A 72089-nucleotide genomic window follows, 5' to 3' on the forward strand; every position below is an offset into this window, starting at 1 on the left:
ACGCCTCAATAGCATGGTCAGCCAGTCACTCCAGAAGCTCCCTGCAGCCAGTTGCCAATGCACTACCTACGAACGAAGCTAAGCGCAATAGCAGCAGCCAAGCCAAGCAATCGACTCTAGCTCGACCTCCACGAACACACAACCGGCTCTGTCAACGAAAGCTCACACCGACTCAGTGGCCCCTCACGGCTCTCTGCCACAGCACTCCACCGGCCAGCTCCTCTGCAGAAGCCAAGGCTCAAAGCTTGGCTCAGCCCAGCTCCAGTAACCCAGCCCGCTAGTATGCGAACTTTGTTTGCTGCTCAGCCCAAACGGCTCCCCTCGACTGGCACCTCTCAGCAGCAGCGACCCAACCGAAGGCCCACTCCATGAACCTACAAAGGCTTCCGACAGAGCTGCATCTCCTGAGCTCCTTCGTCGCTGTCGTTAAGAAGGCACAAAGCTCTTCTTTCTTCCTTCTCCAAGGCTTACCTTAGGCCACGTGGCAGATAAGGTAGTCAAAATAACTATGGTAAAAGTTCACCATGGTTGAGATCAAACTAACTGTGGTTTAGTTAAACCATAGTTAAAGGCTGAAGGTTAGGTTAATACCACCATCTAAGCACAGCCTCTTGTTAAGCACAGTTTGGAATTCAGCATGTGAATCCCTGTGCCACATCATCAAAGGCCCTTCTTCTTCACAAAAACTTCAACAAGCCATAACTTGCAATCCAGGAAAAATTTGGACATGCTCCAAAAAGGAAAAGTGATCGTCTTTTTGAGCTCTACGTGCCTGTCATGTCAGAATCATTGTATGCAATTAGACACTGCCAATATTGAAAGAATTCAATTGGTAAGACCTTTGCAATAATTGGAAAAGCAACTCATGAATGCAGAAAGCATGCCAAAAGCACAAGTGTATGAGGTGACCATAGCCCGAAGCATGGCATCCACACACAAAGCATTAAGGCACATGGAAGAACAAAGCATCATGTAGGTAGCTACACCAAACAAAGAAGCAAACAAGTCATCATCAAGCCATGAGCCAAAAGGTGACATCAATGGAATGTATTGAAAAGCAAAAACCTTGCCAACCTTGCCTATATGTTTGTAATCAAACCTGACCACCTGAGAGTAGCTATGAAAGCACCCAGGGGAGGTATTGACATGTAAACCACACTTTACCACCTTAAGTAGCAATGCATGCACTAAGGGGAGGTGATGGAATGTAACTCACATCTGACCACCTTGCAGTAGCCAAAGGATCATGGCACCAAGGGGAGGTGTTGAGAGTTGTGGTGCCATGAGCACTTGTAGAGCAAAGGTATGAGCAAAGGGTAAGCTGCCACATGGCATGGAGGAGATATCCCACATGTGAGCAAGCAAATGGATGTAAGTACCCTCACCTATAAAAGGGAGGTACATTTCAAGTAATATCAATCAAGCACTTTGCACTATCTCAAGATTCTCTTTATGAGTCCAAGCTAATCTATCTTGGAACCTAATTGACTTGAGATACATGTCATGAGCACTCTCTTCATCATGTTTCCACATAGGTTCCATCCACCTTAGAGTGCTCCATAGATCCTGAGGCACGCATGTTTTGTCAGGTAATCATGCATTAGGGTCAAGCCCAGGGGGAGAGTCTATCAAAGGGAGGTGTCAATCCTTTTGTGGAATGTGTGGGGGTGCTATAACACAATCAAAAAGAGAGGATGTATCACAACTATTCATCACCTTCGTCCCTCAATCATCCTCCTCCAAGAACTCAAGTGTGGTTATGAGGATTTCTTTTGGTTTTCTATCAAGCTTTTAGGTTACAAAGTCTTGGTAAATTGCCCTGTGCGGGGTAAGGGTGGCATGGCTATTCTCACCTTGAGAGCCCTGAGTTTGAAAGAGGTTTGTTGGGATTCGCATGGCTGGGCCTTAGGTGTGCTGAGGTGTCCTGTGAAGGGTTTTTGTTTAGGGTGGGAAGTTTGTATGCGCCCAATTCTCCCAAGGAGAGAAGTGAGTGTTGGAAGTGGCTCGTAGCTAACTGGGGAGCGCTGGCTCCTTGGGGGGGATTGGAACTTCACTGAAAGGGGTAAGGACTTGGGGGGTGCATTACTAAGAAAAACAAGGTATCACATGCATTCAAGGGGTATTTAAAAGACCCCTCAACTAAAAACTTTTCCCCAATAAAGATATCCCTCTTTACTTATGAACTAATGGATTTTTTTCTACAGTTGAATTTAAAAAACCCTCTTGTTATTGGAAATCTATTAATTTTTTTCCAAAAGTTCCATTGAAATACCCTCCTTTTGAATGCACATGGTATTCTAAAATTTTATGAGTTGAACCCCCCTTAGGATGAGGACAGAACTCACCAAGGCACAACTTTGTCTGGAGGTTTGAGAGCTAGCTACTTTTATAGAGAAGACCATTCGAAAGTGGCAGCAAGCAAATAAACTAGAGACCAAAGGCGAATACATGGATCTTGATCCCCAAGTTGTGCTCGTCTCAATTGGAGTAAATATGATTCCTTTCTTAAAGCAGCCAAAATATTGGCAGATGTATTGTAACACCTGCAGGGACCGTTGTATTCACCCAACCTATATGCCTCTCCACCGTCACTAGAAATAGAGTCTATTCCGACAGATCCAAGAGAGCTGGTCTATAACTTCCTGTGCTTTGACTTTTTGAAGGTGGCCACTACCTGTGGTCTCACTTGTACAATGAAAAATTTATGCGGCGGTTCCAGATCCCATAGTCGTGGCTTCCATCCATTTTTTTTCAACTACTAATCATTTTGCCTTAAAGGCTGTGGACATCAGGTTTGAGAGCTAACTACTTTTATAGAGAAGACCGTTCGAAAGTGGCAACACACAAATAAACCAGAGACCAAAGGCAAATACATGGATCTTGATCCCCAAGTTGTGCTCGTCTTAGTGAAATAGATGTTGGAGTACATCCAGCTTGGAGGATTCCTTCCTTAAAGCAGCCAAAATATTGGCAGATGTACTGTAACACCTACAGGGACTGTTGCATTCACCCAACCTATATGCCTCTCCGCCGTCACTAGAAATAGAGTCTATTTTGACAAATCCAAGAGAGCGACCCTAATGTGGTCTATAACTTCCTGTGCTTTGACTTTTTGAAGGTAGCCACTACCTGTGGTCTCACCTATACAATGAAAAATTTTATGCAGCAGTTCCAGATCCCACAATTGTGGCTTCCATCCATTTTTTTCAACTACTGATCATTTTGCTCCGCGACATCCCCAAACGAGCTCCCCACTATTGAAGAACGGCAATTAAATATCCACCACGAGTTAGGCTTTGATCCAGATGAAGGCCCCCTCCTACAATGAAGTAATCCACATGTACCTCCAAGTGTGCAGCGTTCATGCTCATCACATACAAACTTTTAGGGACATGCATGACTCATTTTTGGGAGCCCCATTTTCCCTTTTGTCGGATCTCCCAGCGACTGCTTGACCAACATTCCAAGCAACACAATCTTTCAACCTAGTCATAACATGTTGATCTTAGGATGGATCAACTGCAGGCTGGGGACAGTTAATTGCCTGGGTTAACATTGTCACATTTTGCATCTTCCTCTACAAACTCTTATAAATATGCACAATGCACTCATGAATCTGGTTAGAAGCCCTCGAGCCGTAGTGGCCCAAGAGAAATGTAATATGGAGTGAGAGCATAGAGTTACCTCGCTTCAAAAGGTGACTTGTATAAAAGGCCAAAATGCAAACTTTGGTCTTCCATTTGTTACTTGCAAATTTTGAGGCTCTCGCTTCTTTCAAGAGTGTTGTTTACATTCTTCTTGCTCTTGCCTTTGTGAATACCTTTCATCCCCCTTCCCCTCTCTTGCTCCATACTTCCCACTCCCTCTCCCTCTCCCTCTCCCTCTTCCAACTCCCATTTCCCTCCCCCTTTCTTCTCATGAGGATTTACATTGCAACTGTTGGATTCGTTTGTGAAGTTAGTGGTCGATGTTACAAATTTGGAGTCTCTTGTCCTTGTGAATTTCATGGGGTTTCTAGTCCTCCGTGCTTAAAGTTCCCCTTGGGAGTGGAGCTTTGACTCTTTTGGTCTTCTTTCACTCCTCTTTGTTATCCTCCATGTCATATCAAATGCTTAAGTAGCCCACTCTTCTCCGGTTTGGCTATCAAGAAGTTTTTTTGTCCCCCTTCACAATGGAAATGTGAGATAGCAAAGACCTTGACTAGCTCTCAATACCCCTTGAGAGAGGAAGTAGGAATGGATTTGTGATTGGCTAAATAAGAATACATGACCTAGTCTTTCATCAAAGAATAAATGTGTAGGTGTGGAGGTATATGAATGCATTCCATTGTTCAAACCTGATCATGCCACCCACATTGCCTAATATCACGGCCTTTAAAGGAATCACCTTATATATTGTTGGAATAAGATCCATCAAACACACGCAAGAGAGAGAGAGAGAGAGAGAGAGAGAGAGAGAGAGAGAGAGAGAGAACACATATCATCTATTACGGGGAGCTCAAAATCCACCCATTAACTCTACTCTTCACTCTATACAAGAGAGTTCTAAAGACTCTTCACACCACTTCTATAAAGAAGTCCAGTCATCCACTCATCCACATCTATCTATCCATATGCATACACATAGCTATGCATCTACAATCTCCCCCTCAATCTCAGCATGAGCTTGTACATCACATAAACCCAAAGCATCTCTAAAAGAACAAAACTTATCTTTACACCCCAGACTTGGTAAAGATATCTACAACTTGGGCATTTGTCCTCACATATCTCAAGTCAATTTCACCACTTATCACTTTCTCCATGATATAGTGATAGTGGACTTCTATAAGTTTTGTTCTTGCATGGTAAATGGGATACTTGGCCAGCATAATTGTACTTATGTTGTCACAGTAAATCACTATTGGACCATCAATGCATACTCCCAACTCATGAAGAAGCAATCTCAGCCAAGGTCCTTCACCCACCACTGCTATAGCAGCCCCTCTATATTCAGCTTCTATGCTAGACAAAGAAACTGTGGGTTGTTTTTTGTTGCTCCAACTAATCACACTACTCCCAAGATAGAATGCATACCCACTGTTGTGGCTTTCACATATCTGAGTATTCTTCTCACCGCATCAAGGTAACTCTTGCAAGGCTTTTGCATAAATTGACTCACCACACCCAAGGCATAACTCAAATCTGGTCTAGTGAAGTAAGATATATGAGACTCCCAACCATCTTTCGAAACATTGTCACATCCTGCAAGTTATACCCATCATCAACCAACTTAGCATTTTCCTCAAGTGGTATTTCAATCTGTTTGCATGTTGTCATCCCATATTTTTTCAGCATGTCCAAAGCATATGCCTTTGTAGCATCCAAATACCATGTGGTGAATCAATTGCTTCAATCCCAAGGAAGTATCTTAGCTGTCCAAGATCCTTCATGTCAAATTCACATGACAATCTCTCCTTAGTTGATGTAATTTCTCATCAAGACTACCCTTGTGATGATTAAATCATCCACATAAATGATCACAAGCACCATTTTTACTCCCTCTTGCTTCACATATAGTGAGCTATCAACCTTAGATTGTTTAAAGTGCATATTCAGCAAGGTTTTACTCATTCTCTTGCACCAAGCTCTTGGATCTTGCTTTAGCCCATAGAAGGCTTTCCTTAACTTGCACACATGCATAGGATATTTGGGATGTAGATACCCATCGGACTGATGCATATAAACCTCCTCATGAAGTGTACCATTCAAGAAAGCATTTTTTACATCCATTTGATATAACTTCCATCTATGCATGCTTGTCAAAGCAATCACAGTCCGTATAGCGGTCATCTTTGCCACCGGGCTGAATGTTATCATAGTCCAACACATATGTTTGGGCATGCCCTTTTGCAACTAACCTTGCCTTGTATCTCTTCACACTTCCATCCGATTTGCACTTCACTTTATAAACCCATTTGCATCCAACAACTTTCTCTCCTTTTGAGAGTTTCACGAGTGTCCAAGTGTTCTTATCGAAGGCATCCATTTCTTGATCCATGGCATCCCTCCAATCTAAATTTTTTATAGCCTGCTCAAAACTTGAGGGCTCAATATATTGCACGTTGCTAATTATGTATGCATAGTGCATCCTCATAAGTCTATTATAAGTTAATCTATCAACGGGGTGTAAAGAGAGAGGGAGAGAGGTAAGGAGTCTCACTTGTAGCTTTCTCACATACATAATGGGAGAATACACACAAAGGTGGAGGCTAAAAATAGTTCTTCTCTTCTTAATTGTGAAAGCCAAAAACTCTCTTACAAAAAGGAATAGATGAACCCTATATGTGGGTCTCAAACCAAACTCAACTAACCTAGGTGGCATACTAACTGAGCCACTAACTAGAGTACATAAAGATAGATGTCATCCAGCTATTATTCATGGGTGGTGTACCAACCGCATCTGCAGCTAACCAGTCAGTGACATAAATGCACAACAGTCACCCTGGCATATCACGAGTGGAGCTCAATATCTCAACACTCCCCCTCGAGCTCAATCCCAATTCCTGTACACCAAGCAGGTCTCTGAACTTGCGCAGCTTCTCTGCGCCCAATGTCTTCATGAATATGTCAGCTACCCGATCCTCTGTGCTGACATAAACTAGATCAATAAAACCTACTAGAACCTTCTCCCGCACATAGTGGTAATGTACCTCATTGTGCTTTGTTCTAGCATGATAGACTGGGTTATTTGCCAAGTGAATACTGCTCATGTTGTCACAATAAATGACAACTAGCCCATCTATAGACTGATGCATATCATAAAGCAGCTTATGCAACCAAGCTGCCTCACATGCAGCCATTGCTGCACCCCTGTATTCAGCCTCTGTGCTCGACAAAGCAACTGTAGGCTGTTTCTTGTTGCTTCAAGTGACTGCAACACTCCCAAAAGAAAACACATATCCACTGGTAGATCATCTATAAGAAATCCTATCAGCCCAATCAGCATCAGTGTATCCATGCAACTGTATCTGAACCCTAGTCTCATAAAATAGTCCATACTGCAATGTGGACTTCACATACCTCAATATGCGTCTAGCCACATCCAAATGTGATTTCCTTGGAGCCTGCATAAATTGACTTACCAACCCAATAGCATAGCTCAAATCTGGCCTGGTAATAGTCATATAAATCAAACTTCCTACTATGCGTATGTACATAGTAGGATCTTCCAGAAGATCACCTACATCTGCACTGAGCTTCACATTTTGCTCCAAAGGAACTGAAATAGGCTTACAGCCTGTCATCCCATATTTAGACAACATGTCCAATCCATATTGCCTCTGCAAGAGCCATATTCCACTTGTGGATCTAATCACCTCAATGCCCAAGAAGTAACGTAGCTCTCCCAAATCCTTCATCTCAAACTTCTGCTTCAATAGCATTTTCACATGAAGGATATCCTCATCACTATCACCTGTGATGATTAAATCATCAACATAAATGACAAGCAGCATAATACATTTCTCACATAAAATGAGAAATCTGTCGTGGAAATCTGAAAGCCAATAGTGACAAGATATTGTCCTATCTTATCAGACCATGCTCTAGGTGCTTGCTTCAAGCCATACAAGGCTTTCTTCAACCTACAAACAAACTCAGGATGAACAGCATGTACATAACCTGGTGGCTGCTCCATATAGACCTCTTGCAAGAAGGCATTCTTTACATCCATCTGATGTAAAGACCATCCCTTCAATGCATCCATAGCAATGACTGCTCTTACATTTGCCATCCTTGTAACCGGACTGAATGTTTCTTCATAATCAATACCATATGTCTGTGCATACCCCTTGACAACTAATCTTACCTTGTATCTGCTCACAGAACCATCTGCATTGTGCTTCACCTTATAGACCCACTTGCAGCCAATTACATTCTTGTCTTTAGGCAAAGGCACCAATTCCCATGTAGCATTTGCTTCCAAGGCATCCATTTCTTCATCCATGGCTTTCTCCCATTTTTCTTTTCCCATGGCTTGCTCAAAAGAAGTGGGTTCTGGTTCTTGTATCACTTTAACCGTATAGGCATAGTGAATGGCTGTAAATCCATCATATTTCAGCCTATCCACAGGATACTTGACTCTGGTATATCTGTGCAAAATAGGCTCACTACCAAATGCTCTCAAAGCATCCCTGGTCTTCCTTACTCCAAGTGTAACAACAGAAGGAATACCCAACTCATCATCAATGCTATGTTTTGAGCCACTGGATTCACCATCCACATAAGAGTGACCTGCATTCACATCAACCATGGGCTGATCTACTTTCTCTTTTCCTTTTCGTGATACCTGCATACCACAATCTGCATTGCTTTGAGGAGATTCTCCTGATCTCAATCTGCCTGTCCATGGCGAAGTATGTGAACCACTGCTAGAGGACACTACAGGTCCACTAATATTTTGTGATTGTTGCTGTGAATTCTGTGCAGCATTACCACTTTGTGCATCTACATCATCAACCACATTTACTGGTTTATACCAGCTGCTCATCTCATCAAAAACAACATCTCTGCTGACTGTAAACTTACGAGTATAAGGGTTATAGCATCTATACCCTTTCTGCTGCAAAGAATAACCAATAAAGATGCACTTCTCAGCTTTTGAATCCAACTTGGATCTCAACTCATCTGGCACATGAACATAGGCAATGCAACCAAAAACTTTCAAATGAGAAATATCTGGTTTCCTACCAGTATAACTCTCCTCTGGTGTCATGCCATGTATTGCTGTAGAAGAAGTCCTGTTCATTATGTAGACTGCTATAGCAACTGCTTCAGCCCAATAAAAATCTGACAGGTTTTTTTCGTTGAGCATGGCACAAGATACCTCTCCAAAATGCCTGTTTTTCCTTTGTGCAAGTCCATTTTGTTGTGGGGTATGACTGCATGAATATTGCTGCTTTATGCCATGCTCCTGCAAGAACCTTGCAAACTCATTTGAGAGGTACTCTCCCCCTCCATCTGACCTTAGGCATTTTATTTGCAAGCCTGTTTCTTTTTCAACCATAGCTTTAAGGGCTTTGAAATGCCCAAGCACTTCACTTTTCTTTTTCATAAAATAAACCAAAACTTTTCTACTATAGTCATCAATAAAAGTGACAAAATAATGACAGCCTCCAATAGATGCAGCTTTAGTAGTCCACACATCAGAGTGGACTAATTCCAATGGCCTCTTACTCTCTTGAACATGTCTAGGAAATGGTTTCCTTGCTTGTTTTTCAAATTGACAGGCTTCACATATCTTATGCATTTTTGTAACCTTGAACTTGGGCAATCCTGCAATAATATTTTGGGCCTACATTAATTTAAGTCGCTGTACATTAACATGACAAATGCGTTTATGCCAGATATCAATATCTGCAACTACACCGGTCCCATGTGCAAACATGGGTGCACTCAATTCAGGCATGTCCGCATCCAGTAATATTTTGGGCCTACATTAATTTAAGTCGCTGTACATTAACATGACAAATGCGTTTATGCCAGATATCAATATCTGCAACTACACCGGTCCCATGTGCAAACATGGCTGCACTCAATTCAGGCATGTCCGCATCCAACGTAGACATCCTGCCTTTCTTCTTCCCTTTTGCTATCAAGTGACCTTTATTTTTCATATCCTCAACAAAGTATCCATGAGGATTAAATCTGACCTACAAGCCCTACTCAACCATTTGACCAACAGAAACTAGGTTCTTGGTGATGTTCGGAATATGAAATACATTAGACAAGTAGTTCTTTTTCCCATCCTGCATAGACAAAGAAATTTTACCAATCTGCACAATAGGATGTGCAGTATCATCACCAGTCTCCACAAATCCTGGTTTTTTCATTTTCCTTGCTTCTTGCATCCATTCTGCATGACCTGTCATGTGGTTTGATACACCTGAGTCAACATACCACACATCATTGCTTTCTTTTGCACTTGTCACAGAATTGGTCATGTGCTGCACCATAAACAAATGCTCATTTCTGTCATCACCCTATCTACTAGAGGATGCATAATTGCCTTGCTGCAGTTTTCCATTCATAATGTCATTCTGCTTTTTGTAGCAGTCTTTAGCCATATGCCATATGACACATTTTATCACAATAGTAGCAGTCAACATTTCTGTTTGCATTTTGTCTCTCTGCCATCCACCACGACCTCTTTGGCTCCCCCTACCTCTAAGGTTACCATGCCCTCCTCCATAGGATTAGTTTTCTTGAATTTGCTGCATATTTTGATTTCTGCCATGGCCTCCAGATCGGCCTGCTCTCCCTCTACCTCTACCTCTTCCAGCATTTGAGTAGAAGACATTTTCTTTTGAAGTTCCTCTTGAAGAAGATACACCACCGTTTCTCTGCTCTTCAGAAATTAGACGGGCAATTAACTCCTCAAAATCAGGAAATTTTTCATGGACGGCAATGGATGTCCGAAACTGTGCATAATCCTTTCCTAGACCGTTCAAGGTCACAGAAACTAAATCATCATCTTCCACTGGCGACCCAATGGAAGCAAGTGCATCTGCAATCTTCTTCACCTTCATGTGGCAGTGCTCATATTTTCTCTCTGCACATTGTGCAACTCCTGCTTGAGCTGCATTTTCCTAGCTTGCATATTTGTGCTGTACATTTTTGCCAAAGTATCCCACACCTCCTTTGGCGTGCTTGCATGCTGAATATGCACAATCATAGAATCTGAAATACTGATAGACAACCAGTACATAACTTTTCTGGCTCTCTCATGCTAGCCTTTAAATGCCTGCATTTCCTGTTGATTAGGAACATTGGAAGAACTGGTTCTTCTTCATTTCCTGTAATGAACTCCCAATAGCCTTTTCCCATAAGGAAATTCGTCATTCTAAACTTCCATGCTTGGAAGTTGTTCTTGTCAAGCTTTTCAGTGATAATCTGTGAAAGAGAGTCAGACGCGATTACAGAACGCTACAAAATATTCTGTCACTGCAAAAAACACAACTTCTGCCTCACAAGGCAAATCTTCAAAACTGACGAAAGTGGTATTTGACCATACAGTCACTTCCTAGTGACGATTTTGCATCAACAGGTAATAAGAATGATATTGTCACTCCCAATATCTCTGCGCATAGGCATACGATGCAATTTCAGCGGCAACTTTTCACCGACCTACAGAACAATGGTCGCATAGCTAAAACAGGCCACTTTTCTGAGTGCCTGCGAAAAAACTTCCACCACTAAAACGAGCCCCGAAACGGCCTCAAATCAAAAAAATAATGTCTCTCGCCGCATATACTACCCTCTCGCCGCACCGCGAAGGGCGTCTCAATCTGAGACAGTGCACTCTTGCACTTTCCGACTGTGCTACCTACAGAGATTTGCTCCCAAAGTCGAAAAAGGAAAGCAACACTGATCCTCTTACCAAGACACTACGAACTTGGTTTGGTTCCTTGAGCTCCTTACCACGAACCGAACTCTGATACCATGTGAAGAGTGAGGGAGAGAGGTAAGGAGTCTCACTTGTAGCTTTCTCACATACAGAATGGGGGAATACACACAAAGGTGGAGGCTGAAAACAGTTTTCCTCTTCTTAGTTGTGAAAGCCAAAAACTCTCTTACAAAAAGGAATAGATGAACCCTATATGTGGGTCTCAAACCAAACTCAACTAACCTAGGTGGCATACTAACTGAGCTACTAACTACAGTACATAAAGATAGATGTCATCCAGCTATTATTCATGGGCGGTGTACCAACCGCATCTGCAGCTAACAAGTCGGTGACATAAATGCACAATGGTCACCCTGGCATATCACGAGTGGAGCTCGATATCTCAACACGGGGGTGTCTCACCCTTTCCAATCTTCTTAAGGGTTGTGTATTGGCCATTGAGTTTCTAGCATGTACTTTGAAGCATGCTTAGTCTCTTAAGCCTTCATAAGCTGTAAATCACTCTCTTCATCACTGTTTGCATCCTCAACACTCTCTTCCACTTCAACTTTTTGCTTGCCTTTGTCCACATGCTTGCTCCCTCTCAATCTACCACTCCATGGGTTCACACTATCAACACTTTCCTCATCTTGTAATGGCCCTGACATCACTTTACTTGAGGGTCCAGCTTGCTATAATTTCATCTTTTCAACCTTTGACATGCAGTAATTAACAAAACATGCCTGCCTCAGGATCTATGGAGCACTCTAAGGTGGATGGAACCTATGTGGAGACATGATGAAGAGAGTGCTCATGACATGTACCTCAAGTCAATTAGGTTCCAAGATAGATTAGCTTGGACTCGTAAAGAGAATCTTGAGATAGTGCAAAGTGCTTGATTGATATTACTTCAAATGAACCTCCCTTTTATAGGTGAGGGTACTTACATCCATATGATTGCTCACATGTGGGATATCTCCTCCATGCCATGTGGCATCTTGCCCTTTACTCATACCTTTGCTCTACATGTGCTCATGGCACCACAACTCTCAACACCTTCCCTTGGTGCCATGATCCTTTGGCTACTGCAAGGTGGTCACATGTGAGTTACAAATCCATCACCTCCCCTTAGTGCTTGCATTGCTACTTAAGGTGGTCAAGTGTGGCTTTTACATGTCAATACCTCCCCTAGGTGCTTTCATAGCTACTCTCAGGTGGTCAGGCTTGATTTACAAAATATAGGCAAGGTTGGCAAGGTTTTTGTTTCTCAATACATGTTCCTCCTGTCATTCTGCTCATGGCTTGATGATGACTCCACGTAGTTGACCTACTGGTTCTTCAATCTGTAATCTTCTTCCTTGTGTAGCTTCATGCATGATGCTTTGTTCTTCCATGTGCCTTGATGCTTTGTGTGGATGCCATGCTTCGTGCTATGGTCATCTCGTGCACTTGTGCTTTTGGCATGCTTATGACAATGATGTGTGCATTCATGCTTTGATTTGTCATTTGTTGCAAAGGTCTTACCAATTGATTTCTTTCAATATTGACAGTGTCTAATTGCTAACAATGATTTTGATATGACAGGCGCGTAGAGCTCGAAAAGACGATCACTTTTTCTTTTTGGAGCGTGTGCAAATTCCTCCTAGATTGCAAGTTACGGCTTGTCGAAGTTTATGTGAAGAAGAGGGGCCTTGATGATGTGGCAAAGGCTGTTCACATGCTGCACTCACACTGTGCTTAACAAGGGGCTCTGTGCTTAGGTGGCACTTAACTAATCCTACCCCTAACCATGGGCCTTAACCATGGTTTAATTTAACCACACCCAACCTTATCTACCATGTGGCATAGACTAAAGCACTGACCAAATCAACCTAACCCAAGGTTGCTTTGAGCTAACCCAAGTCAAAGACCTATCTACCGCGTGTCAAATTATGGTGAACCTTAGCAAGAATGAAAATGAGATCTATTCTAATCTATAGCGACGATGGCGGTGTGGACGCAGTCGCAACGAGCTCGACGAGGAAGAGGAAGGTTTCATGTGCCTCCTTCTACTGATCCATAGCACAGAATCGCCTTTTGACTTGATGTCTAGCGCAGCTGCATGCGATGCTCGGCTAGATGTTGGAGCGCTGTGCTGCTCTGTGTTGCGGATGCTTCGCGAGGTCGAGGTCTTCTAGAAGAGGGAGAGCAGTCGGAGGAGCTACTTTGATGGGTCAAGGGCGTGAAGACGCTGTTAGCCGATCTGCAGAAGATTTGAGCCGACTGGTCGTGGGTGGTCTTTACTCGTTCCAATGCCTCTCATTTGCCTGTGGGGTTGCCCGTTGAGAGAACAGTCCTAGAGTCTCTGCCTGCAGTTCGCCCATGAGCCTTGGAGTGGCCGTAGTTGAAGACAGTGCTCGTTTTGGAGCTAGGAGTTCCGTCGGTGAGCTGACCGTGCAGAAGAGCTATTCTCCGTTGAGGCAGCTTGCGATGATCTTTGGAGCTGTGGAGGGCTGGAAGAGCCGATCACGGGGCAACTACTTGGTCGCCTATGGAGCGTGGCTGTAGATAGTGCGTTGGCTGCTCAGGAGGTCGATGTTTGTTGGAGGAAGCTTGGAGCGACAGAGAGCGGTTGGAGGCCAGTCGGTAGTGCACTATGGAAGGGCCCTTACTGGCTGGAGCTTAAGTAGATGTCTTTGTATGATGGTCTATGGACCGCCTTCAAGCTTGCAACTGTAGGAGTAACAGCAGTCATCTGAGAGGCTAGATATGTTGAAGCCTTTGGTAAGCAGAAGACTCTTTCACAATGGAACACTCTCAAGAAGAAACTTCTCTCTCAAAGAAACCTCTTCTCTCACAGATCATTGTAGAGAATAGATCTATCTATCTCTCTCAATGCTTAGCCTCTTTCTCACAATAAGAATGAACGAAATTCTCACAAGAAGATGGATTTCTCTCGCTCTTTCTCTCAATGAATTCTCACAAGAACTCTCGAGATCTAAAACTAATCTTAGGAGAAAATATGTGCTCCTAAGGCAAGCCCACACCTAATCTAGGAGACTAGACCTAAGCTCTGATACCATGATAAAACATACGTGCCTCAGGACCTATGGAGTGCTCTAAGGTGGATGGAACCTATGTGGAGACATGATGAAGAGAGTGCTCATGACACGTACCTCAAGTCAATTAGGTTCCAAGATAGATTAGCTTGGACTCGTAAAGAGAATCTTGAGATAGTGCAAAGTGCTTGATTGATATTACTTCAAATGAACCTCCCTTTTATAGATGAGGATACTTACATCCATATGCTTGCTCACATATGGGATATCTCCTCCATGCCATGTGGCAGCTTGCCCTTTACTCATACCTTTGCTCTACATGTGCTCATGCCACCACAACACTCAACAGTAGAATTTGAAAAAACTTATGAGTTAATGAGAAAAATAAAAATAAAAATAATTTACTAAACAAAGCTACAGACATGTTCTCACGTGTATCCAAGCATAAGCTGCCATCTAGGTTTCAAAAGATTCCGGAATCCTAACATTGTTTTCTCATAATTCAAAAGCCATGACCAAATTATCACTCGAGCTGCAGCTTCTAACGTCACGATCCATGATTTCTTAAGAGTGTGCTCTTCACAGGCAAGACCCAGTAATTGCCCTAAATAAATTTATAATAGAACAAATATCTACCCATGCAAATTTTTGAAGACAATGTGAACAAAGGTGAACATGCACAGATTGTCAAGTGTCTGCAGATTGGATCTCTTGCAACCACTTACATTATTCTTAAACCACAGCCAGTGATGAGCTTATTCACATTAGAAACTAATCCCTACAATAATTGGTTTGGTCTGATACCATGCTTCAAGCTCACTAAACTTCACATCTCGACTAATGATGGGATCATAGGATTAAAATCCCTTTCTCTCAACTGGGTATCCCAAAAATACACATTTGATAGCCCTTAGCTCCAACTTCTTCCTTATCTCCCTTGGCACATGCACATAACAAACGTAGCCAAACACTTTCAAATAAGCCAAGATCGGCTTGTACTCTAAAAGTTTTTCAAAATGTCAACCCATATATGGCATTCGTGGGTGTTCTATTCATGATATACACGACCGTATGCACCACTTCAACCCAAAAACCCAATGGGATATTCATCTCATCCATCATAGCTCTAGCTATGTCACCAACCACTCTATTCTTCCTTTTCCCCATCTCTTGATGCCTTGACTATATAGAAACTCATCAAATTCATAGGACATATATTCTCCAACATTGTCTGTATGCGTATAAAAGCACTTGACATAACACCCAAGCTCCTTCTCTATCATCCTTTTAAATTGGCAAAACACTAGAAAGCCATCACTTTTGGCTCTCAAAAAATAGACCCATGTCATCCGATTGTAATCATCTATAAAAGTGATGCAATATCTTGCTCCCCCAGGTGTTACACGATCCATTGGTCCCCAAATATTTGAGTAAACAATTGCCAAAGAGCATTTTCTCATTCTCCCCCTCTTTGGAAATAGGAACAACCCTCTCACCAATTCTTTTGTTTCCATTTCCTTCAAACGTCGATAGTTAATATGCCCAAGTTTATTGAACCAAAGTTGAACCTCTTAATCTTGTTTGGGACCATTATTGGCATACATACCTCGCTGTAAATAGGGCTTTCCTACATCAAATGTGAGCAATCTTCCTCTCTTTTGTCCCTTAGCAACTATCTTTCCCACAATGCCATTATGAAACTCCTCTACAAAGCATCCAAACTCCTCTACAAAGTGTACTTGATAGTCTTCATCATCCATTTGACCAACGAAAGCAAGATTTTTGGTGATTGTGGGCACATATAAGACATCTCCCAATGTGTTTTCCACGCTATATTTATCCCTCAAGCACAGTCAAATTGACATACAAGACATACATGGCTGAAATCTAAATGACCAAATATGGACAACCCTTTCACCAATTCTTTTGTTTACATTTCCTTCAAACGTCTATAGTTAATGTGCCCAAGTTTATTGTGCCAAAGTTGCGCCTCTTGATCTTGTTTGGGACCAATATTTGGCATACATACCTCGCTATAAATAGGGCTTTCCTGCATCAAATGTGAACAATCTTCCTCTCTTTTGTCCTTTAGCAACAATCTTATCCACAATGCCATTATGAAACTCCTCTACAAAGCATCCAAACTTGTTAAAGCGCACTTGCTAGTCTTCATCAGCCATTTAACCAACAAAAACAAGATTTTTGGTGATTGTGGGCACATATAAAACATCTCCCAATGTGTTCTCAACACCTTATTTATCCCTGAAGGGCATATCATCCAATATGAGTAATCTCGTGCATAGTATGATCTCCCATAGAAACAAACTCCTCACCAAGCATCTCATCTTTGCAGATAAACCACTCACCATGATGCATCATATAATTCATGGTTCCCAAATCTATGAACCAATCATCACTAAAAGAGAGCTCTTGCATGTTACTCATAACAGGCTCCATACTAAAGAGATGAGTCCCATATCCATGCTCATATGCATGCTCTATTTCACCAACATAATGATTGTATTGTGGTCTTCCACCACGCCCTCTATGTGTGGCATTACACTTGGCATAATAATATCTTTCAAAGTGCCCATATTTTCCACAAAAGTGACAATTTTCAGCGTGTGGAGTATGAATGGCTCTTCCTCTACCACGAGGTGAGGCTCTCCCCCTGTCTCTTGGCATGAAACCACGTCCTCTTTGGGCAAACTCATTTCTGTCCATAGTATTTTGAGGGGTATATGAGGCTCTTCCACGGCCTCTTGGGGGTCCACTTCGCCCTCTAAAATCACCTCTTCCACCCGCGTGATAGAACCAATTGTCTCTTCCACTACTTGTGGAGGCTTTGAGCCCAAGCTTCACCTCCTCTGTCATGCATAATGCAACCAGCCCCTCAAAATCGGACATATTGCCTCTCACGGAAATAGAACTTTCCATCTATTTGTATTGAGGGCCTAAACCATTCAAGGTGATAGACACCGGAGGCTAAGTCTTTCCATAATTTGCCTTATCTCAACCACATACTCCGTGATGCTTCAATTTCCTCTCCACATTCCATGGAGGCACTAGCTGAATTTTCCTTGCCTCCATGCTTGCCATACAATTTGTGAATAATCTCCCAAGCTTCTTTAGGCATGCGCTTCTTTAGGCATGCTAGCCTTCTTGATGCGAGGAATGAGTGTATTGGAAATGCATAAAGATATCCAATGGACACCTTTCTTGATTTCTCAACCCATGTTTTGTATTCCAATTTCAGCTCATCCGAGGGTTCATCCCAAGGCAACTCCAGCATTCATCTTCACCCGTGATCAAGCCCAAATACTTTTTCCCATGAGAAAGTTTTCCATTCTATAAGACCAAGCGCTATAATTATCCTTTGTCAACTTTTCACCCACAATTTGGGCTACTTGAGTGGTCTCACCCATGCTTGATTGACAATACTTGCTTCCAAATGCAACTTAGCGAGTCTCAAATCATTAGCGCCTTTATGATTTTTCTGAGCACACTCAATTCAAGTGAGGTAAATGGCATCAAAACTGAGAATTCACTCTCTTTTCAAGTGTTCCAAAAATGAGCACTAACAGTCCACTTTGGGGCACAAATTCACGCATGTACCAATGCACTTATGGCTTTTCCACTTTCTGTAAATGAGTGTATCTTGGCATCAAACAGCCACAGATTGCCTTCCAATTGTGCTCTTGCAATGGCTTATAAAACTAAATATTTATCCAACGCTTTGGGCATCATACGCATCCGATTTTGGGCATACACACCCTTATATGCATCCTCCAACTCAAATTTACTGGCGAAAGTTTACTTCATGTGCACAACGGCATTTATACTTCACCAACCGGGCATATGACCTCCGGTATTAACACGTTCAAGCAAACAAATTCTACCCCAAATGGCAAATCCTTCCACCGTGATACTCAGGAGTACTATGTCAAATTTTGCAAAACGGAATTGAAATGAATGACAAATGGAGCACGGAAGGGTGATCTCTTACTTGATCCCACCTTAGTCACAAATGAAGATAGGCGCAACAAAGGCATCCAACACCCTTATATACTGAAACCCAGTCTCTGATTTTCTGATTTATCCAAACCTCAAACCAAAGCATGTACTTGAGTCCCCAAAAGAAAACTCAAACCATATCCAAATGCACTCAAACATTACCCAGCACTTAAGTGCTTGAAAAAAACTTAACAGAGACATGTGGCTGATTCTATTGAATCTCCCTTTAGAACATTGGCCTTTCTCCAAAGAAAACGATTTCTACAGAGTCCAACACTAGTTCTGAGCCTTCAAAACGCAGACCTTGTTGTTGCTCTCTCACAAGGATCTCCACTACTACTACTATTGCTCTCTCACAGGGATCTCCACTATTATTGATGTCGAATCTATCTAGTGCTCTGCAGAATGCTGTTTCTGCGGAGTCTCACTTGACCTACCTGCATCGAACAATCTGCTCCAACAATTGCGAACCAAGGCAGCACTTGCATCCCAATTCCTCTACAAATATGGCTCTTCTTACCACCATTAACTTTCTGGTGCAGAATGATTTGCACATTGTAAAACCTCCCACTATTCGCCAGTGCCAAGAGTTATCCAAACAATTCTTCTACACAGGCCCCTCTCTTTTGCTTTCAATATTTCTTTTGCCAGTCTGCTGCCTCTTCATCTATTTTCAACAAGAAGCATTGCCCCAATCAACAAACGATTCTTTTGCAACGCAAGCGGAAGTTAATTCAAGTATGCTTGAAGAAGCCGAGGACAAGTCCGCTTGGGCACTGGGCATGAAAGTTACGATGAAGTACCCTGGAGAGAGGACTAACACGCTGTATTCCCTGTTGCAATATGATCTGCTTATGATCTGTGCGTGATACAGCTAGACGATTTCTTTTCTAGATGAGTACTCCGATCTTAGAGCACCTATTTGAATGTCTGTGCTCTCACAAATCCTTTTCTAAACGAGTACTCCGATCTTTCTGCTCCAACCCAAGCAGTTTGCCGAGCCACTGGAGAAGCCAGCGCAAGCACTAGACTTCTGTAGTTTCTGCAAGCTTGATCGCTTGAACAAGGAATTTTATGTCGATCCTTAGACTGAAGTTTTATTTGTCATTCGTCTTCTTCACTGAAACTCTGCACAGCTCTTTCTTGTACACATATGCACAGCTGTTCCTCTTCACTGGCATAATCTGTAGCTTGTAGATCACTTCTCCGCTTTTCAAACTTAGCTCTCACCTGCTCTAGCAACAACTCTAGCTCGTACTCTAAGCCACCACTTCAAGGTCTCTTCAAATCATCCACATTTTCATGAATCTGTTCTCCAGGCAACTATGCACCCAAACAAAGCTTCTCTGAGAATGAACACAAGCCTCTGGAGCTGGGAGGTTTCTTCAAACACCACTGCATTCAAGAGCTCACTAGCTCTTATACCAAAATGTTGGAATAAGATCCATCTAGCACACAAGAGAGCGGCAGAGCATGAACACATATCATCTATTACGGGGAGCTCAAAATCCACACATCAACTCTACTCTCCACTCTATACAAGAGAGTTCTAAATCCTCTTCTATAAAGAAAACCCGTCATCCACTTCTCCACATCTATCTATTCATATGCATACGCATAGCTATGCACACACACACACACACACACACACACATACGTATACGTATATGTTTTATATGTATATGTATATAAGGAGAGGGAGAGGGAGGGGGAGAGAGAGAGAGAGAGAGAGAGAGAGAGAGAATCAATTCTTTTTTTTTCCAACCTGTTGTATCATAGTAGCTTCTCAAATACAAAGATACTAGAGACCCCTTGCAACTCCGCCCATCCCCCTCGAGTAAAAAGATATTTAAGATCCCTTGCAACTCAGCCCATCTCAAGTACAAAGACATTAGAGATGTCTTGCAACTCAGACCTTTGTTTGGCGGCAATCATCATCCCACTTTGATTGCACCACAAGTGCACCTTCAACACACATGGCACATTTTACCTATACAAGTATTGTGATCGACAAGCTACTACATCCTTCATGGGAGTCCATAACAAAAAGCACAGCCCACTATGTATGCCCATACCAGTTTCTCATGTCCACAATCAATTTGATTTCAAGGAATGAATTGAATTAAGGCAGAGGACCTTGTGCAAACACAAGAGGTGGGACTAAAATAAGTGGATAAGACCAAATAGTAAAAAATATGAGCATATTTGTTAAAACAAAAGCATTAGCATATGCATTTGCTTAGATGTGAAGAAAGATGATAAAAAAGTAAGCCAATCACGAGGATGAATCACCCCACCAAGAAAGTGGCAATAGTAGCCTCGAGTGTGTCTCATGTAGGACAGAAATGATACAAAGGAATAGCTTTACATCAATAATAACTACTACACACTTTGCTTGAGAAAGGACAGTAGAACAGAAGAACGTCACTCTTTAAAGAAAGGCCTCCTACCGCCAAAAGAAAGGCCAGATCACCTTGCAGGAAAAAGGAGCCGTGCTCTTATAATATATGTCGTGTCACATCTATAGGTTGTACTGACAATCGAAGTCTCTCAATACCCCGGAGTTCAAAGGTGGTTTGAACAAGGGGACCAACTCGGAAGCTGACAACTGTGTTCATTCCTGTGTTATATTTGATTGTTTACCATATATTGCACTGGAAGGCATGGGGCCCTTCACTAACTTTGACACATGCTTAAACCTGTGAGATTCATCAGCTTCCAGCCATTTCACATCTTTCTTGGCTGTTCTAGGAAATTTCATGATCCAATAACAAATGAGTTCTCAAGACAATGAAGAGCATGAGAACGAGATTCACATCATTCAAGACGATGAAGAAGATATTCCACCTGGACATTCTTTGTCAGTGGCATGACCCAATTTCCATATAAATGAGCAACCAGAGAAGGCTCTATTTTATATTGGGCAGATACGTTAATATTATCTGGATTTATTTCCTGCCCATATGTTCTTGCCTTCTGCTCAACCCGTCTTCGTACCTTTTCTTCCACTTGTTCAAACGTAATGATACGCATCAAACTATCCACATCCTGCCAGGCAAACATACTCTATCCTTTCAAAAGTAAAAAAGATAGATTGAAGACAAAGAATACGGCCATAACTGCAAAAAAGAACATGATTAAAGGACCCTTATCACAGCATACACACATAACAAAATAGTTCTTCATCTTATTATCTGAGCCCAAGAATCGAATCTGATAAGTCTCAAAGATGAAAATTTCAGGAAGCTGATACATTTCTCTCGTTTTTATGCAGGCAGGCAGTTAAAAACCTCTAAGTTAACCCAGAATCCAAGTCATTACGAGCTTTTATATGGTCTTCTGAACACACACCTGAGCACGTATAGCTGCTTCAAATAATTGTGGAGATTCCTTGAATTTAGCCTCAGCCACAAATTTCCCGTAGTGAATCCTCTTTGACAAAGCCTGCACACATAAATGTCTGCCTTCAAAATGCCTTCGAAACACTCAGTATAAATAATAAGCATTCACTCTGTTGTGCTAAAGACCTTACAGTTACTGTATAAGCAGCAAGGCTGAAACAGGACATGGTGTATGAAAGCCTCTAAAAGCGGTAAGTACTATTTCCACCAACAAAATACAAGAGCGGGATTGCCTTACAAGCCAACATCCATTTCTCAAGCCTTCCCATTATACAATGCATCTGCAATCACAATTTTGAGCTGTGCATACCCAAGACTTCAGCTCCAATGGCAAGAAACTTGTCAAGGAGGAAGTTTACAATGCCTGACACTCAGGAAAACTTTTGGACTGATGAGAGTACTCGTGCTCCCTGCCTGCTAGCCTGCTCCTCCCCCTTCTGCCTTGCTCCTCAGCCTGGCCCCCTCTTTCTTCTTCCACCCCCCCTGCCCAGCCCTCTTCCATCTGATGTTCTCTTGCCTTCCCGCCCATTCGCCTTTCCTTGCACCCATCTGCGGACCCCTAGCAGGTTTATTGCAAGGCCTGGCCCTACAGCCCAGCTGCTCCCTTAGGGCTGTGTAGCGCTTGCAGGCTCTCATAGCAGCTGGGAAGGGATTTTAACCCCCTCAATGAACTGGGCCGTTGTATGTCTCTGTAATACCTGTCTGCATATTCAGTTCCATATATCCAAGTCAATTCACATTGGGCTTTGTGATTATGACATCAGACACTCCACCAATGGATTTTTCCCAATATTGCAGTTCATGTATTTCTTGGTTTAGCAAGAAACAATCCACTGTGGCTACGTCATCGTGCAACCTGAATCCAGTAGAATGCATATGGCTCAGGATATTGATCTTCATGATAGGTTGCAGCCATCTACTCCTATTCTTAATGACAAGCGCTATTGCCATGGCATGGAATCTTGTGTTTCATGCCCGCACTAAACACAATGAGATACACAATCACTATGTCAAAGAGACATTGCATACAGAAGAGTTCAATTTGATCTACTATCCTACAAATCAGAATGTTGCAAATCTTTTCACCAAGGCTCTATCCAGAGAAAAGTTTCAAGCTTTCTGCAAAGCATTAGGCTTATTTCGATTTGTTGACTGATCCAACACATTGTACATTCACAGTATCACTAGATTTTGGGTTTATAAGATGTTAGTAGTGGGTTAGAGTGAAAACCTCACGTAAGGACACTTGTGTCCCCAATTAGAGGTTTTTCCCCTTGCACTAGTTAGGATTGATAGTTTGCTTCTGGGGTAAATAATACTAAACGTGTGAGTTGTATTTTTCAATCTTTTTGCAATATCAACATCTCTAGTCTTGCTTCACTCCTGCTCACTCCACTCTCAATCCTCCCCCATTTTGGCACAAACCTCCTACAAAGTCTTCTCAAGCAGAGTTGTTATGTCTCTGCATTCAGTCCTTCCCTTGTTTTGCAAGTATTGATCTAATTGGGACTTAAAAGTTTTGGTATGCATGCATCCTATGGAGTTACATGCGCATGGTAGAGTCTAGTTGGGTAGCATGCTTTGATGATCTAAGCTTGCATGGTCTGGAAAGCTATGTATCAAGATCAATCAGTTTGCTGCAATGTCTGCATGCTTATGCATGTAGATCTAAGCTTGCATGCAGTGATTGCATGCTCGTGACCAGAATGCCATGCATGAAGATCTATTCTTGCATTCAGTGATTGCATGCTCATGCATAGGCTAGAAAGCAATGCATGCAGATCTATGCTTTGCATGCAATTATTGCATGCTCATGCATGGACCAGAAAGCCATGCATGCAGCTCTGTAAGTTTGCGTGCAGTACATGTATGCTCTATAAGTTTGCATGTGATGATTGCATGCTCATGCGTGGGCTGGAAAACCATGGATGCAAAAGTGAAAGTGTGCATGGAACTTTCGAGTTCATGTACCACTTCACTCTAGTGTGCATGTGTACATGAGTCACACCTCATCATGCATCGTCTGGAAAGACATGCATGTAAAAGTGCAAGTATGCAAGGAACTCTTAGTTTATGTACCACTTCACTCTGGTGCGCATGTGTACATGAGTAGTGCATGCATTAGTCTCACACACACCTACTCTCTCCTACCCATATGTGACCTTGGAGAGGCTGCACGGGAGTGATTGGGAGGAGCTGACTTCTTCTAACTCCGATAGGAAGTACTCATCCAGGTTTGCAGCAGCCCCTGCCTACAAAATAGTTGTCCTGTCCTACAGTAGCATCTGCATGCAGTTCTGCATACCTTCAGCAGCTTCTACCCAAAAATCAGTTTGTTTAGACATGCAGCAGCCTGCAGCAGCTTCTGCCAGCACGTACTGTCCAAAACCCTGCACGTGAAGCAGCATTTGCTGCTACTGACTTCACTTCGCAGCAGCATTTACCGGCAGGTATTGCAACAAAAGCATCTGCTGCTGATTTTGCTTCAGTACAGCTAGCATTTCATACGTCTGAAGCTGGTAGTGATCAGCTGATAGTGCCTCCATCCATCACTCCTTCCCAGAGGGAATTATGGCAGTTTGTGGAAGCAATACTACACCGTCATTAGTTCACTCCTTGATAGAGATCGAGGATGAAATCATTGGATCTGAAGCAGAATTTACTCGTACGAGAATCTTGCAGAAGACTTGGAAGGATGGTCTACAGGCCCACAAATATTTCATATATATTTTCACCTATGTTTATCCATGTATTTTAAATCTTTTCGTCCCTGTTCATAGTAGACTTCAAAGTAAAGGTTTTAAGTTTCTCCATTAAAATTATCCTGCTTAGGAAGTCTGGTACTCTGTGTTTCATAATTTTGTGGAGTATAAGGCGTATGTATTTGTTTCATAGTTGATTAAAGTTTAGTTTTCCAACTGTTAGATTTTCCTTGAATGGTGGATTCCCATGGTATTTATGTGACTATTGCAGTTCATGACGTAGCTCCCTGGGCTGGCTCCTCCATGAACAAGTACAAGAAGGCAATATCAAAGGAATTTAGCTACGTCCTGCTGCTACCCCTCTGCTACCCCCTCGCTACCCCTCTGCTACCCCCTTTGCTACCCCCCACTCTCTCTTGCTACCCCCTCCGTACCCCCTCGCTACCCCTCCGCTACCCCCCACCCCCCCTCGCTTTTTTTTTTTTTTTAAACCCCCGCTCGCAGCTCCGACCTTTTTTTTTTAATAATTACTTCTTCAACAGCTCCGACCTCCTGCTATCCCTTCTTTGCCCGCTGCTGCCTCCCCCATAATGTAGGGAACAGGGGGATGAGGACAGGAGACTAGGCGAGAGACCCTTCAGTCCAAATTTGCATACACATGGAGATGGGGAAGGGGAACGGTGACAAGGCAAAAACACAAAAGAAACTCAGTCTGGAGGACTTCAACAAACGCAGCAACCAGAGCAGTTTGACAGTGGACAGCACTGCAGCCCAGAAGAAAGGGGCCCACCCAAAGCCCATGCCACTCACCACATCTTCGACCTCTATGGTTACCACCACTATTTCACCACCATCATCCGCTTCATCATCTACGCCACCTCTCTCCTCCCCCTCTCCTGCATCATCATCACAGGTCTCCTCTCCAGTAGCCTCACCATTGGCCCCACCGGCCACGGCTCCACAGTACTTTCCCCTCGTATCACCTCTACCTCTCAGTCAGCCACCCTTCATCACCTCGTCCAGCCTCACTACTCCTACATACCACTCCCCTACCCAGATCATGCTGTCCCCACCCTCAGTACAACCTCAGCAGCCCACCTTCATTCCAACCCCTCTCGAGATCCAATTCCCACCTGGACCATGACATCTTAGGCCCCCACAAGATGCTTGGGACTCCCTATTGGCTGAGATACATAGCATTCGGGCCCGTCAAGCAGAGCTGACACATTACACCCAGAAGCAGGCCCGATACACCCAGGTGCAAGCCCACATTATACACGAGCAAGGCACCCTTATCCAAGGACTCAGACACGACATCACACAACTTCGAGAGGAGCTCAGGACCCTCAGAGCAGCGCCTGGAGGGACCCTTATCACAGAGATGGAGGCACGGATAGCCACAATACAGTCGGCTATAGTAGAGACGACTAGATGGGTGGACATGGCGAAACGGGAGCCCGCAAAGGCAACCGTTTCAGCTCCCATACAGAAGCAGCAGCAGAGGGCTTCACAGGCCCTCAACATCCGGATACGAGGGATCACGCGAGACAGCACCAGCACCACTACGACGCCCATGGAGGAGGCGATCACCTTTGTAACCACTACCATGGGGGTCCCCGACCATGGCATAGAGGGAGCATGGCGTGTTGGGAGAGATCCCAACCGAGAGCAGCCCCTAGTCATTCGCTTCAGAGATTCACATGCTCGATTAGCGACGCTCCGACGCCGAGCCACTCTACGAGAGCATCCCACCTTGTCCATGGACAAGGATTTGACACCACTACAGATTGAAGAGCGACGAGTTCTTCTACAGCAGCGGGATGTTGCCCACAAGAAGGGACAATGGGCCGTGGTCCGAGATGGTAGGTTGTTGACTCGCACCCGTCAGGCTCCCACCCGTACCCCCCTAGACATGGCCTATGAGACTCAGGAGTCACGTTTCCGAGACCCTAGACTGCACCATTTAGAGAGACAATGCTTCCACTCCCACTTCCAGGACCCTCGCACCAAGGCTCTTCTCTTCGACTCCTTGGTCCGACCAACCGATATGTATAGCAGCCCTTGTTGGGGGCCTAACATGTCAAAGATAGAGTGGACACGGGTGGAGCGCCTGTAGATCCTCATGCTCTCACGGATGATCCGAAGGAAACCGTCTATACCACATCACATTATTCAGGCCGAGTTTGGTACCTCTCCACTCCAACTAGATGCAGCCTTTCAGACCATCACATATCTACACCGGGTTAGATCATATGTGTTATGCTCTAGCCGAGATAGCAAGACCTCGAAAATATCGGTGGGCATTTTCTCTTAGATGACCGACTTCTGTAATATTTACTGTGCGTAAATAAAATGGTCAAGAGAAGTAACTGCCAAGGTCCTAGGTGAGGGTGTAATGGCATTGACTAGGTGGTTCTGAGTGCCAAGGCCTAGGTGCACCTAAATGTGCAATAATGCCAAGGGGCAAATGGTTTAAATGTGCCCCAAGAGAGGGGTAAATGGTGCACCAAGTGAAAAGGGCTAAAATGATGACATGTGGCAGAGGAAACCATCTAGGGAGTTATGGGTCTTGTGGATATGCATGAGGAAAAACGAAATACGTATCTGTTGGAAATTGCGATCCATGAGAGTAAGGCTGGGTGGAATAACCAATGCCATCGCTCGTGATAATCAAGTCTAGTGAATTAGCTCAGGTGTTTAATATTTGGTATCAGAGCGCAACGGAAGAGAGACGATCTAGGTGACGCAGGGTGGAGCGTTGTTCGACGAGCAGTTGGCCGTGATTCAGAATTTGGACAGCAGGCGTGGAAGAAGGAATACGGCTGTTCGTGACGTGCGATGGATGGGAGGATCGTTGGCCGTGACGAAGACTTCCATGGTGGTTGAATTCGGTGTGCGGGAACCTTCGTGGTGGCTGAGAGCAGGCTCGCTGACGTGCTGCGATAGCGTGGCGCACCCTCTACGGATGGGCCTTGGGGGGTAGTGGTTATGCCGGAAACTAAGCCTACGAGGATTCGGTCAGTCAACGAATTCCACGCCTAGACCTCCCTGGTGGAGCATCGACGGGCGACTGCGCGGAGTTGAGTGAAGGCGGAGCGGGGCGATGACCTGCGTATCATAGCTGTCGTGACGAATTGGAAGGGCCAGAACAAAGCCGCAGTTGCACACCATATGTTTACAAGTTTAATTCTGAGCGCAGTTGGCAGTGAATGTTGTTGACGTGACAGATTTGCACACAGGGAAAATAAGGAAGCAAGAGGCACACAAAATATCAATTTTTTCCCTCGAGCTTGTCTCAGAGCGAAACGCGCATACTCAGTCTGCGTGGAGCTTCCAAGGAGCGCTTTTTTCTCTTTTTTTTTAAAAAAAAATTTGAGTTGTAGTCGATTCGTTCTGTACAGCAGGGGCTATCGTTTATTTTTTCTGCATAACAAAAAGGGAATTAAAAAAAAAAACTATTTTCCCTTTTCAAACTATGGAGGTAGAAGGACAAAATTCTAGAGTGAATCCTAGTGAGTCTAGAGCGCGGTCTACACAACAAATGTCCCATCACACAATACCTACTCTGGTCGGTAGGATTTCGGTATTAGAAGATGCTTTACAGCAAATTATGAACCAGCAGCTTCAAGTGAATGTTGGTCAGAATGAGATCAGGGAGATGGTGCAAGCCTTGTCGGCTAGGCCATCTAGAATTGATAAGGGCAAAGCTCCAGCAGAGCCAGAGCCCAGTATACATTCATCAGAGCGTGCGAGGGTCAAGGTGCCTAATATTGCTAACTAAGGAGAAGTATGCTGGTCGGATGACCGAGCGCAGTTCTGATGTGATCGAGGTTTGGTTACACAAGTGCGAAGAAGCCTTCGCCATTTGTGAGATCATATCTAATCTAAAGAAAATCCGTGAGGCCACTCACCTGTTTATTGAGGCAGCGGATAGATGGTGGATAAAGCAACAAAAAGATCAAGTTGCTCCTACCACCGGGAAAGGGTTTAAAGCTGAATTTAAGAAACACTTTCTTCCACCTGATGAAGAGTCCCGAGCTTGGGATGCTTATAGAAACCTTCGTCAGAGGAGTCTGCCGGTGGCAGAGTACACTGACAAATTCAGGGAATATGTCATGAAAATAACGGACCCTCTCCCTATGTCGGTTCAGTTGAAAGACTATATCTATGGACTGAACGACAAAATTAAAATGGAAGTTTGGGCTAAATATGTGACTACATTAGATGAATCTATTGCAGTATCCCTGAACTATGAGGATGCCAGAGGCAGATCTAGTGGATTTGTGCAGGCAGGGACTCAGTATGAGTACCCGAGAAAAGGGGGATTTCAGAGGAAATGGACTTCAAAGGCAAGTGTCTCGCAGCCAAGTGGCCAAACCAAGCAGGTGAAGCCGGTTGAGGGACCAGCAAAAACAAGTACCACCGTAGGGGTGAAAAGGAAAATAACTCCAATGGCAGCCCGGGCTTGGTGAAAATCCTCGTTGACCACTGAACAAAAAGAGAAAGCTAGAAAAGAGGGATTGTGCTTCGGCTGCCTTCAACGACATCAGTGGAAAGATTGTCCACAGAATAAAGACCATCGCACGGCTAATATGATAATATCTGAATGCGACGCGGAAATGCAGGAGAGTCCCAATGCGGAACATATGCAGATGCAATTGGCGGGACCTTCTCAGAGGTTAGTACCTGTGTTGTTAAGTGTGTCTGTTACTAAGTTAGTAAGCGGTGCACCTGATAACATCCTTTCAAAGCTCGCAACAACGGGGTATACGGTTTTCGATGAGCTTGAGTTGATTAAAATGAAAGGGCAAGTAGCCAGTCATGATGTGATTGTGTTGTTTGACTCAACGTCAACACACGATGTAATCAACTCAAAGCTTATTAAGAGGCTCAAGTTGAAAACCAGTCCGTCTGACTATGCTTATACGGTCAGGATGGCAGATGGAAGTTCAACTGAAGTATGGGACCAAAGAGTTACCCAGTTGGAACTTCGAATTCAAGACTATGTTGAGAAGCTGGACTTTGAATTGACTAGACTTGCTCACGCAGATATAGCCCTAGGCATGGCTTGGCATTTTCGAAAAAATCCAGTCATTGATTGGAAGAAGCATATTTACCAATTCAAGATGAACGGGGTAGAATATGTTTTGCCAGGTGAGAAGGATTTACCTCGAGGACCACTGATTTCAGCCATGGAAATTCGGAGGACTCCGAAAGAGTTTCTGTGTCTGTGTATAGCATCGGTAGAGTCGATTGATGATGCATCGACTAGCACTGAGGCTACCCAAGATGGGAAGATGGCCGAGTTGGCTAAAGAGATATCAGAGAAGTTCTCTGAATGTTTTAGGGATGAACTACCTTATGGGTTACCTCCAGAGCGGAAAGTTTAACATAAGATTGAACTGATCCCGGGGGCAGAACCTGTAAATAGGCCGCCCTATAGAATGAGTTTTACCGAAGAGGCGGAGGTGCGTAGACAACTGGAAGAATACCTCAAGTTGGGGCAGATTCAACCAAGTTTCTCACCTTTTGCTTCGCCAGTGATATTAAAGAAGAAAAAGGATGATACGTTTCGCCTCTGTATAGATTACAGAGCATTGAATAATATCACTCTTAAGCACAGGTATCCGATGGCTCAAATTGATGATTTGCTAGATACATTACATGGAGCCGTGATTTTCAGTAAGATAGATCTTAAGTGTGGCTACCATCAGATCCAGATTAGAGCCGAGGATGTGCATAAAACCGCTTTTAGAAGCAGGTTTGGTCATTATGAGTTTTTGGTAATGCCCTTCGGACTTACCAATGCTCCAGCGACATTCGTCATGCTTATGAACGATTTACTATGTCCGTATATCGGAAAGTTCGTAGTACATTTTATTGACGATATCTTGATATTCAGTAAAAGTATTACTGAACATCGTGAACACTTAGGAATAGTGTTCAGTACTTTGAGGAAAGCCAGTCTTTATGTAAATAAAAAGAAAGCTATATTGTGTATGGTTAGGCTTGAATATTTAGGATTCATAATTACTCCACAGGGGATAGAAATGGATCCGAAGAAAGTGGTTGCGATACTAACTTGGCCAATCCCTCAGAGTCTGACCGCGTTGCGATCATTCTTGGGATTTGTCCAGTTTTATAGAAGGCATATCAAAGGATATTCCGGAATAGTATCGCCATTGACTGATCTCACCTCAGATAAAGTACCTTTTATTTGGGGTCAGAATCAACAAGAAAGTTTTAACACCATAAAACACGCTGTGGTCACAGGACCGGTGTTAAAAATAGTTGATCCCCAGAAACCGTTGTTCCTAGAAACCGATGCAAGTGGCATTGCGGTAGGAGCAGTTCTCCTTCAAGAGGGAAGGCCAGTAGCCTTTGAAAGCAAAAAGCTTTCTCCCTCTCAAAGGAATTGACTAACTCATGAATTAGAGTTGTATGCAGTTATCCATGCTTTGAAAACATGGAGGCGTTCTTTATATGGTTCAGAGTTTTATGTGGATGTAGATCATGATACTCTGAAACATTTTTGTAAACAGCCTGACTTGAGGAGCCGCCAAGCTAGGTGGGCAGAGCTCATGCAGGAGTTTAATTTAACGATTCGGTACCAAAGAGGAAAAGATAATAAGGTAGCTGATGCGTTGTCTCGCATTATGCACAACCTGAGTTTCACGGTATTAGAGAGTGCTCTAATGACCGAGATCAGAGAAACTCAAAAAGTGGACGAGTTTGTCCAGAGCTTATAGCCTAAGGCTCATGTGTTAAAACCCGGGGAAAATGAAAAGGATGACCTGGCATCCAGAAAAGGCCAAACTTATGCAAGATATACCATAAGGGATGGTATGCTAGAAAGAAATGGCAAGGTTGTAGTACCTAGTCAGAATGATCTCAAGCAGAGAATCATTCGACAGTGCCATGATAGCCGACCAACAAGAATCCTGAACCGAGAAATAATGCAAATACGAAATCGGAAGATACCCACGATGTTGGTTGCATGGCATGGTAAGCCTCTATCGGAAGCTACCTGGGAATCCGTATACCAATTACGAAGAGTATTCCCAGATTTCATCATCGAGGACGCTGATGCTTGAAGAGGGAAGGAATGTTATGCTCTAGCCGAGATAGCATGACCTCGGAAAGATTCGTGGGCATTTTCTCTCAGATGACCGACTTCTGTAATATTTAATGTGCGTAAATAAAATGGTCAAGAGAAGTAACTGCCAAGGTCCTAGGTGAGGGTGTAATGACATTGACTAGGTGGTTCTGAGTGCCAAGGCCTAGGTGCATCTAAATGTGCAATAATGCCAAGGGGCAAATGGTTTAAATGTGCCCCAAGAGAGGGGTAAATGGTGCACCAAGTGAAAAGGGCTAAAATGATGACATGTGGCAGAGGGAACCATCTAGGGAGTTGTGGGTCTTGTGGATATGCATGAGGAAAAACGAAATACGTATCTGTTGGAAATTGCGATCCATGAGAGTAAGGTTGGGTGGAATAACCAGTGCCATCGCCCATGATAATCAAGTCTAGTGAATTAGCTCAAGTGTTTAATAATATGGGGACTGCACATCAGGGAGACAGAGGTTGCCATGGTTGGCTCTCGATTCCTCCATGAGGTTGGCAGCAGAGGGAGACGAGCGATGCTGGTATGCACGGACTCACAGATGGTTTGTGAGACTAGGGTTCCACATCGATAGGATACCTCCTTTTCAGTACAGTTTAGATGCCCCTCTGGTACTCCCACCCACCATCCCGATCGGACCACACACCAACCAGGTCATTCGAGAGGATCTCCTGCAGCTACACACCTTTAGGACCTGGTTGGAGCTGAGGGAGCTTCCAGTGAAGCTGAGTTTCTACAAAGATTATTGTCTTCATATTTCGGAGGAGGGATTCATCACACCACCGGGGTACACTGAGCTTCATATGCCTCGCTCACTACGGATCTCCATCGGACAGTTTTGGGTATCATCACACTGCCTTTGCATAGAGAGCGACAGAGCAGAGGGGATTTCTAGGGAGCATCGCTTATGCATATTGTGCAACTGTCACGAGGTTGAGTCAGAGGAGCATTTTTTTTTCAGATGCCCAGTGTACTACGAGATCCGAGATCGCTACCACTGCCTCTTCAGAGACATCTCTGGGCTCCTTTCCAAATTCCTCGCCTACCCAGATCAGAGATGCCTCACGGCCTTCATTCACAAGGGGTTCCCACACAGAGAGTACTTACTCAAGCGATGGGGCTTGGCCACATCATCAGACACCTCTCAGAGCAGGATCACAAAGTTCTTCCCATCGAGTGACATTGATCGTCCAGTGTCTAGCCGTAGACGTGACAGAGACCCCGACCCGACGACCGCAACATGACACACGAGACATCAAGGGAACACAGATCACTCTGGGAGACCTCCTGTCATTGTTTAGACCTGGGATACGTCCCACGGGAGTCACGGTGGCTCTGGTCTTGCGTCGAGCCTCGTCCAGCAGACCGAGACGCACGACACCTCTTGACGGGCAACGGCGTCCCATCACCGGCTATGCAATAGCCAAGGCGACATGACATACAGAGGATTTCGCTCCACTCCAGTCCTTTTCTTTTCATTGTTACATCCAAATGTATTTGATTATGTATGATCAGACTTAGGATTCAACACGGGTGATGATGCTCGTTTCAGTAGCTCCACCCTTAACTATGATTTGTATCAGGTTTTCTTTCAGTCTCATAGACCCATCGGTCTTCCGAAGACTCTAATAAAATTTCTTTCTTTCTTTCTTTCTGCATGTGCCAAAATTTAGTTGTTTGTCTATGTCAGCTTTAGCTGCACATTGCAATTCTCTATTTGCTTGTTCCAGAATCCAGAGTGAGAAAGAAGAAAGAAAGAAAGATATATTAATGTCTTCAGAAGACCTCACCGGCCTACTAATAGAGAGAGAGAGAGAGAGAAAGAAAAGTCTACTAACATCCACAGGAGACCAACAGGTCTATGGGACAGGAAAAGACCATCTAATACATCCGTTTAGGTGGCGCCAAGGCAGCTCCCAAGAACTAAATAAAGCGACTCCGAGAGAGAGAGAGAGAGAGAGAGAGACAGAAAGAAAGTTTATTAAAGTCTTCGGAAGACTGATGGGTCTATGAGACTGTGAAAAACCTGATACAATGAGCTGTGGTAGTGGAGCTACTAAACGAGCAACTATACCAATGCAAAATGACAGTACTAAATCCTAAGTACAACATAGTCATATCTCGACTCTATATATATATCAATCTCAGCATCGTCGTCGTCTCCGTGCTCGGAGTATCCTATCGCGGTGCCTGAGCACCTCATAAATGAAACCAGCCAAACATCGTTGGTCTAGGTAGGAGAGGAAACAGGCCAAAACTCCATAACTATCTCTGAAGAGGCAATAGAAACACCCTCGGATCTCATAGTAGCAGGACACCTGCAGATGAAATGCTCCTCTGTCTCAACCTCCTGCATGTCACATAGTGTGCATATGCGCCTCTCCCTGGGTAACCGCTCTGCTCTGCCGCTCTCAATACGAAGTCTGTGTGAAGAGATCCGGAACTGCCCAAGAGATGTAAGAAATCCTAGACTTACTATATTTAGAAATGTGCTAAGGAACAGAAAGGAGACTGAAATAGTAGAGAACAAGGAATAATTGTATTGCTTGAATGTCTATAGGGTATTCGTTGTGTGTCATCCATACAATTGGGCTTCTCTTATATAGAGAGTGAAGAGTCACACATGAAAAGGTGTGTACTCCAAAGTGTGTGTGCATGAAGAGGTGTGTATCCCTTGTGAAGGGTGTGACCCTTGATGAGAGGGTACATTCAATAGAAATGTCTCTTCATAGAATGTCTCTTGTGAAGGGTTGTGCCTCATAGGAAGTGTCCCGTCGAAAGGGCAAGGGTTGTGCCTTATAGGAAGTGTCCCGTCGAAAGGGCATACCCTTCCACAAGTGTCCATTCATCAAACCATCCAAAAGTCTAGAAATAGAGAAAGGAATATGTCACAGATCGTGACATCCCCTCCCACTCAAAATAAGACCCTGGTGGAGATAATGAACTGATGTAGAAAATATCACTGGAAATTCTGAAAATACTGCTGTAAAATATCAGGGTACTGCTGTAAGTCTTCATCAGATTGCCAAGTAGCGTCGGAGTCGTCCAGATCTCACCAAAGAACAAGGAATTCCGTGATAAGTCGATGTCGAGTCTCTCGCTGTCGATGGTCCAGAATACGCTCAGGAATAAGGAGAACATAATCGTCTTCGATTTCTGGGACATAATCACCTGCAGGAGGAACTGCTTCATCGCCTGGAATGTACGTCTTTAGCCAAGAAACATGAAATGTTGGATGGATTTTACCCCATGATGGTGGTAATTCCAATTTGTAACTTAAAGGTGAATTTTTCTTGACGATCCGGAAAGGTCCATATCTTAGTCGCAACTTAGGAAACACAGACTTAATCGTCTTATAGCGATGTGAGGCTACAAATAATAGCACCATGTCACCAGTGTCAAATTCCAGGTGACGTCTATGTTTGTTGGCAGACCGTTGATACCGCTCTTGCGCTTTTCGCATATGATCCCTGACTTGGAGTAGAATGTCTTGCATTTCTTGAACCAGTTGATCAGCTAGGGCCACTCGATGTTGAAGTACAAAATTCGTTGGTACAATCGGAGTGTGTCCATAAGCTGCTTGAAATGGAGTCATGCTGATGGCACTATGGAAAGAGTTATTATAAGCAAACTCAAGGAGTGGTAGATACTCTTCCCAAGCTGCTAGGCGTGACTGAATATAATGTCGAAGCATTTCTTCCAGAACTTGGTTGACTCTTTCAGTCTGGCCATCTGATTCTGGGTGGTAGGCTGAACTGAACAGTAGAGTTTTACCCAAAGATTTGAACAGTGAAATCCAAAAGTGACTGGTAAACTTAGGATCTCTGTCGGATATGATATTCTTGGGCAATCCATGGTGTCCGAAGATGTGTTGTATGAAGAGTTTGGCTATGTCCGGAGCCTATGCACTGCTTTTGCAAGCAACAAAGTGTGCCATTTTGGACAATTGATCAACAATTACCATAATCTGGTAGTGTTGTAATGAAATCCATGGAAATACTTTCCCACCTTTCAGTTGGAACTGGAAGAGGCTGAAGAAGTCCTGTTGGAAGTCGTCGGCTTGCTTTCATTTGTTGACAAGATAAGCAAAATGTAACCATTTTAATGACGTCGCTTTTCATCTGAGGCCAATAGTATGTTGCACTGAGTAACCTATAAGTCTTGTTGATGCCTGGATGGGCAGCATAAAAAACTACATGATGCTCTTTTAACAAAAGACGTCGAACATCCTTGTCATGTGGTACACAGACGCGATCTTGATAGTACAGAAGGTCGTCCGTATAAGAATAGGATGAGAAAATCTTCTGTTCGGAAGTCGAAGGTTGATCTTTTGAAAGAACTTGTACTGCTGTGCCGAAGTCTTTATCATTGAAATACTTCCCTTTGAATGAATTCGGAACATCCACAGATAATGTAGAGATTACCATAGCTGATGCTAGAGTTAACCTGCTGAGAGCATCTGCAACTACATTGCGTAGTCCTGGAATGTACTCAATGGTCATGTGAAAGTTGGCCAGAAACTCAACCCAGCGTGCTTGTCAAGCGTTCATGACTGGCTGAGTAAAAGATATACTTTAAAGAGTGATGGTCTGTTTTGACCACTGAGTCGGCTCCCATGAGATAATGTTTCCAAGAGCAATAAGCATGTACAACGGCAAGAAACTCCTTATCATAAACCGGGTATCGGGTTTGGATATCACAATGTTTATGGCTGTCAAAAGCAATAACTCTGCCTTCTTGCATCAAGACTGCTCCTGTAGCGATGTCAGAAGCGTCGGTCATGACCTCAAATGGAAGGTTTGGGTCAGCAATAGCCATAACTGGTGTGGTAGTGAGTGCTTGCTTGAGTTGTTGGAAACTATACTTTGTTTCGGGAAGCCACTGAAAAACTGATGTGCTTTTCAATAATTCGGACATAGGAGCTGCGATTCCGAAAAACTAATAGACCTTTGTATGGTAGAAGTTTGCCAATCCGAGAAAAGAGCGGACATCATGAACATTCTTAGGAGTAGGCCAGTTTCAAATTACCTCGACCTTCTTGGGATCCACAGAGATGCCTCGAGCTGAAATAACATGTCCCAAATATTCGAGTTGGGTCTTGAAGAACTCACTCTTCTCAATGTTGATGTAAAGAGAATTTGCGCGGAGAACTTCAAAAACTTGGTGAAGATGTTATTTGTGCTCATGTAGGGATCTGCTGAAAACGAGGATGTCATCGAGGTAAACGATGACGAACTTATCGAGGAAAGGCCTGAAGATGTCGTTCATTAGTGTCATGAATGTGGCCGGGGCATTGTTTAACCCAAAGGGCATGACCAAACATTCATAGTGTCCATACTTTGTTCGAAAAGCTGTCTTGTACCCATCGCCTTCTCGTATGCGAATTTGATGATAACTTGAACGAAGATCAATCTTTGAGAATTGTGTTGCATGTAGAAGTTGATCGAAGAGGTCATCGATGCGAGGCAATGGATACTTGTTTTTGATAGTGAGCTTGTTGAGGGCTCGGTAGTCGATGCAGAGGCGCATTGACTTATTCTGTTTTTCCACAAGTAGTACACGAGATCCGAAAGAACTGCGACTGGGCCGAATGTGACCTTTGTCGAGTAGTTCGGTGACCTGTCTTTGGATTTCTTCATTTTGAGTGTAAGAAACCCGATAAGGAGGTTTCGACGGTGGATTACTGCCGGGAATAAGTTCGATTGGGTGATCCACTGGTCGTCGAGGTGGTAACTGCTTTGGCAATTCCTGTGGAAAAATATCCAGATAGGGCTGGAAAAAAGGTTGGTTGAGGTATTCAGGAGGATCCTTTGTTGGGGTCTCCTCTACTACCGTAACCAACAGAAGTGAAGTCTTTACTTGACGTTTACGAACCCACTTCTTTACTTGTAGGGCAGAGGCAACTGGGGTTGAAGGAGAGTCCCTAGAACCAGTTAGCTCAATAAGTTTTCCCTGGTGGACAAATTGGATAGTATGGCTGCAAAAACTGATTGATGGATCATAATCGTAGAGCCACTCTTGTCCGAGTATGACATCGTACCGAGAAAGAGGCATGATGTCGAAGTTCAACTTGTCGGTATAATGTTGGATGCGAAAAGACAAGTTTTTGATCCTGGTGTTGCACAAGAAAGTAGTTCCATTTGCGAGTTCAATCTGATAGTCCATGAGACTAGGACTGGTGGTCAACCAAAATTTGTCGACCATAGAACTAGCTAGGAAGTTATGAGAACAGCCACTGTCGATGAGGATAGTGACCGTTGTTCCACGAATCGATCCTTGAACACAAAGTACTTGAGTGGCCAGGGAAGGTTCGGGGTTGCTGGCAAGGCTCAGGTGGATGGTATTTGCCATTCGAATAGCTTTGCCTTTCTTGGCTTATGCTAGGGTAGCATCTTCTCTTTGGGAAGTGCTAGGTTCCATATTGGAATTTTGCTTTGGTCGCTTGGGACAATCGAACCATCTATGGTCGCCTATACAGATGGTACAAAGTCCTTTTGTGCTGGAGTTGTTCTTCTTGTCAGTGGCCGCATCTTTATATTGGGCATGTCGGTAATGACTTTGTGAAGAAGAAGAGGCGCGATCCTTGGAAGAGTGCTTCTGTTGGAATCCAGCATATGATTTCTGAGTCTTCTGGGGATCTTGAGACTGTCGCTGACCTTGATTACCAGAGTTTTTTCGAAACCTGGTGTTATCTTGAGGGCGAGCACCTTTGGCCATAGTAGAGTTCTGTGTGCAATTAGCACTCTCCTTCCCTGTGTTTTGAAAATCTGTAATGCGCTCTGCGTAAGCAATAGCGCCAGCTGTGGTGGTGATGTTTGCTTTAAGGACATCAATGCGTAACGAGGGATTTAGGCCTGAGATGAAAGCATGAAGGCGATCATCCTCAGTTAAACCATCAATCTCCAGCACCAATGTGGTGAACTGAGAGATGTAGGAAGACAGGAAGCCCGTTTGCTCCAACTGTCGGAGTTTTGAACGTGCTTGGAAGTCCGCATTGGCAGGTATGAACTGCTTACGGAGCACGTGTTCAAAACGTTCCCATGTTAACACACTTTTGCCGTCCTTTAAGCCTCTTTGCCAACATAGAAAAGCTGTATCCTTGAGGAGGGAGGCTGCCAAGGCGATCTTTTTGCCTTCAGTGAGGTCAACATTATCAAAATACATGCGCATTTTTGCGAGCCATTGGTCAACTGTCTGGCGATTGCGTTGACCAGTGTAGGCTTCCAGAAGTTTGATGTCAAGTCTTTTAGTTTTGGAAGCTTGAAGTAAACGGTAGAGGGCACGTAGTTCAGTGTTTTCTACCTCTGGTGGGAATGAATCCGCATAGTCGTCTGGTTGCGTCACGTCATTCTCTGTATGTGTGGTACTGCGAGAATCTTGAAGTTGTTGGACTTTCTGGACCAAGTCGGAGATGCTGTCCTAAAGCTGGGAAATTTGTTGCAATAGTGTTTCGCCTTGTACGTTGACTTCACGGGTCTTTTTTGGACTTGAGTCTTTGATCTCTGGAGAGGCTTCACGCGAGCGTTGCCACATATCGAAGATCCCTGTGAGAAATGCGCGAACTTGCGCTCTAGTTTGTACCATTCCTAGAAGAAGATTTGGGCTGCTCCCTGAGGTTGCTCATGTTGGAGGGGGCAGGCGAGGCAGGATGGAACCACCCGCGGAAGTCTGGTAAAGGATGTGAGAAAATGCGGACAGAGAGAGAGAGCAAGAGAGTGAGAGCTTGAGAGCTGAGTTGCAATAGAAGAGTATAAAGAGTACAACTGAAAGTGTGAGAGATAAGGTTTTGTCCTAGTGACAAAACCTTAGTAGTCACTAACCATAGTTAGTGAACTAACTGCGGTTAGGGGAAAAAACCTCTTAAAGAGGGAAAAGTGCCCCTAACTAGCTTATTAAATTACATTGGTCATTGTTAGAATTATCTATAATTCTAACACCCCCCTGCAGTGCCAATATCATGTACAAGGCTGATCAATCACCAAACGGATATAAGTTCAGGGCACTGCGAAATGCCTCAAATTTTTCACGTGGTAAAGCTTTGGTAAAAATATCTGCAACGTTGTCATGTGTGGACACAAAGATCATACTGATCTCTCCTGCATGCAACTTCTCTCTGACGTAGTGATAGTGAACCTCAATGTGCTTCGTGCGAGCATGAAACACTGGATTCTTTGCCACTGCAATGGCACTCTGACTATCAGTGAGAATTGGAGAAGGACCCTCCAAAGACAAATGAAGATCATCAAATAGACGTCACAGCCAGACACATTCAACTGTTGCTGTGAAAGCTGCCTTGTACTCAGCTTCACATGATGAGGTAGCCACAGTAGATTGTTTCTTGCTCAGCCAGGAAATGCAAGATTTACCCAAAAAGAAAGAATTGCCACTAGTGGACTACCTAGTGTCATAATCACCAGCCCAATCTGAATCACTGTAGGCATGCATCTGCAAGTCACCCCCCCTGGAAAATAGCAAGCCGAAAGACTTAGTGCCTTGCAAATAACGGAAGATGCGCTTAACTTCCTGCCAATGCATAGTTTTTGGGCTGTGCATGTACCTGCTCACCTAAGATAATGCAAACTGAATATCAGGTCTAGTGTTGCAGAGATATATGAGGCATCCAACAACCTGACTGTAAAGTGTGGCATCAACTAATTCTCCTGCATCATGCATTGTGAGTTTCAGCCCCGGTTCCATGGGAGTGGCTATGGGCTTACAATCTGTCCAAGAGTTTCTGTACATACTTGGATTGAGACATAACAGTGCCACGTCTCTCATGAGAGAACTGGATCCCCAAATAAAAGTGAAGCAGCCCCAAATCTGACATGTCAAAGTTGGTTCAAAGTTGGTCTGCAAATCAGCTTTGAAATCTGCAATTTTGTCTTCATTGGACCCTGTGAGCAGTAAGTCATCGACATAAAGAAGGATGACTAAAATTTTCCCCCCATCCATCTTGATGTAGAGGGTGCTCTCAGTAGGACTATTGTGCAGCCCCTTGCTGGTCAAAAAGGCATGAATCTTGGCATACCATGCACGAGGGGCCTGTTTCAGGCTTTGTTTAGCTTGCATACTTGAAGTGCATTTGCTGTAATTTCAAAGCCTGGAGGTTGTTTGACATACACCTCTTCCAGCAAGTCCCCATTTGAGAAGGCTGTTTTTATGTCCAACTGATGAACATTCCACTCAAAATGTGCAGCCATTGCAATAACTGATCGGATGGAGGTCATCCGGGATGTAGGAGCGAATGTCTCCTCATAATCTATGCCCTTTTTCTGAGCATAGCCTTTAGCAACCAGCCTTGCCTTGTATCTGTCAATGGAGCCATCTGGCTTCCGTTTGACCTTGAAAACCCATCGTGTGCCAATGGCATGTTTACCTGGTGGCAAGTCTACAACATCCCAAGTCTGATTTTTTTCAATGGACTGCAACTCATCGTGCATGGCATTCATCCAATGCACATTGTCCTTTGCCTCTTCGAATGTGGCAGGCTCCTCCTCATCAAGAAGAGTACCTGCATATGCTGATTCCACTGAATTAGCACCTTCCATGTGCCTTGCTGCACTGCGAGTCCTGCCAGGTAACGGAGCATCAATTTTACTCTCCCTGAGAGTCTGTAACAGCCAGTTTGGGACTGTTTTTGCTGCATGTATGTCTGCAATTTCTCGCTGCACCACCTGTTCCACTGCCTGTGGAGGGGGCAAGACATCCTGTGGCGGAACTAAAGCATCTGGAGGTGGCTGTAAATTCTGATTTGCATCAGAAATATCAGCACGGGAACCCAAGGCAATGGGTAGCAACCCCTCAAAGACATCCTCTGAAGAAGAAGGCATTTGAAATTCAGCCTGAGTGTGAGCTGAATTTTCAGCAAATATCACATCTCTACTGACTATGATCTTGCGTGTAGCAGGATTGTAGAGACGGTACCCCTTGCTTTCTGCAATGTACCCAACAAATATGCACTTAATGGCTTTATCTGACAACTTGTGCCTAAATTCAACTGGCACATGAGCATAAGCAAGGCATCCAAAGACGCGGAAATGATCCACTCAAGGCTTTCTCCCATCCCAGACCTCAAAGGGAGTTTTTGTTTTCAAAGCCTTAGTGGGAGCCCGATTCAAAATATAATTGGCACACATCAGACCCTCAAGCCAGAATTTGTGAGGCATGTGTTTGCTTTTAAGCATACATCTGTCCATCTCCATGAGAGTTGTAGCTTTGTGAGGTGGACTGACATGGAGTCACCCTCTTCCATATGTGTATTACTTAACTCTCTTTTCAAGAAAGATACCCTTGCATCATTCCGGGCTGCATACATGCTTTCTAAAATATCCCACGCTGCCTTCGAGGTCTTACACGACCGGATATGCGGAATGATAAATCTTTTCACTGAAAGAGAGATGCATGACAAAGCTAAGGCATCTCGTGAATCCCATCTCTTCTACACTGGAGTAGTGACTATAGCTGCACCAACAACTTGTTCTGCAGCTGCACCCTGTGCACGACCTCTTCCACCTCCTTGCTGAGGAGGGGTGTTAGGTGCCATACCTGCTGGTCGGATCTCACCCCCATTCACATAATCCCATAAATTGCGAAAATCAGAATGTTGTGTACCATAAAACTCCAGAGGGAGTAGTTGGCACCATCCAACTTGTCTTCCTATGAAAGACCACCGAACTGAAAGTCATTCTGATTTTGCTGGGCCATATCTGAGAAAGAGATTTAAGCAGATACAAAACTGAATTCCTTTACTAGGAATGAAATACACAACTCCCAAAAAAAAACACAGCCAAGCACTGGCTGTAAATGCAACTCAGATTTCTGTACTTGCACTGTCAGAAATCTGTCCAAGCATCGAAAACTCTCCAGAATCTGCCAAAAGTGCTGCAAAACACTTCAAGAAAGGCAGTATGAACTAAAAACTCCAGAAATTGCTCTCCCAACACGAAAGCCCCAAAATAGGCCTGAAATTGCAACCGGAAAGGGGCAAATTGATCAAAAGCCCCAAATGTTGCAAGAATTGCGCTCTGTCTGCAAAAGCCCCAAATTTCACTGCGAAATTGCAGTGTAATTACAAAATCCCCAAATTTCTTCAAGAAATTGTACTGCAAAACTGAAAGCCCAAATTTCGAGCTTGAAATTGCAACCAAAAAGGGGCAGAAGTACAGAAAGCCCCAAATTTTGCAATTTCAGCAGAAAGCCCCAAATTTTTGGCTAAACCTCTGAATCTGCTTGCAATGTCTGCTTCACAAGCAACAATGAACCCGAAAATACCCAAATGACTGCAAAGATCTGCAAATGTCTGCACAAATACCACCAGATCTACTAGTACGGTGACTGTACGACAGAGTACTGATTAGAATGTACGGATGTACAACAGAGTACGGATCAACGGATACAGTTGTACGGACGAACAAAGTACGGAACAGCGGGTACAGTTGTACGGTGCACAAACTGATGAAGACCTGTACGGAAGCAGGGCCTGTCGACCTGCTGTACGGCTTGTACGCGCAGGTACGGACGATGACAGCGAGTTGTATGGCTGCTGGCAACGAACCGTACACGCAGGTACGGAACTATACAACGAACCGTACAGTCTGGCAACGGACTGTACAACACTTGTACGGACGACGATCTGTACGATGACCACACGTGTTGCAGATCTGTACGGCGCAGGAACTGTACGGACATTGGTTGCTTCGCTTGTACGGACGACGCAGGAGCAGTACGGCAGGTACGGTACGGCAGGGTACAGACGTGATGTAGCAGCAGGAGCGTGGGCTGTAGGCTGGAGCTGAACGGGGAAGAAGCAGGGAGCGGGATCAATTACTGTGATACCAAATGTGAGAAAATGCGGAGAGAGAGAGAGAGAGCAAGAGAGTGAGAGCTTGAGAGCTGAAAGCTTGAGAGCTGAGTTGCAATAGAAGAGTGTAAAGAGTACAAGTGAAAGTGTGAGAGAGAAGGTTTTGTCACTAGGACAAAACCTTAGTAGTCACTAACCATAGTTAGTGAACTAACTGCGGTTAGGGGGAAAAACCTCTTAAAGAGAGAAAAGTGTCCCTAACTAGCTTATTAAATTACATTGGTCACTGCTGAATTATATCTATAATTCTAACAAAGGAGGTCCTGTTTGAGGTAACATTGGTGATGCCGAAAGTGGTGTTACTGTTCGTGAGAGGATAGGAGTAGGTTGCAGAGTCCACGGATCTGAGAAGGGATAAGGAGCTGCTGTCGGAAGTGGAGGATATCCAGGAGAAGGAGTGCCTTCGGAGTGTAAATACTATCTTGGGAAAGGTACCACCTGTATAGGAGGATATCTAGGAGCTGAAGGAGGTGGAGAGTACCCTGGAGATGCCGAAGGTGAGGGGTAAAATTCTCTCCAAAGATGGACGGCAAACTCTTGAGGAATATCGGGTTCTGGGTATCTTCGTGTCTCGTGGAACCCAACCTGTACTGTGCTGAGGAAGTAATGTAACTGAGGTGCCTCACGCAGAAGATATAGGATGTGGTCCAAATCACTAGGAGGGCACGTGACACAGAAGACCCACAATGCAAAAGCTCCGAAATGGGCTGGTTGTGCAATTTGAACACGATATTGTGTGGTAGATGATGCCTGAGGTGTCCTTGAAATGCCGGGTGAATTACCAGGGGTTTCCATGCTTTAAGGGAGCGTCTTTCATTTGCTATAATTTGATAATGACAAGAGAGTCCTTAAAAGCAGAATGGAAAAACTCCACCTGGCAATGATTTAATCTGCCAAATTGTTGCTTAGAAGAGGCCTGCACATTTCTGTCCGAAGGTCCATGTTGCAATGGGTGGCGAGGAGCAGATCTGGGCTTGGCATTTAATAGGCTGTCTTCATCGCGATAGGAGGCTGAAACTGCTGCTGATCTGGCAGGAAAAAGGTAGCGAACCAAGGAGAGCAGGCTATCAATGGCGCAAACTGGTTGCAGGCTGATTTGCGACAGAATGGCTGGCTGGTGCTGTGCTCACGCTGCAGGCCGGCAAGGAACAGGGCCGAAAAACCAGCGGGGCTGCAAATGGCAAGGTGGCTGGCAGCAAAATGGCGAGGGCTGGCAGCGAAAATGGCGAGGTAAGGCTGGCAGCGAAATGGCGCGGGCTGGCAGCGAAATGGCGAGGGAAGGCTGGCAGCGAACCGGCGCGGGCTGGCAGCAAAATGGCGAGGGAAGGCTGGCAGCGAACCGGCGAGAGGCAGGGGCTGCATATGGCGAGGAAAGAGGGCAGATCCTGTGTGACCAGATTCCGTACGATGGAGGCGAGCCTGCGTGACAAATCCGTACGGGCGTCAAAGGGTGCGTCCCTTTTTCGTTTGTGGCTGCCTAGGTTGGGTGGTTGCCCAAAAATTAAAGGGTGGGTTTATTTAACCCTAGGGTAGCTAGGGTAAACCTAAGGTTTGAGGCTGGGTTTTCCATTTTAACCCCTCTAGGTACCCTTTTTATAAGTGCTTGGTGCCTAAAAGGTGTGCCTATTCGAAGGGGTGTGACCCTTGGAATAGGTGCACCTTTTCATGAAGGGGTGTGTCCCTGTTTTTAAAAGCGGTGTCCCTACATGAATAGGTGTGTCCTTTTGTCCACGATGTGATAACATGAGAACCTATAGCCCACTCTGCATCCGACAAGTCTGGCTCCAAGCATGGACTGCCATACATCCCTGCTGGGCGGACCAAGGAGAGAGAGAGAGAGAGAGAGAGAGAGAGAAGGAAAGAAAAGTCTCCTAATATTCATGGGAGACCAACAGGTCTATGGGACAGCAAAAGACCACCTAATACATCCGTTTAGGTCACACCAAGGCAGCTCCCAAGAACTGCATAAAGCGACTCACAGAGAGAGAGAAAGAGAGAGAGAGAGAGAGAGAGAGAGAGAGAGAGAAGGGACATCTTCAGTGGGTGGACCAAGTAAAACTTATGATAGAACAGATACATTTTAAGCATAGAAATGGTGTGAACAGTGTTCTGTCTTCATTTTTGCAGGAGTCCCTTTCTTGTTTAAAAAAGATCGTTATTCCACTCTAATGAAGTACTAGACTGCTTGTACAACATTTGTGAAAGTTTCTCTTCTTGTATGCAAAAATGAAAATCCATGCATTGTATTAGTCCTAAAATGAAAGGTAAGTTACTGATGCTGGTCCAAGGTGGAAATTTGAATGCAGGAAGAAACAAAAAGTTTAAATTCAAACAATTAAAAGGAAATTTTTGGGGGGAGGGTTGTTACTTAAAAGCTATTTATAACAATACTTACCTGCAAGCACAAGACATCACACACTGCAGTAGATCCATAGTTTCCATCATCCCCTTCAGCAGCAAAACGTGGAAGAAGCTCGTCAAAATAAAGCTTCCAAATTATAGGATTTATGTTGATCCCTGCTGCACATGGGTGTAAAACCTGGATAGCAGAAGAAGGATAAACGGATAGCAAGTAGCTTAAGGAAGATGCACAGAACTTATACTGACAAAAAATCAGCATGCTATCTAAGTAGACAGTCCCAAACCTTTCAAGATTATAAACCATACTATTCTTACCATAAACAATTTTCATAGGAATGACATTGTAAGACATAACATCTTAAACTTCTATCAAATAAAGATTCAATGTTCATACCATTTGGCACAAAGAAACAAAAATTCATGTCCAACCTGAGGATATTCCAAGGGAGGCAACAATGGATCAGGGAGGTCATTTGGGTTAAACGGATGCTCATCTGGGCTGTGATACCTGCGCACCTGTTGCAAAGTGGTCTTGTCATTACTCTCTCTCTCTCTCTCTCTCTCTCTCTCTCTCTCAACAGACACACAACAAACATAAATACAAATTATACACACACACACACACTTTTTTTTTTTTTAGTGAAATCTTTTATTTCTACACACACACACAATGACAAAAGATCTCAAACAGCACTCTGACAAGCTTTAAATGACACACACAGAAGACATCCATATGTTGGTACACATATTCTTGATAAACAACAGTTCGACAAACACATGCATATCAGTGCAGAATATACAATTACATCAAGTACTCTCACAAGCTTCAAGAACTATTTCAGCTTTACTAGATCATTTATGAGTAGAAAAAATACAAACATTCAATGTGGCACACCTTTATTTGATAGACAACAACAGAACAGGTGCATCCTTACACATGTGATGTGGTGACTTGCACAAGTACATAATACTTCAAAAAACAAAAGAGAGCTATGGTCATTCCATGGTAACTCAGTGTCAGCAAGAGACTTGCCAACTTGGAAAAGGTGGCACATGTTCTTCTTCATATCTAAATGGGGTAGAATCAGGGTGACATTTCATTATGAATGGAATGGTCTCCATGAAGGCCTGGGATGTGGTCGATTCAGAGATATATACAACAAATAGTGGGTTTGAAACAGTAAACTCTTATCACGCATAGCAGGGATAGTTCCTATGCATCACCCACCTTTTCTCTGCCCTCAGGTTGCCTTGCTGCCCATATTTGAGGTCATGAGCTCACAGCTGCTGTTCGCGCAGCTGGGAGAGCCCTTCAGGAGTTGTTTCCTGGTCGTGCCATCCAATTGAACCTGAGTTTGTGCTCGTGGAAGCCTCTTGCAGGTGTTTGAGCAGTTCTGGAGCATTTGCTTGGCTATTTTGCAGAGTGCCGCACCTGTTCACGGCTGTTTATTGGTCTCTTTTGTGGCCCGTGGTCTGCTTATTGGACCTCGGTAGCCCCTAGTTGGCCAGCATTTCCTGTTTGGAGCTCTCACTGATCATGAGGGACCTCTTATTGATGCTTCATTCAGATCTCAACTGGATCCAGGAGTTCCGAGGTGTTTCAAGATGATTTCTTGGCACTTTTTTCAGCTATTTTGTTGTGGGAGAGCAGCCCACACAGCCTGGAGCTATCCTGAGCCTGGCTGTGCTCCTTTTTCAGCTCATTGGCAGAGCGTTTGGAAGCCTAAACCTTCTTTACTCGGCTGCAGGCTCCATTTTGAGGATCTTGTTCCTCCTTAGCCCTCTTTTTCCTCCATCCCACCCCCCCCCTGGCTTTTCCTCTTAGGCAGCACATGTTTGTGTTGTTCTTTCTGAGGATCGAACCTTGGTGGCAACCCTTGCTCTAGGAAGAGGGATCACATGGCAGCGCCCTCAACTCCCCAAGCCGGTTCTTGTTTCCCCAACAGACAAACAATAGGTGAAGCAAGCAGTCACGTCACTCCAAGACAGAGCCGAGGTGGGCAGGATAACTAGGCTTATGCACACGAGGACTCGAGTACACGATTGGATTCATGCAAATTTAGCATCAGAGAGTGACTACATACAAGAGGTTACCATTATGGGAAAGGTGTCCTTCAGCTGAGATCCTCCGACACCACCCTAGCCCTTGTGGAGCAAAGCCCGATCTTCCTTGGCCCGCACCTGGTGTACTTCATCCCCCTGGTACCATGGGTTCATAATTGATGACATGGACAAGACTCATTGCGTGCCTTGCTTCCCGGTGACGCTCAACTTCCCAAGGCTCTCAAGGGAGTATCAACCCATCCTCCCCTCCATTGGAGGCGCTTTTGGCATGGTGTTAAGAGTCAACCGCCGACTTCAGCATCCTCAGTTCTAGCAAAAGATTGGGGTCCCACGACTCACGTTAATTATAGTGAGCCCAGAGTCCCTTCTAGAGGAGATTTACCTTGAGACCCTTGATGGAGGAGAGTTCCGCCAAAGGATTGAGGTCTCCGGTGACAGGTTCCCCCTTCGCAAGCCAGACAGTGATAGCACGGGGGAACCTAGCCCCCCCTCCACCTCCAACTCGACAAGGGCAACAAAGGGAGTTTCGAGAGGACAGGGCCCAGCGTGCATCTAGGCAGCAGGAAGAGTCCCAAACCCCTTTAGAGGAGCCTTCAGATGGGACATGAACCAGGATGGAGAAGAAGGAGCCCCCTGGGTAAAAACGAATTCCCCTCGCAAGCCCTGGATCACCTGAAACTGGCCCCTGGGTAAAAACGAATTCCTGGGCAAGCTCTAGATCACCCAAAACTGGCCCCTGGGTAAAAACGAATTCCCTAGCAAGCTCTGGAACCTCCTGGTAAAAAAGCGATTTGACTCTAGCAGCACCTGGTAGGCTCTGGGAGCTCCAAACTGATGATTTGGCTCCTTTGCAACTAATTTGGCCAACTGCCTCTAAAAGAAGGGCTCCCCCCCCCCTTTTAAAGCCCTAGTCTCCAAAAAGCAGTGTTTTTTTAATTTGCACCACTCTTTTGGCCACTAAAAGCAGTTGTTGCACACTTTGGCCCTAGGAATTAATAATTGCCTAGTAACTGAGCGCACATTCACTATTTCCAAGGGCCCACTAGGAATTTTAATTCCCCAAGTCCCGTCCCATGGCCAGACCCTCACGCCCAGAGGCTCAAGGTAGTCAAGCGCAAATTACGAGAGTTGCAAATCAAGAGTCCCATAATTTCACGTCCTTGTGACAAATGAACTCGAACAAAAGTAGGCGTGGAATAAGCTTCAACGTAGGCGCTACCGGCCCAGCCTCCCTTGTATCCCCTCAGGGCTGCTTTAAGACTTGGGAAAGAGAGGTACAAATGTGGCTGCGGGACCCCATGTGGTGGCCGCTTCAAGCACACCACATGGTAGACTCCCTGTGCCCAATGAAGACGGCATTTGAATATGGTTGCCACACAGTGCCAAGTCTGTAGGTCATCTACAACCATAACACAACTTGCCACACCCCGCAGTAGTCCATCAATCTTCCACATGACATGCACAGGTGCGATCCCAAGTTGTAGGCTCTGCATGGCCTGCTCTTATAGCATATCCAGTTGCAAGAAGTGCACCACATGGCTTTCTTAGAAGGATCGTGATATGACATTGCCGACCACCCTTGCACCTCTCCCCCCCAAGCCACAATAGGGACCATGACAGGGCTAGGCCCTTAGAACTTATATTGAGGCCTATATCTCCAGACATGTAGCCTGCACTGTGGATGTAATTCTATACACTCTCATGCTACCACAAGGCTATAATTGCCTGCGCACGTGTCAACTAATTGTTCCCTGCAAGCTTGGCCCTTCACAGTATCCTAGGAGATTCGACGGTTTGAAAGCTTTGTACAGCTTCCAAAATAAGTGCAGGTAAGCACACCTATGGAATTAGGAAATGAGAAAGTTTCTATACACCATGCTTACACAAACAGTGATACTTTATTGGTGTCCAGCATGGGCTTCGGGCTCTATAGGACCTATAGAAACTTTACATAACATAATAGAAACTTTATTTTATGTCCAGCACGGCTCTCTAGCACCTATTGGAACAGAATAGAAACGTTACATAAAAGATTCCTCACACGGGAATTGGGGGTTAAGGCTTAGACACCCTATCCCATCCTACTGGCTGAGACAGGCAAAGGAAGAAGCATTATGCCAATTCATGGCTTATCTCAACAAAGTTTAGAAGATGGATGCTAGCAGGGAACCTCACAAGGCATTGGAAGCTATACAAACCCCTGGAAAGCACAGAAAAGGGATGAAATGGATGGAATTATGGGGCACAACAGCTGCTGATATACCAGACATGTGGGATCAGAAAGCTGGTGACACATAAGAAGCTACAGGAACTATGGCAACACCCAACTGCAAAAATGCAGTTCTATAAACAGGAAATCACCAACGCATAGCTATGGGATGCAAAAATACCTTGGGGACGACATATCCATGTTGAAAAGGCATCTAATATGCAAAATGAGAACCAGCTCACATGACTTGGCAGTGGAGAAGGGAAGGTGGACAAGACCGAGGGTCCCAAGAGAAGAAAGAATATGCAAAATCTGCCCCACAGGAACTAAGCCGCCAGGCCTATGCACACATCAGAGAAAGGTATGACAACAGCAGAGGCAGCCTGAAAAACCTATTGGAACAACCAAAAAGAGGTTTCGGAACACCTACACATACTACTTGGGCTAGCATACAAACTAGCTCAACAAGTACTAACTAAATAGCCATCTATAGTACTCTATTCCACCGGATGTAAAAGGTCACTATTTTGTTGATAGTGATCACCAGCCCCATAGATCCTGAAGGGTCTCAAGAGGACTTTAAGACAAACATCTCTCTCTCTTTCTCTCTCTCTCTTTCTCTCTCTCTCTCGCTTCATGGACTTTCGGAAGGCTTTTGACACTGTCCCTCGCTCTCACTTGATCAGGCGACTACAGGAACTACATCTCCCAGAGGTCATGATCTGGGGAGTGATGAGTCTATACGAGTCCGTCAGAGGGCAAGTCCATGCTCCTGGGGGGCTATCAAATTTGGTTGAGAGCACCATAGGGGTGAAGCAGGGCTGCCCCCTCTCACCGACTCTCTTCGGACTATACATCGATGAGATCACATCCTTTGTTGATCACCTAGGAGGAGAGGACTCCCTATTGGCTGATTTGATAGTACAGATACTAAATTATGCAGATGACATAGTCCTCATTTCATCCTCAGCAGAGGGTTTGCAGAAACACTTGGAGGCCTTGGAGATGTTCTGTAGAGAGAGGAACCTGACACTCAACATTGGGAAAACCAAGGCTATGATCTTCAACACATCCCAAGCAGTGCTTCATCAACATCAACATCGACATAGTTTCACTTACCGTGGGGAGCCAATGGAGATAGTGCAGTCCTACACGTACATAGGGGCAGTGTTCACGGGACCAGGCTTCACGATGACCCATGCCGCCAGAGCACGACTCACACGAGGGAAGGGAGCCAAGGCCCGATTAGAGAGACAATGCTTCTAGGCGCATTTCCAAGATCCACCGACAAAGGGCTGGCTTTTTGACACTCTCATGAGACCGACTCCCATGTATGCAACAGCTTTTTGGGGGAGTGACCTTTCAGCTATTGACTGGAAGGGATTTGAAAGGCTACAAGTGATCATGGGGTCTAGGATGATTCGGAGTAAGCCTTCAGTCCCCCATCAGATCATGCAGGCAGAGTTTGCCATGACACCTCTCCAGATGGACGCCCTCTTCCAGACCATGACGTTTCTCCACAAAGTTTGGGCCCTACCTCAGTGGAGATTACCGAGACTGGCACAGGAGTCATCCCGACACTTGGCAGAGAGAGACTTTGATACAGCATGGTATGCGCAAGTGTCCATTTGGTGTGATAGCCACAATATCCAGATGGATAGGCTCCCCCCCTTTCAGTACAACATGGATGCACCACCGGATCTCCTTCCACATGATGAGATTAACCGTATTATACGGTTAGACCTCTCCAACTTCACACATCTCAGGCTTGGGAGGGGGATCAGGAGTTCCCCACCAAGACCCAGTTCTATCATGACCACTTTTTGAGGATATAGAAGCATGGTCTCATCATCAGGCCCTCAGTACCTCGAGGATAGGAGAGTCTCACACGCCTTGCGGATTGCTATCGAACAGATACGAGTCTCGTCCCATCAGCTGCGGATTGAGGCTGGGAGAGCGGCCGGCATACCTAGAAAGCAACGGGTCTGCAGACTATGCACGACAGGGGAGGTCGAGACAAAGGAGCATTTTCTATGTGTTTGTCCGGCCTACTATGAGATCCGAGAAGGGTGATACCACTGTCTCTTTTAGGAGGGGCTCTGCTTCGGACCACTCACTCGACAGATACATTTCCCCGACCAAGTTTGCATTGGGCTCTACCTGATTGAGATGCGGAGACACAGAGATTCCCTTGTACGGCAGGCCAAAGATCAGCTATAGTCGATGCCTCAAGACACCGAGCTAGACCGAGCACAGACACTTGATTTTTACGCATCCGAGCCAGCACCAGATGAGATCGAGAGAGGGGAGCTCGAGGAGATGAGAGCACTATGGATCAGCAATGAGGCCCGTCACCACAATGTGGCTGGACGAGAGACACAGAGACCACACACGACACATGGGACGACCAAAGCACGCATGATTGAGGTTCGACCTATCTCAGCCCTCCTCAGAGGAGACCACCAGAGACGAAGCATTACTCTCGATGTAGCCCATCGGATACAGAGATCCAGGAGAGTGCACCCCCCGCACCGCCGCGGGAGACAGCCCGGCAAACACAGATACGTAAGCTCTTTGCATCACATCAGAGGACCACCAGGGAGCCGGGTTTGTTGGAATGGTCACCTCCCCATCTGTAAGCCCCCATATGAGGAGAGATTGGGGGGGGTGAACCTAGGCAGAAAAGATAAGGGAGGGGACTGCCACATGGGCAGCACCTCACAGGGAAAGGACAGCCATAAGGGGCTGCCACATGGGCAGCACATGAGCGGTCATGTGGGCAGCACAGCAGCCTGTCAGAGGCGCTTCAAGGGCTGTCTGTAAGGGCGAATAGAGGTGCACAGGTGGCACTGACATCAGCAAGTGTATGGAACAGGGTACATGGGTGTGCAGACCCGAGACAGGTGGCGCAACTGTACGGAGCAGGGTACGATGCTATACGGGGCTGGATGAGGCCTGTTGGAGCAGCAAAGGAGGCTGCCAAGGCACCTGCCTTTATATAGGCTGGATCCTTGCCTTGATTGGAGGGCCAAGGCCCTAGAAAAGTGGGCCCAAGAGGCCCTGGTTTGTGAGCCCTAATAGGCCTGGACCAGCCACAGACTGGTCGGCCAGGTTGGGGCAGGCTGGTCAGTTTTTGCCAGCCCCCTTGGGGGTCTATAAAAGCAGAGGCATTTGGCCTCATAACACATCACTTGAGGGAGCCCTCAACCAGCAGATAGAAGCAGCAGGACCTACCTTGGGCCTACATTCAGGAGATGAAGGTGACCCAGAACAAGCTGCAGACTAAGCTAGATGTGCTGCTCACCTAGGCTGGCTTCCGGACAGCAAGGTGGAAGGGATCTAGACAAAGAGTCTACATTTGCTCGAGGTGGAGCACGCGGGCTCAGAGATCTAGAAGTGCTTGACATCTAGTAGGAGAACCTTTTGGAATTGTATCCTGTCCTACTTTGTGGACGGACGGAAATATAAAGAGTTGCTTCTATATTTGTTTCTGAGCATTGTCTATTTACTGGCTTGCATATCTTTGCACATTAAGTTAAGAAGTTTGGGATTCCACACCCCACATGCACACTGTGTGAGCTCCTGGGCATTACGATCAGTCTTCCACTGTGCGTACCCTCTGTTGGGTCATTTCTAACAGGGTTATATAGAGCCTCCACATGTACTTGGAGCTCTAGTTCTTAGCAATTGACTGCTCCTGTTTTTCCTACTATATTTTGTACTCAGCAAGGACCTTAGAGAGCCCTTTGCTTCAGACCACAGTGGCTTGTATGGGTTACATATATCTTGTATCTTATCTCATAGACCCGCGAGGTCTCCTGAAGACGTTAATACACCTTTCTTTCTTTCTCTCTCTCTCACTCTCTGTGTGACCGTCTTTGACGATCAGTTCAGATGTAGATCAAGTCAAGGCAATGACATTAGGCATAAATAGTGGTGCGCTCCTTTTCCCCAACTTATTTTTGTTCAGGAATTAGATGTGTGGATGGTGGCTTTTGGATCTAGTTTGCAAAATACTCTCTTCTTTTGTTGTTATATGCAGTCAATGTATCCCTCTTCGCAAAGGATAAGTTAATCTTCCAGAGCCAATTTGATGCATTAAACATAATTAGTTAGTTCTCAGGTATCAGGTGAAATGCAGGCAATGTTTTGTGTTTATATGTATTCCTCTTTGCAAAGGATTAGTTTATCCTCCAGATGCACTAGAGACAATTTGTTAGTTCTCAAGTATCAGGTGAAATTCACCAAGACAATGATATGCTTATTGAAACATGTGCAAAAGTGCAATAGTAAGACACCAAACCAGAAAGAGAGAACCTAGCATCTTGATGTGGTATACATCTTGCCCTACGCTTAGTAGCCCGCTTATATGCCATTGGGGTTGAGGGCTTGGAAAAGAGAGGTATGCAGGCGGCTGGGCGAGCTTGACACATTGTGGGGCTTCCCATGCCTCAATCGAGACAACATTCAAGCCGAGAAAATCACTCTCCTATGCAGGTAAGAGACGATGGGGACTAATTTCTAGCTAGTCATTTTCCCCCAAAAAAGCAAGCTCACAAAAAATTCATGATATACAGAATAGGTTGCTCGGTTACCTATTCAGTTTAGTGTGTTACTTTTGCACCATGTGTAATTTTCAATATCAAAGCTACAAGCATCATTCAAAGGAAGTCAAATATATTCCTTCCCAGAAAGTTTACAGAAAAGGCGGACCAACCCAAAGAAAAGCTTTAAAACTCAATTACATACGGCAAGTGGCCTGTCCTAGCAAGATCCAAGAAAAGACAGAGAGCGGCTGAAGGCAGCCGAAACGTTTGAGGGAAGATCTCGAATTACATGTTTATGTGCAAGGCCAATCAGAACGACTGATTAGTTGCAGACCTTTCCGTATCTCTCCTAACTAGCTACATCGATTTCTGATCGCAGGCAAGAAAGTGATTGTTGGCTGAGTTCTCCTAGGCTTCCCTGAACAACCGAAATGCAACCAAAATTTTTTCCGTTCCCAGGAACACCTCTCCTAGCCATAAGCTGAGTTACATCAATTTCTACTAACAGAGAACAAGGCGATCGTCCGAAACTCTGAACAACTGAAATTCAACTAAGTCTTGCGCCTACTGCACAAAATAATTTTCCACAAGAATGACGCATGAAGAAGTGCTGCAATACCTTTGCATGAAGGCTTTCGGTTTCTTTGAGCATGAATTCGACCAAGGAACCGTTGAAACCAGGAATGGCGAATCTATTGGCATCGTATGTGGGTGAATTGAAGCGGTACTGAGCTCTTTCGATGAGACTAAAGATTATACTGTCTTCTTGGCGGATCAGAGAATCTCTGATGCTTGCTAGAGTCAAAGTACCACTCTCATCCAGGAGGCTCCCAGTTTCTCCCGTTCTGGGTCACGAAAACAAGGAATGTGTAAGCTTGGGCAGAACAGATCCCAGATTCGGGAAGAAATAAAGCTCCGTCCGAGGTGTAAGCTAAGGCAGAAGACAAATTGCGGCCGCATGATGCGAAACCTGGAGGCCGTGGAGATGCTGTGGATGCTGGAGAAGGGGAGATGTGAAGAAGACTTGGAAAGGATGGGAGCCCAAGCAGGGGAGGAATGGTGTTGAGTGAGAGTCATGGGAGGGGAGTGGGAGGGGGAAAGGGGGGAGGAGGAGGAAGGGGAAGGGAGAATGGAAGGGGAGAAGGAAAACCTCAAAGCCATGAAAGAGAAGAGGAGCAATGTGGGAAGGAGAAGAGGAGAAGATACAAGGAAGAAGGGGAACGGGGTGGGAGAGCAGGCGTGATCATCGTGCAGTGCAAGTGCAAAGTGTACACAGCCTATATATTTGTTTGCTTTAAACTTTGGACCTTGGAATGGGCCTTTCGTCTTGACTCTTCTCCTCCACCTTCCCATATGTCACCACCAACAAAGTTTTCTCAACAGCACACATGCTCATTTCCACCACCTGCGTCGCTCAACCCCTACCCTGGCACAACCCGAGAACATGGCTAAGCAATTGGTCCATGTCGTTGTCTACCTACTGCCTCCCGATGGCTACCCCTGCTCGCATGTAGGCCTCCCTAGGTCCTTTCCTCAGTACCATCGTGCCTAGTCACTCACACTCCATGGCTCCTATAACTCTTCCTCTGCTTGGAGCCCATCTACACTGAGAGTGACTCCTACTGGTATGTATGTACATACATACATACATGCATACATATATACATACCAGTAGGAGTCACGCTCAGGGCAGATGCGCTCTAAGCAACCAAAGCGAGGTAAATTTCTAAGCAAGGAAGAGTTGTAGATGCAAGCACTCACATTGGAGTGACGAGGCCATGATGTGGATGGGGATGAGGATGGGGATGGGGATGGGGATGGCCATCTTGAAGCACTCACGCTTTACTTGTGATTGATTATAAATGGATGCATGACATAGAAATCCACACATTATGCATATTGTCATTATTACATTTGATTTCAAACATATTTTCTAATACATATGCATGTGTAGATATATACGTACATTAAATATATACATACATACACTATGTATATTGTCATTATCAAACATGGTTTTTTGTAATTGTAAAAGCAACATGCCACCATCCTAACATATGTGCATATCTATGGAATAAGTTTGTGTAACATGGACTACAATCTGTTCACACACATTGGACCTACTAGGAGTTACATGAACTAGATACTTCTTTCACCTTTGCCCTTTATGTATATGTCCCCCTAGCAATGGAAAATCACAATAATTAGTGTCTCCCCCATACAAAAGAGTAACATGATTAAGCTAAGCTAGAGAGGGCCCCAAAATTTTTCATTTTTCCTAAGGCCATCCCCCCAAAACTATTACCCTATCCGTCAGCCTCCTCACCACCTCTCTACCTTACGACCCTTGCTATCTTTTTGGCTCACCTTCTCTTTCGTGCTTCTCTACGTATAAGTCCCTTGTTGGGAGTTTGTATCTGTGTATTGCTAATCGTCAGTAAGCAAAGCGGTGTATCTTTAATCTATTAAACCATGAACACCCAAAAAAAAAAAGGACATGTGGCAGCTTGGAGGAGAAGAGCCTTCCACATGTCACAAAGAAGGAGCTCTTGGAAGGAGGCTTAGAGGGGGGAGGAGGTGGAAAGACAAGAGGTAGGCTTTGGGGAGGAGGTGGAAAGACAAGAGGCAGCTTTAGGGGCATAGAAGGTCAATGGAATGGAGGAGATGGAAGGTCACCTTCGGGAGGAAGGAGGAGATAGAAGGTTAATGGAATGAAATGAGGAGATGGAAGGTCTCAAAGCCATGGGTTAAGACTTGGCCAAAATTTCAAAATCCAATCCAAGAATGCAAGATGAATTGATTACCAATTTAAAAATCAAAGATCCACCTTCAGATGGGGAGTGGTTGAGGATGGTCATGCATCTTTGCCCGTGCAAAGCACGGCTTCAGTACTCAGTTTTCTTAATCTGAGCTCAAAATTGGCACCATCATGATTGCAGCCACGTTGTGGGTTTGCACCTTATTGATCTAACGGCTTTCCTTCTTACAGCCCTCAATACCCGTGAGCTCCTTCCACCTCTTTGATTCATCAACTGCTCAAAGTTTCCTTTTATAAAATGCCACTTCCTAGGTTTGTCCTTCCATCTGTCGGCGTCGTGCTCAGCCTCGACTCTGGCTTTTTGAAAAGCTGCTCATACATGATTAGTTCGCTATGCCCACCGCCAGATCCACTACCAGAAAAGCCACCAAGCCCACAGCCACCAGAACCTCCTCAAAGAAAGGTATCGACAATTGCATCAATAGCATCATCGAGGATCATGTCCTCTGCCTCTTCCAACAATCCTCCTCGCCCAAGTCAACATCCATGCATGCATATTGCTCCACAGAGGGACTTATACCATGGTTTCTGATCGTAGAGGAGTAGTATTGCTCCCCGTTACCAGTCTATGGCTCATATATGGTTTATCACAACACTGAGCCATTCAAGATTCAATCATAGTCGACACAGCAGAAGAAATCCCATCCATGCTAGAAAAAAACCACCCTTTAGTGTATTTTCCATCAGCTGAATTTGGAAAAAACTGACTAAAATTTTGGCTTGCCCAACCAGATGATAATATTGCTTCTTACATTGGAACACCTCAACGTATTGCTATCCCATGTTTTGACAGTTGCATTAGAAGGCAAAATCTACTTCCATCGGAGCACCTAGTATCCCCCTCTTGCCAGACCTTGCCTGCCTGTGTAGTCTGATTGCATGAGTCAGGCATCCGATTGCCTTCTGGTAGGCATTTCCTACCTAAAACACCCCAAAAAAGCTACATGTGCCCAGGGTGAGAGAAACACCCTTGATTCCAAATTAGCAGCACGTCCACCACATCAAGACCTACAAAGAACTCATATATATCGCCCTCACTATAATTGAAGGGCAAGCCTCGATAGGTATAATATTCTCCAAGGCAATGGTAGCAGAGGCATCTCATGGCGAGAATGAAATGCTGGGAATTCGAGGATGATCCAGAGGTCGATGAGGCGGGCTTTCAACAAATTTTTTAGAGCAATGTCAAAAGTTTTTTGTAGGTTCACCGAGCTAGCCTCGATTACATGATTTCTTCGTAACTCCAATTGAGAGGCTATCCCTATGGCACAATAAGCTACCCTTTTTGGCCTTGCAGGGTCCTATGGGGTTGTGGTGTTAGTTTTTGTTAATTAGAGCCATTGTTTGGGGATACATTCATTTGGTCAATTTGACCAAGTGTTAGTTGGGTTTAAGTGTGGTCTAGTGAGTGCTTAAGGCTATAAGAGGTGGGTTACGATTTTTAAGGGTTTGCATGTTTTGTTTTGTTGTGAGGTGGTGAATGCCTTTGTCTCCTTCCTTCTGTGGCGGCTTGCGACTCACGGCTCATGGCTATCTTCTCTCCTTTCCCTCTCTACTCTCCAGTGGCTCTCCTCACTACTCTCTTCTCTCTGCCCATCGGTTGCTCTACAGTTGTGTCCGATGGTCGTGTCTCTCCTTTTCGTCCGGTGGTTGCCCTCCAGTGGCCGTCTCCTCGCTGTCAGTTTTCACCATTTCTTTGAGGTGGTGTCGTAATCCCGTGGACCGATGCCTCTGTTGTTTATTTGCTCCGTTGTAATCCGGTCGACGAGCGCCTCTGTTGGATCTCTATTGGGCGGCGCGATTGGATCTCTGGTGGCTGACGCGGTTGGATCTCCGTTGGCTTCGACGTTGGATCTCTGTTGGCCAACGTGGTTTAGTATTCCGGCTATGGCAGATCATGCATGTGGTTCTAAGGGTCGTTCGCTCTAAGCAGATCTTGCATGCAGATCTGCAATATACTATTTGTGGATCTGACTACAATGGTTGAATCTGAGTTGTCATTCTTTAATGGTTTCTGGTTTCTTGCGAATGATTTCGTGCGTGTTTGGTGCAAGTATGCGAGCTATGGAGGAGAATACGACGTACATTAGGCTAATTCATTTCTATCATTCTTGTTTAGTATAGTAGATTCCATTCCCCACATCTTACGAGCATTTTTATGCTTTATCAAATGTTTAAGGGGTTTATTAACAAGTAAATGGGGGCTTATTGTTTCGGTTAGCTCGTAGCTTAGATAGGTCATGTAACTTGCTTTGTGCATGTGAGGCTCATTTTATTTATGCGTGTGTGTCTATTTAAGCATGCTTTCTCTTGTAATGTAGACGAGTCTTGCTGGTTGGTGTTGTGAACGTCTCCCTCTCAGTTTATGAGTCTTGCGGGTTGTGGTTCATTTGTTTCAAACGACGTCGAAATGGCCAACTGTAAAGGTCTGGAGCTTTTGTAACTCTTGCCTGAGAGAAGTGCTTCTGTTTGAACTTCTGCTTGTTTTGAAGGCAGTCTTCTGTTCGTTCTACCCATGCTTGCTGTCCTCTTTGTGAACTTCGTCTAAGCTGACAGAAACGTTGGGCAGTCTCCTGTTCATTCTGCCCATGCTTGCTGTCCTCTTTTTGAAGGCTTGCTCGCTACTACTGATGGAGTAGCTTTGTCTAGCTCTTTGCGTTGTTGTGTGTCCTTGTTCAGAACTCTGTTTGTTGTTTAGTTCATTTGCTATATGGTGGCTGTAAGACAGTAGCACTGCTTGTGTGTTTTGTTTTGGTCTTTTATTGTGAACTATGCTGGTGTGTTTCTGTGATAATGCAGCATGCCTAAACCTTTAATGGTGTCATTTTACTTCGTTGTGGTTAATTGTTACTTGAATGGTTTGCTTGCTTGAGTAGGTACTTTAGGAGCCCCCAACATTTATATATTCCTTTTGAAATAAACAGTTCTAAACTTGTCCATTTCAAAAATTATTGTCCTCTGTAGAGGAGCAAAGTATTTCTATGTTCAAAGTTGTATGTTACTATTTGGATACTTTCAGAAGCACTCGCTTTTTTAATACTAATGCCATGTTTCCCATTTATAAAATTCAGTTTTGTTTAATATTCTCTTTTGTAACTATTTCAATTCCCAACACTAAGTTCAAACTTGTTGAAAAGATTAGTAATATATTCGAGCACTTTTTAAGTCATTCTTGTTTGAATTATGTAGGTTGTACCTAATAATTGATGTCTTTTTTAGGTGTTTTATTTCAATTAAGAAAGCATATACATTATATTTTTAGGGTTAAACATGTAATTTACAACAATTGAAAATTAGTGCATGCCTTGAATCAACAGTCTTCACTTAAAAATACTGATAGTATTCTGTAAAGAAATCTACTAAACATAGCAAATTTTCTCTGTATTTGTATGATGGAGATAGTAAATAGTTGCGTTTCGTGTCATGAATAGAATTTTTTGTTTTTGTCCTATTCAATTATATTTGTTAGATATTGTATTTCCGCATACCACAATACATCAATATTCACATCAAAGCTGTGGTTTTTAAAAAAAAAGTCTTCTCTTGGTCTATTTGCAAATCCTTGAAACTGTAGTTTAAAAAAAAATTCTTTTCTCTCTGTTTATTAGCAGATTAGAATACATGAGTAGTTCAATTGAAACTTTAGGTTTAAAAACATCATGCAAAAGTAGTGTTGCTAATTTCCATAGATAAATACAATATATAGAGTTATTAGCATTGAATATGATTTTGTAATGATGATATTGTAATGTAATCTGTATTTTTCCTCACTACATTAAGAAAAATAAACATCAAAGCAACAAGCATTGAATGGAATCATTTGAAGCATAGAATAGAAAATTAAAGAAATATACCAATGCTTTCTGATTTTTGACTATAATTTTGTTGTGAACAGAGGTGTTTATTGTTTTAGACTCAAAAAGGAAGAATGTTGTAACTGAAGAGGCCTCCCCTTCAAACACCCATGTTGCTAGTCCGTTTTTTATTAATGGTGTTGCCTCTCTTCTAGCCTCTTCCCCTCCTCATATTGTCCAAATCGAAAGCCCTGTGAAAAGAGCCTTATTTGAGTCACCCAATTCTCTCGAAAAGAAGCCAAGGTTTATAACAGTGAAAGAGGAGAATTTTCCATCTGTTGATATTGTCACCTTCCCTGCCTTGTATGAGGTAGAAAATTGGGTGAAAGAGGAGAACAATGGACCTGTTATTATTAATGCAATCTTAGTTCCCGACATTGACCTTCCTGTTAAGAATGCCATATTTGATGGAAAGGTTCTTAATAAATATGGCACTTTCATGCTCTCAAATGTGAACTATCCAAAGTGCTTAAAAGTGGACCTTGTAGATAGGAAGAGCATAGGTTGTATAACTCTGCACATAGAGGAGCTCTATTATACCAATTTTATTAGGTTTCTCAATGTTGGAGATTGCATTCGTGTGACCAACTTCTCAATTTGCACAAAGAATCCTAGGAATGATGGTGGCACTACACTAATTATAGCATAGCCTTTGACCCCTCCACCCGTATTGAGCGCATTCCTCCTTTTAGTGTGGTTTTTGAGATCTATCCTGAGCAAACAATTGCTGAATACAAGGAAAAGTGCAAAAATCAGATTAACAAAGGTAAAGGAAAGCAGCTACCCTTAGCCACACTAGTAGTCACCGTCTTAAAGCTTGGTGCTTCCTACAAGCAACGTGAAGAGCTTATTGTGGGGGACAGGGAGTATTCCGATGATCTTATCATAGTAAGCTTCTTCTCTTTTGTGTCACTTTTAAGAACAAATCACTCATGCAACCTAGAAACCAAGTAAGCATTGATTGTATTGGTATCTTTCATCATACTTACAGCTCACTTTTTGGACCAATAGGCATGCTGACTACATCAAAGTGGCTGAAAGATTTAAGGTCTTTGGTGAAGGGCAATTTATTCTTCACAATGTTGATTTCAAGAAGAACATGCAACCCATCATGTTGAACATGCTCGACATTACTATCATTGCACCAATAAAAGATCCAAATTTGACAATTTTCCTTCAAAGAGTTTTTACCACACAAATACAACATATTGGCTATGGAAACCAGGTCCTTTGTTAAAACAATTGATACAACATAGTTTTCTTTATTTGTATGTTCAATTCTAATAATTAATGTATTAACTCATTTGATTTTCATATAGGTCCTTCGCACACTTTCTGTGATGAGAGTGATGTGAATGCTGCTTTGTATGAGCCTACTTGTTCTCTTTGCAAAGAGAACAAAATCTCAAGGGAACGTGAAAAAGTAATTTTCTTGGCATGCAACAAGACAACTTCACTTATAAAAATTCCCAAATCAAGGCTCTTGTAAGAAGTTCCAGGGGAGCTACGGTGGAGGTTATCCTGAAAGACAACATAGTGGACAAAGTGTTGCAGTTGCCTCGACCATTTGTTGATCTCCTTCAAGACAATCCTCACTTGTTCAAATCTTATCTTTTCAACAAGAGAATTGAAGGACGCTTCTTAATCAACATGTTTAATATGGTGACTGCATATATTGCACCAAAGGTTGAAGAGGTCCAACAAGAAGCGAATTAACAAGCTTTGTAACTTTATAGTTTATAATATGCACACATCATTTGTATTCACTCATTGAGTTTCTTCTTTAAAGTTATTTCCTCCTTGTATCATTATTGGAGATGAAGTAAATTCAAATTTGAGATTCTGATACTTTGCAATTTATTCTTCTTCTTCATAGTTCTTTTTAATCTTGAACATTTACTTCACAAAAATTCTTCATCCTTAACACCTTCATCATTTTTTGCATCAAATTTTATATGCAATAAACAATTAGTGTTTGCCTCCAAAAGTTCTTTTTTTACTTAACCTTGCAATATATATTTTCCTCTTTTGACATCATTTCATACATGAAGATGTTGTTCTCATAAAATTGTTCTTACATGAATTAACACATGTATTTTCAAATAGAACAACTAAAATGAATTATAACAAGTCATTGTGTAACATCCATATCGATGAAAACTTTATCTCCCAATTTCCTAGCAATAAGTGCATCTTACTTTGTATTTCTTACTTAGTAAACTTTCACATTTCCATACTTCGTAGACTTACCGAAATCTTGGAGACCAACAATGAGGAATTCAATAAATGGAACAATTCATTCTTTGACTCCCTCAATTTATTGAAAACTGACAAGTGCAAAATCATATCATATTCACTTGCAAAGAGAAGACTTCCTTGTCTCTACATACGACATCTTCTTGATGTCTACCTTGATAGAGGTATTTGCACTTAAAATAGAATTGTTTCACGGTAGCGATGATATCGGCTATTTTTGCTTTGAAAATGTTAATCTAGGGGGCAAGAAAACATTACTTCAAATCACAATACAACATCCACACATGAACACGTTTCCATGCACAACAAGTACTAATTGTGACAGAAGGAAAATATGGAGTGATCAAATGGAAGCAAGTTTGAGCAGTATTTTCTTAGAAGGAAAAAACAAGTCAATCAAAGAAATGATGAACAACATGAAAACTCTACCCTACAATTAATATAATTAATATATCTTACACCTCCATTAGAAGGAAAGTTTCACAATTAAAAAAGACATTGACTGAAACAAAAGACAATGAGTGTGTTGAGCATTCCAAGAGAAGAACAACACTAGTGTTCAATCCACTTCTACCTTGTGAACAAAAAGAAAATGAGGAGATTCAATCACTATTGATGAAAATCTCAATGAATAAATTTACATGTCCTTGTTCCATCATTGTTCAAAACATGTTAAAAAATACTTGAAACAAATAAAGGACACACTAACAAATGATTGCTACTCTTGCAAAAGATTGGTTTTTGGAAAAAATAGGATCTACCCTTGGAAACACAAATTCGATTGGATTTGTTCCAAAAGAGGAAATGCAAATACATTTTACAAGGAGAAGGCATACAAAATTTGAGGTGATTGTAATACATGAATAAGGCTTAATTCAAGTCCCAAGTACTTTGTGCCAATACATATCGCTTTAAATGAACCATTAGTTCCAGTCAATTAACTAACCAAAATTGAAGAGCATCTCGTTGCCCCCGAGATCGAGTTCATACAAATCAAGGAGTTGGGATTCAATGGACAACTGGGGGTCTCCAGGAGCATCATAAATGTCATAGCTGATACAAACAAAATCTAGCATGTTCTTCCAAGATTTTTGGAGGACGAAGCTTCAATAAAAATAGGAATTAAGAAAAAACTAGAATATAAATCCACTTATGCAATAGGCAATGTTCGACCAAAAATTTTGATGTGAGCCCTTAAAGCTCTCATAGACAAACCTTTATATATAGAAAACAATGTGACTATCAACCATGAGTGGTATAAACATGTACTAGAAATGCAACAACTTCATTTCAATACAAACTCAATAGAAAGTAAAATCAATACTCAAGACAATGAGGAATAAGTAGATATTGAAACTGACACATTGATTCGTGCAATATCTTGAGTGCCGAACAAATTATTGAATATGAAACAAAAGTGACTCACATTGCACCAGGGGAGAATCAAAAGCCTTTGGGCCTTTTTCAAGACAAGCATAGCGAAGAGTTGAATTTTCCAACACTCTTCTTCGCATGTCCTAGACATGTTGATAATGACAAGCTAACTTATTTGGACATTGTGAAATGGGAAATCATGCACAAGTCTTTGAAATTCTCCCACAACATTCCAAAATTATTTTTCAAATCAATAAAAGTTCTCATACATCAATCCATATGGGTGCGACTAAGAAAAGGTATGTTGCAAAACAAAGTGTTGTACGCTAAGGACGTGAAGAACAATACTAACATAGAGAGCATACTAAAATCGAGAATAGGCTATCGAGACTTTGAGAGCCTCCAAACCTCTCCGGACTACAAGGAAAAAGTGAGGAAAGAAGCTTTTGCAATGCTGAGGCAGCTAGGGCCACCGACCTTCTTCATTACATTCTCGTGCACTGAACGACTATGGAATCCACTAGTCAATGCTCTACAAAGAAGATATAACTCCAACACAAACGATGTTACTGAGGCCTCGACAAATAGGAAAATCAACCACCTAGTTTGGTAAAATTCTGCATTGTGGGCTAGGTACTACGTGCACAAGCTACAATTAATGTTATCTCCTCTTAAAAGACTCTACAATACTAGGAAATGTTGTTGATTACTTCACCGTAACTGAATTCCAAAGTCGAGGGAGCTAGCATGAACATGGAATTCTCTGGGTAAAGAATGCGCCAACATACAATTCAAAAAACAAGCTAGAAATTATAAATTTCATAAGCAAACACATCACATGTGACAAGAGTTTCTTAAATGAAAACATAAAAGAAATACAAACACATAAACATACAACAACATGCGCAAAGAAAAGAAGGAAGAATTGCCAGTTTAACGATCCAAAACCTCCCTTGAATGAGACAATGATCCTTGCCCCACTGGACAACAAAGATAGAGTTGTATACCAATAGATTTACCAAAAAATCCAAGAACAAATTAGTAAGTTGGAACCAAACACAACAATATCATTCAACGATTGGTTGTAACACTTGGACATAGGCCTGTGGTCATGTATAAAGTCCTTACAATCTACGATCACAAAAACAACATTGTTCCTTAAATGTGACCCAAAAGACATATTCACTAATGCGTTCAACAAAAAAATAATATACTTATGGCAATCTAACATGGATATACAATTCATTATGGATCCCTATGCAGCAACATCCTATTGCATGTCATACATGACTAAAATGGACAACACAATAACAAAAACATTGAAAGATACAATGACAGCATGCATGCAAGAAAGCTCCACCACACAAGAATGCATGAGAAAAATGGGCAACACATTCCTACACTCACAACAAATGAGTGCACAACTTGCTTCCTTCATTACTTTATCTTTACCTTTGCATAGATCCACACAAGATTTCCAGTTCATCAATACAAATGAGAAAGAGAAGACAACATTCTTGCTAAAGCAAAAGGACATAGTACACAAACTTCCCAACGACTCAACAAACATATCTTATGAATCACTGATTTACAAATATATCAGAAGAGCACACATGAACAACATATACCTATAGCAACATTCGCATCAGATTATAATCACTCAGGAGACAACTACAAAAAAAGGAAAAAGGCAAAATTTTAAGGTTCATGAAGTTTAATAAATTCAAGGATCCTGACAATTACTACCACGAACAATTATTGCTATACTACCCTTTCAAAAAAAACGAGAACATGGAAGTTGGCAAACAGCATACCATGAAAGAATAAAGACAATAGAAGATAATAGGATGAAATATAAGTATTGCTACAATGACAATATAGAAGAAGAGAATATCACAAATGATAGAACACAAGAAGATGATAATAACAATAACAACTATTGTATGCAAAATGAGAGCTACAAAGAATACTACGACATTGGATTGGCCATACCTACATTGCAAAAGCAAACAAGAATAGACCATTTCATAATAAGCATAAAACAACAAATTTGTATGGACAACAACAAATACTTTTAAAATCTATGCTCACTAAATAAAGAACAAAGATCCCTGTTTGATGATGTTATGATACAAAAAAGGCTTGAACCTTTTGTCAAGTTAAATTTATTCCTCACGAGAGGTCAACAGGAATAGGGAAAACATACTTGCTCCTTCTATTAGTACAAGGACTTCTTCGATACTAGTAGTACAACCAAAACATAATGGACATTAACCTCGACTTGCCAAAAGTTTTAATGCTTGCATATACAGGAAAAGCAGCGTGAAACATCAATGGCAATAGAATACATTCTGTGTTGCATTTACCCACACATACAAAAAACCTAACGTCCCTTCCAAGAGAAAAACTAGACACACTAAGATCACTATATCAACAAGTGCAACTCATATTTTTTGCTCATTTTTTGACGAGATTTCATTGGTAGGAAAGAGAACTATGGACTTTGCAGACCTAAGAATGAGAGAACATTGAAGGGTTACTACTCCGAATACTTTGGGAACATCAATGTGATCACGTGTGGTAATTTTTATCAAGCTAAACCCATGAAAGACTCTTGGGTTTTCAAAAAAGAAGAAGATGACATGCAATCCATGGCAAACACATACTGGCACACAAAACCACAATGCTATGAACTAAAGACTACAATCAGACAAAACAACAACAATTTCATAAATGCTTTGAACTCCTTCAGAAATTGCGCACACACACAAGCTCAAATAATTACATTAACAAAAATTGCTTGCATCCAATTCCAAAAGATCACACATTACCACACCTATTCTACATAAACTCCAAAACAAATAAACACAATAAAAAGGTATTGGAACTATCTTGCGGGAAAAGGGACACTTTCACACTATGCACAAAATCAAAACTATTAGAGGATCCAAAGGTTACAAATGGACTACATACAACAATAGAAATAAAAGAAGGCATGTTAGTTGAAATTTGCTCTAGTAATATCAACCAATAGGACAAACTAGTAAATGGAGCGGATGGAATTTTCATGACATTGACCACTTCACAATGGAATTTTCATGGCATCAACCACTTCACAATGGAAAACCAATAGTATGGATCCTATTTCCACACGAAGACATTGGCATGCAATCTAAAAAAGAAAACCAACAAGCATACACGTGTATTAAAAATCAATGGACACCAATATTTGGAGTGACAAAAGAAGTTCAAATTGGTCCATAAAAAGCAAGCATACTCACGCGTGAGCAATTCCCAATACAGCTAGCAGCAGCACGAACTATCGATAGAGCTCAAGGACTAACAATGGAAAAAGTTGCATTCTTGCCAAAAGGAGTGTGTGCGCATGGCTTGGCATACACAGATTTATCAAGAGTTAGAAATATAGAAACTTTATACTTAGTGGAGCCATTGCAATTTAATATAACTTCAATGTGGACAATGGCATGAAGAAAGAAATGGATCGCCTCACCCATCAAGCATCTTACAAAACAATATTGCAAACACGCTTGCAGGATATATGCACTAACACAATGCTCATTCAGTCTTTGAACACAAGATCCCTTGCAAAATATGAGAAAGATGTGAAAGCAACAATCCATCTAATGGAATATGTTGTCATTTGCTTCCAAGAAACACAATTAAAAAATACTAGAAAAATCTTCAATTCAAACTTTGTGTCAATCACTTACTTCTCACACTCTGGATCATGCACACTCATTCGCAATGGTATAAGAATTGATGATTGTGAGACTTACAATGACAAAGGAATAGAAATTACATGCATCGATATTCAAAAAACAATAAAAAAATACTTCATCATGAATGTGTACAGATCACCATCTACTAAATACAACTTATTCATAGCCTACCTACAAAAAATACTAGCCAAGACAAAAATCAAGGAGTCTAATACCATATTGGTTGGAGATTTGAACATTGACATGTTGCACAACAAACACCACAAGCAACAAACCTTGAAATATTATGCATACCTTAAACTACAAATTACAATTTAAAGAACCAACAACTGCTTATGGATCTCAATTAGATCACATATGTACCAACAATGCAAATCCAAACACAAGATCAAGAACAACTTTTGCATATTGGAGTGATCACTCCATTGCATACATATACACATAACTACCACTAAGCAGGTGGTTCGCTACCTTGTTATTATGGTCTTCACAATCCACAGCCTTACCTTTATGTCTCATGCAAAATCCTGGCCATTGATTCGCTCTTTTTTCATCCCCAATTTGGAGCTATTCCTTTACTACCCTTTTCCCTCAACCCTCCTTCCCCATGCCATGCAGCCTCGTCTTTTAAAAGCTAGCAACTACTTGTTGTGGAACATGCAAACTGTCCTTGCCCCACCACCTTCCTTTTAACTAACTCGGAAAAAGTGATGACCTCAATTTTGGTTGTCTTGTGACTGTAACTTTTCTTGCCATTTCACTCTACCTTCACTACTAGAATCCTTTTGGAGCACATTAGCCTTAGTGGTGTTCACCCACTCCACCATCCACTCCGTATACCAAAGACACAATCCAAGGTCCACATCCAAGCTCCAATGGCCATCCGTTGGTGACAAATTCTTGGTCATCATTTTCTACAATTAGGGTTCTCCTTACAATTACATTTATTTATGAAATATATATTCAAGTTGAGATTGCTAGTGGTAGACATGGTGCAGGAAATATACTCAATATGCGATGAAAAAAAATGTCTGTATCAAGTGCAATCTTTAAATATTTTGTTGGATGCACCAAAATCATTTGGAGATTCTATCAAAATGTCAGATTCTATTAAGCGTGGATTTTTAGTGTCAGACTGTCGCATGTGAATTTTTGTTGCTTTGATGTGTCTGGAATGTTGTTCAGGGTTTCACGGCTATGGAGGTTTGTGTGTCAAGCTACGTTGATGATGCATTGATGGGAGTCTATCATTTGGACATTGATGTTGTGTAGCCATTGGAAGGCTATGGCTATTTGAGGTGTTTAGAGCTAGTGCTTTGAGTTTGGAGCTGGTCATAGGAGTTGGTGTGTAGGAGCTTGGCATTACAATAGGTAGTCCTTGGAGAGCTTTGGTCGCTAGCATTTGTTGCATGAAGTCTAGCACAGGTGGCTAGAGGTGCTCATTATTTGAGGTTCAGGCATCTTTTTGGGGCATTACGTGAACCTTGGTCATCTTGGATGGTAGGAGCTCATTAGTTGCCATTGAATACGTGTAGTTGCCTCATTTAGTGGCTGAGATTGATGGGGGCATTGTTGAAGATGTGGGAGCTGGGAGAGCATGTCCGTCCAAGTCAGCTGTTATGGAGAAGCATTGTGAGTTGCTAGATCCTTTGGCTCACTGTAGAGTTGTGTTGTGGTGGAGAGTCCTATTGATGGCAACTCTGTGGCTTAGTAGTAGATAGGATGTTGTAGATGAGCACTATTGTGAATCAATCGGTCTACTATGTTGGCACTGTGAGGTCGAGTGTCGTAGCTTTGGAATAGAAGCCACCTAGGCATCGCCATGTGGTATGCTTCAGTCGAAGTAGCTCATTGCCACTTAGAGGCAGTGGCTATTGAAGGTTGGATATGTAGAGGCTACAGGTCATTGCAACAATTGATGTTGTAGGAGCCTTGCTTAGGTTGTGTGGTGCTTGTGTAGATAGGATCATAACACAGAGTCTCAGAAGTCTATTTTACTCCTTCGCTCTTAATCAGAGAGTAGATATCTCTCCTTAGATCTCTCTCATAGAGATAAGAAACAAGAGACTCTCTCTTCTAATAATTGGGAAATCTCCACCATAAATCCCAAAAATCTAATGAATAGAAATCCTCACAAAATCTTTGAGCAGAAAATAAACTGAATAGAAACTTTCTCATAGAATGAAAACCTCAAGAAGATGAATGGAATTTTTCATAATGGAATGAGAACTCAATCTCTCTTACAACAAAATGAATGGACGAAAATTTTGTTTCGTCGACAAAATGAAAGAATGAAGCACTCAATCTCGATCCTTCAATCAATCACACTCTCTCTAGGGACACTATGCCTCAGCGCAAAAGGCAAGGGAGCTCTGATATCGTGAAAAAATATGAAGAGAGGAGAGGAGAAGAGTGGAGATGAGGAGAGAGGAAACATCTCGAGAGAACACCACAAATCACTAATTGTACACTAGTATTATTTGAAAATGATGAATATATACAACCCCCTTTAGGGTTGGGGTTAGGGTTATTGTTTCCAACCCTTTACTTTTGGGTTAATTATATGCACATATGATGACATAATGTTGAAATGAATCCTCAACAGAGAAGAGAAACGAGGTGGGGGAAAAAAAAGCGGGGGGACTAGTGCAAGGAAATAGAGGTGGGAAAGCAAGCTGAGGAGGGTAGCATGAAAGAGTAGAAGGGCAGGGAGGTGCAAGAGGCAAGCACAAAGGGAGGTGGATCCCAGGAAGAGGGAAATGGTGGAGGTAGATTTCAGGTGGAAGGAGATGGTGGAGCCAGGGGGGAAGCTATCAACAAGGAGGCAGAAAGGGAAAGGTAGACCGTAGGGTCTTAAGCTAGTGGGTACAAGAACAAGGAGTGCAACTAACCACCATTGAGACTATGTTACAATAGTTTGTACTACTAGCAAAGATACTTTTAATGTGATTCTAGACTGTATTTGGAAAACTTCTCATAAAACAAAAGCATTCTTGCTACTATAATATGATTACAATTAAAATAGAAGTGTTAGGTGTCTTGTAAATTTGAAATTCCGAAAGAAAGATTCTAGTGTTAAATTTTATTGTCTTTGTAGGAAATGATACATCTTGAAGAAAAGTTTGTCTACATATATTATTTAGCTACTCATGAAAAGGAAAGCTTTCTAATCTTCCTTGTAATCCTATAAATTTATCTTGCTGTAATGAATTCTATTAAAAGCACAAAGAAATTCCAATGAATAGTCATACAACAAACTTTCAAGTAATCCTCTCTTCTGCATTTTAATGTTGATATCAAAAG

The 72089-nt window shown here is 43.2% G+C and overlaps 1 protein-coding gene across 1 annotated transcript; it reads right to left on the minus strand.

Moving 5' to 3' along the window:
• Positions 1 to 20885: 20885 nt before the first annotated feature.
• Positions 20886 to 56027, minus strand: LOC147893143 (chorismate mutase 1, chloroplastic-like). The gene is made up of 6 exons (XM_087387190.1): positions 55715 to 56027; positions 55364 to 55589; positions 46354 to 46440; positions 45959 to 46102; positions 21828 to 21920; positions 20886 to 21524 (listed from the first exon to the last, which is right to left on the minus strand). The coding sequence occupies exons 1-6, from the start codon at positions 55903 to 55905 to the stop codon at positions 21294 to 21296; spliced, it is 972 nt and encodes a 323-aa protein (XP_087243316.1). The 5' UTR covers positions 55906 to 56027; the 3' UTR covers positions 20886 to 21293.
• Between the last annotated feature and the right edge of the window lie 16062 nt (positions 56028 to 72089).

The sequence above is a fragment of the Dipteris shenzhenensis genome, chromosome 16 (assembly GCF_047967505.1).
Source record: "Dipteris shenzhenensis isolate YYH24624 ecotype China chromosome 16, Dip_SZ_1.0, whole genome shotgun sequence".
In the NCBI taxonomy this organism is placed as follows: Eukaryota; Viridiplantae; Streptophyta; class Polypodiopsida; order Gleicheniales; family Dipteridaceae; genus Dipteris; species Dipteris shenzhenensis.

Bases quoted from the DNA above. Each gene is read 5' to 3' on its own strand.
- LOC147893143 (XM_087387190.1), bottom strand. From the start codon at position 55,905: ATGGCTTTGAGGTTTTCCTTCTCCCCTTCCATTCTCCCTTCCCCTTCC. The intron at 21,921-45,958 runs GTAAGTATTGTT...TTATGTGTGCAG, and splicing joins GTGATGTCTTGTGCTTGCAG to GCTTTGTCAAAGAGGATTCA. The intron at 21,525-21,827 runs GTGTGTGTTCAG...TTTGCCTGGCAG, and splicing joins AAGCAGCTATACGTGCTCAG to GATGTGGATAGTTTGATGCG.